The sequence below is a fragment of the Beta vulgaris genome, chromosome 8 (assembly GCF_026745355.1).
Source record: "Beta vulgaris subsp. vulgaris cultivar EL10 chromosome 8, EL10.2, whole genome shotgun sequence".
Taxonomy (NCBI): domain Eukaryota; kingdom Viridiplantae; phylum Streptophyta; class Magnoliopsida; order Caryophyllales; family Amaranthaceae; genus Beta; species Beta vulgaris.
Genome location: NC_079209.1, coordinates 40,616,559 through 40,679,392, shown reverse-complemented (window position 1 = coordinate 40,679,392; position 62,834 = coordinate 40,616,559). Strand labels below are relative to the sequence as shown.

The 62,834-nt window shown below is 38.2% G+C and overlaps 2 protein-coding genes across 2 annotated transcripts; both read right to left on the bottom strand.

Moving 5' to 3' along the window:
- Positions 1-43,232: 43,232 nt before the first annotated feature.
- LOC104901536 (transcription factor bHLH84) lies at positions 43,233-47,856 on the bottom strand. Its single transcript, XM_057391547.1, is given in 5 exon segments — positions 43,233-44,236; positions 44,678-44,743; positions 46,387-46,452; positions 46,507-46,542; positions 47,581-47,856. Coding segments are annotated over 5 exon segments (537 nt in total). The 3' UTR covers positions 43,233-44,143.
- A 997-nt stretch (positions 47,857-48,853) lies between these two features.
- On the bottom strand, positions 48,854-49,486 carry LOC130589914 (uncharacterized). Its single transcript, XM_057391546.1, has one exon. It carries the CDS (start codon positions 49,400-49,402, stop codon positions 48,854-48,856), a length of 549 nt encoding a protein of 182 aa, XP_057247529.1. The 5' UTR covers positions 49,403-49,486.
- Positions 49,487-62,834: the final 13,348 nt, after the last annotated feature.

The window sequence follows — 62,834 nt, the reverse complement described above, 5'->3', positions numbered from 1 at the left end:
TCTAGTTTGCGTGCTTGGTTTGCAGATTTTTCTTTTGGAAAACATATTTGTGGAAAGTTACTAGCAGTGTACTAGTGTGTTTGGTCGGCAGAAGAACTTTTCAAGGAAGTGACTCTAATTTGGTGGGTGCTAGCAACTTTCCGTATGTAATACGTCTGCTTCTTGGATGTCGAATAAGTGTTAACAAAGTATGTTTTTTGTGGTAATTGGTTTACTTAGTGCTTGGCTACTTGCATTAAGGGTGTAGCGAATAATATAGAAAAAAAATCGGCGTTTCTTGAAAACGACCTTATAAGTGAACTACCTCCGATCAGAAATCTTCATAAAAGCTGATCATACACTTATTTTCAACCTACCGTTTCGCTAAATTTAAAATTTGCTAATCTAAGAGCACTTGCGACTTTGCAAAAACATTGCACATTTTTTAGGTGCTTTCGGAAGAACATATAATTATATCTTCTCAAGAATTTTTTTTACCTATTTATCACACATGTTTCTCAAATGTGCAAAAAAAGTGAAGGACCAGCTAGTTCGAGGTGCTCTGGGAGCACTATGAAGGTTTTGAAAAAACAATGGCCTCACTAATTTTGGGTAATATTTCTTGATATTGTACGTATCGAGATTTAATTTGATATCAAATTTTAGTTGTTTCCTCTGTTAAAGGAAGATGTTTAGTGCCTCAAGTGTTCAATGAAATAGATAAATAATATCTCATCCGTTTTTTTAAAAGTGTTCGAGTGAGTGGATATCTTTTCCGAAAATTATTAGCCAATTTTCCTTTGTTTGGAAATGGTGCAAATCAGTTTGGAGAATGATATCTTGCTCTAATTTATAGGGGTAGAGAACACTTTCATTCTTAAAGGCAGGGGTTTCATATTTTTTTTTGACCTATTCTTCATCTTTATTATTTCTTTCCTTTCATCCATACTCCACTTTCATTTCTTTACTCTTTTATAACTTTGCATGTAAAGAACTAAACATTCGAAAATTAATTTATAATACGTGATAAAATTTTCCAAACACCATAAAAACATAAAGTCTTAGTTTCTAAATACATACAACATTCGAAAATTTTGCATTGTTTGAACGTATTTGAAACCAAGTTTGCTTGATGGAGGTAGTGGCGAATTCACCTTGTGACTTGGAGGTCACAAGTTCGAAACCCACTATCTACTTGTGTTTGGGAGTAAGATTCCCTTATATCCCCCTACTCTCAAGTGTTGACTTGTGTTTGAAAGCCAATTTATAAATACAAATAATATAATATAATATATATATTGGTTGATTAGTCTCAAAATGTATTATCAAAATATTTTTAATTAGTTTTACTAATCGATAATTAAATACACTAATTGTCATTTGTCAAATAAAGTAGGGCATACTGTATCAATTGGCATGTATAAAAGCCATTATGTTGCATGTATTTATAGATGGAGGAAGTATATATATGTGAATGTGATTATTAATTCTGGATAATGATGTGATGACTTCTTCTCTGCATAAACTTTTTTTTAACCTTGATCTGAAGTTGCAAAGACTTGACATGCAGTACAACTTCCTCAAGCATCAAGCATGGTGCTGATATCAACCTAAATAATTAAATATCACATTAAAAAGTAGTTGACTTTTAGAAGGCACCACATTGAATTAATCAATAAAATTACCAAAAACTGTCAATAAACTACCTTATGCACTGCACCTTCGGAGGATAATTGCCTCTTAAGAATATGTCTCTTTTTTAAACATATACTAGTTGATTTCTTAAGGATAAATATTTTGTTGAAGTAATACTACGTTTGAATTTTAACATTTGATTTCCAATTAATAATCGTATGGCTCTAGATTGCCCAAGAAAGGTAGCAATCCAATCATGACTCGCTTGTCTTTAATTGGCAAATGATGACAAAATAAAGGTCAAATTATAAATAGTCTTACTCTAAAGAACATGTCTTCATTTAGTATACAAATTAGTTTTTAGGCCCGAGTAATACCCCGAGTTATTAATATTTTCATGTCAAAAAAGAGCATCTAATGTTGCATAGTTCATTGGTTAAAACTTTACTATATTAGCTTGAGGTCATGAGCTTAAATCTTGTACGAAACATGTTTCTAATTTTTTTTAAATGTATCTTGATGACATGGGATGAAAAAATTAAAGGGAGAGTGCCACGTGACGTGTAGACTTGCTTCAAAACTCCTTTTAATATATTTGTATAGATTAGACAAACTCATGCCTACATTATGTAAACAAGCCCATTCTATTTTACGCTAATTCAACATTATTTCTGAGAATTTCGTATCAACCTAATCGTCCCTTCTCTATTCCTTCATTTGTTTACCTTGGAATCTCGAACTACAACAGAGAATTTTAAAAAAGGTTTTTTTCACCAGGTACCCGTGAGATTTTTTAATATTCACCTAGTACCCTCGTGTTTCCCAAAATTTACCAAGTTCCCCTGTGGTTTGGAAAAATACCTGACGTGACCCTTCCGTCAACTTTCTGTTAAATATATATATATTTTTTTTGATAAAGAGAAGAAAAACTTAGGGTAGGCCTCTAATCGGAAGGCCAGCCTAAAACATCCTTGCGGATGAGGAGAGAAAAATCCAAATCAAAAGGAGGGAAGCAATAACACAGGGAGGAAACAGAGTGACCCCGATGAGCCATGAAATCCGCCGCACGATTAGCCTCCCTAAAGCAATGATTCACCGACACCGAGTTGAACTTCAGGAGCTCCTTACCTACATCACAAATAATATTGTCAATTTCCCAAGGGATATGCCAAATCTTTTTAACCGCATTGATAACTGTTAGATTATCTCCCTCAATTAGAACATTCGTAAGGTTCAAAGAATGGGCACCCCGCACGACTTCAAGCATCCCCCTAGCTTCCGCTTGCATAATAGAAGTACTACACCCTAAAGCATTGGAACCAGCCATAATGACTTCCCCCAGATGGTCACGAATCACAAAACCCAGAGAGGCACTACCCGAACTAAGTTTAGAGCAATCAAAATTAATTTTAACCACATCACTAGGAGGCAGAGTCCAGCAACTACTCGGACCCCTACTGGAACCGCACTTTGGGCCCCCCCTCAGCAGCCTCCTTCTCTTTGGGACGAGACCAATTAGAAAAAAAACTCAGAAATGGCAAAACTAGCTCTCCTCGAGGAAACACTCTCCTCATTGAAGATAGTCTTATTACGGAAAAACCAAATAAACCACCAGGCCGTGGCAACCATCGCAACCTCTTTCAGAGAGAGAAAGCCTTTAAGCAAACAAAGAGTATCTTTAAACGAGCTTGACGCCGAAATATTAGCCAAAGAAGGTAAACACGGCCACCCCCTAGAGGCTTGAAGATGAAGGAAAACATCAATTGTGAAAGGACACAAGAAAAAAAGATGAGTAGAAGTTTCACAGTGGCTAGTACAAAGGACACACTGCTGAGGAAGGAAAACATGACTTTTTTCTAGCCTCTCCTCCGTAGGAAGGCCGTCATTACAAACTTGCCATAAGAAATTTTTAATCTTAGGGGCTACATCTACATCCGAAATCCACCGAAAATTCACAATCTCTGGTGGAGAGGGAAGCAACCCCTGAGCTAACAGGGCACCGTACTTAACAGAGTAGTCACCATCCGGCGACAGGACCCAAACCAATTTATCCAGCTGATCTGAAATCGGAATAAACAGGGAACATATAGCTTTAACAATATCGACAGGGACAAGCTCCTGAAGAAACAACACATTCCATTGCCGATTCGGCAACAAACAGTCACTCACTTTAAGATTGACCGGATAACTAGATTTATGCACAACCGTTTTCAGAGGAAATTGAAACACCCAATTATTGTGCCAAAAGCTAATATGAGAGCCATTCCCCAATTGCCATCTAAGGCCCTTGTTAAAAGTCTCCCGCAGAGCCATTAACTGTCTCCATTGCCAAGATGCAATAGCTGAGGGTTTATAATAAAAAACAAACTTATTTTTAAAATACTTATTTTTAACCAATTTAACCAACATACTGCTATCATTTTTAACAAGTTTCCACAGAAGTTTCATTTGTAAAGCAATATTATTCGACTCAGCTTTCCGAAAACCAATACCACCATACTCTTTGGGGCGACAGACTCTGTCCCAACCAATTAGGTTCGCCGATTTGTTAGTCACATCTTTATTCCAGAAGAAATTCCTGTAAATCTTATCTAAACTGGACAGCGTTGTCTTAGGAAGCAGAAAACTCTGCATCTGAAAGTTGGCTTTAGTGGCTAAATTAGCCTGAATCAAAACCGACCGACCTGCTTGTGAAAGCGAGTTAGCCTTCCATTTAGAAAGCTGAGAATTAGCCCTACTTACTACAGTAGAGAAAGTTTCTTTAGTAACCCTATCCTGAATAATAGGACAACCCAAATAGCTTCCAAGATCATCTGATTTCGACATTTGCAAAATACTCTCAAAATTTTTCTTATCATCCTCATTAACATTAGAGGAAACTTGAAAGGCAGATTTATCAAAGTTAACCAGTTGACCAGACATCGCACAATATTTGTCTAAAATTTCCTTAATTCTAATACAACTTCTATCACTTGTAGAGGCAAATAGCATTGTGTCATCAGCAAAGGTAAGAAAAGGAATGTGAATTCCCGATCTACCTACTGAGACTCCTATAAGCTTATCCGCTTGACTACTTGCATACGCCACTTGTCTAGCAAGAAGTTCAGCACATAAAATAAACAAGTACGGTGACAGCGGGTCCCCTTGTCTAATCTCCCTCGAAAGGAAGAATCTCTCGCCAGGGATACCATTAGCCAATATGGAGAAAGAAACTGACTCAATACAGCTTTTAATCCAAGAAACTCACTGAGAAGAGAAGCCTAGCTTCTCCAGCGTGACTAACACATAATTCCATTCTAAACGATCATAGGCCTTTTCCATGTCGAGTTTAATAGCTATCCAACCCCCTTTACCCACCTTTCTCTTGAAGGAGTGAAACACTTCATGCGCTATTAAGATGTTGTCTTGAATTAATCTTTCCGGCACAAAGGCCCCTTGAAGAGGGTGGATAATTCGGCCAAGGACAACTTTCAACCTATTAGTAATAACTTTTGATATAACTTTATAAATGGTCGAACAAAGGCTAATTGGCCTAAAATGGTTAGCTGTAGACGGGTTATCAATTTTAGGGATTAAGGCTACAAAAGTATGATTTATTTCCTTTAGAAGTTTGCCTGAATGAAAGAAAGCTTGAACAACACGTATAACGGAGTTACCAACTAGAGTCCAATATGTTTGAAAAAAGAACGGAGGGTAGCCATCCGGACCCGGGGATTTATCCGGGGCCAAATGAAAGACCGCCACTTTAATTTCTTCCCCAAGGACAGGGGCACACAAAAATCGATTGTCCTCATCCGAAATAACTGGTTCAAGAAGATCAAAATCCACATTAACGTCAAATGTAATAGAAGCATTTTTTGTAAAACGTTTTTTAAATTCAGATGTGAGTTCTTCAAGAATCAGGGTGGGATTAGTAATGGTATCTCCCCCACTTGAAGAAATTTCCTTAATTAGGTTCCTATTCCGACGAATAGAAGCATGGGCATGGAAAAACTTTGAGTTAATATCCCCTTTAAATTTATAATTAGTTTTGCTACGTTGTTTCCAATAGGCGGAATTGAAATTCAGCAATTTTTCCCGTTTTAACAAGAAACGATGTTGCTGTTGTAACAACAAACAATCATCCTCACGGGCCAGAAGTAGGGCTTGAACATTTTTAAGCTTGCCATCAACCATACGCAATTGACGAAAAATGTTACCAAAAGATTTTTGGTTACATTCCTTCGACTTTCTTTTTAATAATTTGCATTTTTGAACCAAACAAAACATACGGGAACCATGGAACCGCACACACCATGTTTTTTTAACTAATGTATTATAATCCTCTCTTAAGCACCACATCTTTTCAAATTTAAACGGAGAGGCCTTAACCGTAGCCAAAGGCAAAAAATCTAAAGATAACGGGCAATGATCCGATGAAGTAAATATATGGTGTTTCACTCTTGCTGTCGAAAAACTTGATAGCCAAGCAACACTAGCAACACCCTTATCCAGTCTTTCAAAAAACATTATTGGGACCCGACACTTTCTTCCTCCAGGTAAACGGAGGACCCAAAAAAGGAATTTCAGACGTAGCCGTTAAAGATAAAAAATTCTGCATAATATTACTCCTAGTAGAAACAAAGGATAAACCCCCCTGCTTGTCATTGACGTTACTTAACTCATTAAAATCGCCTAAAACAATAAATGGCATTGTTTGCAGATTTAGGTAAGAAGATATTTCCTCCCAAAACTGAGTTTTTTTTTACTATTCTGGGCTGGAGCATAAATAAAAACCACAATAAAAGGCATGTTAATCCTTAGATAGTTAATAGAGCAAACAATAAAGCGCGAAGATTTATATATTACAGCAAGATTAAAGGGATTAATATTACAATCTCGCCAAAAGACCCATAAGCCTCCTGAAAATCCAACCGGAGGGACATAATCAAAATGATCAAATCCACACTTTCTAGCACAAGCTTGGGAAGAGGGGGGGGGTGGGATTGGACTTTAACTTCACATAGCATCAAGATTTTGATCTTGTTACTTTTACAAAAATCATTGCATTCTGAAAGAGCATTACTTCTACCAACCCCCCTAATATTCCAAAACCCAATAGTCATTATTCAACCTAACAAAATGTAACCCTTCTAGACATTGACTGACAAGAGAGACTATGCGCAAAAAACATCCCAACTAAGATACCAATCATCTATACCCTTTTCCTCTTCAGGGCTGAGGAAGCATCATCTTCCTCCCCTTCATCAATACCACGCTTAGCAGAGCTAGTCTGAGAGGAGAGAACCATTGGCAAAGAAGGGTCCATCCCCAGGCTTCCTATTTGCTTAATAATTGAGTTGTCTGAGTGGAGAGAAGTAAAAGAATTATCCGCATCAGGAGATAAATCTTCATATCCCCCCCCCCCCAACTGATGCTCAAGCAGCGGAGTGCTACTATCAAAGGAATTACCAAAATACTCACACAAAGGCGAGACATCAGAAGAGGAGAGAGGGATGTACTTACTAGCATCAATTAAAGCAGATGAGACAAACACACGAGTTGGAGCAGGATGAGCCACAGGGGGCACCTTCTCGCCATCTTCTACAATCTTCTCAGACCCAAGCTCAATGCCAAGGGGAGAGATAGGGGGAATAAGGACCAATGCCTCATCATTAGAGGTGTCATCGGGAACCGGACCAGCAACAAATAAAGCTTTACCTTTGCCTTTACCAGAGAGGGAGGGACTTTTTGGAGCACTAATAGCATACACTTTATCAGGAATCTGCTCAATATCAGATATAGTGACCCCTTTATCAGGGATTTTAACCGACAAACCAGAAAACTTCGAGGGCCTTTTCTTAAGAGGGAGAGTTTGAGGTTTGTGTTTAGTAATATGCTTGGACTGAACATGTACCACATTAGCCTGCTCGGCTGTGGTAGCATAATTTTCTTGACCAAGTGCTTTCGCAAGGGCATTACAACGACTTTTGTTTGGGACTCTTAATAAGCTGGACAATTACTTCTTTCTTAGGGGAGATAAGAAGGGGACAAGCTTCTATAACATGTAAAGATTCACCACAAAAAGAACAACCAATAGAGAAATCCTCGTACCAGACAATGTAGCCATGAACTAAAGCACCTTCACGACTAACCTCAGCAAATTCCAAGAGAGGAGCTTGAATATTAACACGAATACAGGCCCTATCAAACCTGATCTTGTTCCTAAGTAAGGACCTTTGATCAAGCTTGATAAGAGCACCTATATCATTAGCACTCAACAAATTTGCTATAGAATCAAAATTCATAAGCTCAGCAGGAAGATGAGGTATCCTGACCCATAAATCCACCCACTTGACCTCTTCCAAATAGGGATCAAAGGCTGGCTTCCATGGGTACAGAACAAGCAAATCACCCTGAACATGCCATGGCCGTTCAGACCACACTAGAGATAAGTCTTGAGGGTTAGCAAAACGAAACAGGATCCAATGATTACCTATATCCAGATAATCTATATCCCCCTTGATAAACTTCCAGTCAGCCTTAGTTTTGGCTGTAATGGTGCGAATTAAGGGTGTTCAATGTCGGATACCGGATCGGATCTGATCCGAAATCCGGATATCCGAAAATTTCGGATCGGAAGAATTGCGATCCGAACCCGATCCGAAATATCCGGATATTCGAACTTTTCGGATCGGATCACCGGGTTTTCGGATAGGATACCGGGTTTTCGGATCGGATACCGGGTTTTCGGATCGGGTCACCGGATTTCCGGACCGGGTTCGTTGGCATTTTTGGAAAATCCCGATCCGTATCCGATCCAAAAACCCTAAAATTTTTCCGGATACCCGATCCGAAATATCCGAAATCATAAAATCGGATCGGATATCCGAAATTTCGGATCGGATCGGCGGATTTTCGGATCGGATATTTTTGCACACCCCTAGTGCGAATATCGAGAGGAACAGAGAGCATTTTACCAATCAGACACATCTTAGAAAGTTCAGAAATGTCTTGTTTCAACTGAGGAAGGCTATCAAGAATGATAGTCTCAGGAAAACAAGGAGGAGGGGGAGGGTCATCAGACCTTACAACAGCAACCTTCTCAAGGGGCTCATAATTAATAAAGGAGGAAGGGGGACACTCAGAAGTGACTGGGGCAGAAGAAATAACATAAGTAGACGAAGAACTATCAACATCCCCAGAACTAGGGTGAGGATTTGCTATTAATGCTTCTTTAAAGTTTGGAGGAGTATCCATCTTAATTGCTAACAAACTTACTGAAGGAATTAGATAAAACACATAACCAGAATAGGAAGAGGGAATAAGAGAGGTTGTGAACCAATTAATTACACGAGCCTCCCTTTTATAGAAAAAAAGGAAGGAATCTGACTTGGCCTTAGAGGCTTCATCACTGATAGTTTCCATCACAATTAATGCACCAAAGAAACGAACACGCCTACACTCAAGAGTAGGGTGGGCTAGAATTACACTAATTCTCTCTAATAATCTGCAAATAGGCCTCAAATCGCCACAAACCAACACGCCACACCAATTAGGAAACTCACGCAACCCTAAGAAACTCTCACTCGAATTAAATGCTCTGCAGACAAACCCAACGAACCGTCGCTCTCTTTTGTACTTGAACTGCAACAGCAGAAAACCCTTCCTCCAATTGAAAGTCTTCTGAGATACTTTAGACAAACTCGCCGACTTCCATCCACTATTAACTGAATAATTAGAAGATTTATGAAGGATTTGGGGCAAGCAACCAACTGAAGAGACTACTCGCATAGGATGGTAATGATTTAAGCAAACCCTAAAAATTAAGAAAAACAGCTGTGAAAGCAAAAGAAGATTTATGCTAATGATGAAGACATATAGCCATTGAATTATTGCAAAATTTTTGTGAGGAAGGATTTGCGATCTAATGGTTCTTGAAGATTTGGGGATTTTTTTTTCGGAGTTAAGAACTAGGTTTTGGGGTTGCGGGATGGTTTTCCTTTTCTGTAGAGCTTCTCTCTCTAACTTTTTCTCTCTCATGATTTTTTATGGATTACTTCTTCTGTTAAATATATATAACCCTAAAGAAACCTAATTAACCCTAACTTCTAACCCTATCCTAACCCTAACCTTAACCCTTAACCCTCCCACCACCCCTGTCCCTCCCCACTGTAGCCCCTCACACCACCCCTGCCTCTCCCCACCGCAACCCCTCCCCCCCACCCCCACCCTTAGTGTAACACATCATTTCATAAGGGTTCAAATTAGATGACCTCAGATACAAATAATTTAAAATTGTTTTTTTTTAAGATTTGGGTTGCACAATACTTATTCAGCAACACAGAGTGTTCCAATTCGAGTTAACCCATCGACTTATGTGATTTCAATATGCTCTTTTTACTTCTTTTATTTAGCTAACGTGATATACAACCCTCTCTCTAGTGTAGCATAGAATATTTTGGGTAGAGGTTGAAAACAACACGAGAAGTTCTGAGTGAGGGAGGACAAGGAGACCAGCGCCAGAGCTAGTATATTGAAGGTCATGTGCGTATTCTTGAAAAAAGTGCCTTAAATACCTTTTTTTCTTTTACAAAAAGATGATTTCATTAACTCAAAATATCAAAAATTGACAAAAAGTGTACTTATTCAAAAATTAAAAATCAACTTATTAATTAATGGAGGATAGAAAAATTTGCATGAAAATTGGAAGGTGAAGTATTTATGCTTGTCCTGGGAATTGCTGAGTGAAGAGGTTGAAGTGAGAAAAATTGGAAGACGTGAAGTGGAATGACATTCATATTTGAATATAACCTTTTTTTTAAAAAAATATACATTACTTTTTGCTAATAGATTCAAAACCTTGACCTTAGCCATGTCGGACTTTTTCATTTACTAGTTACTTACCACTGAACCAACCCATTTTTTCTAGTAGCATATGGTAACAAACTCATACATATGCAATAATTTTGGGGCCCTTGCTTATTTTCAGGGGGGCCCTGCGCGGTCGCGCGCGCCGCACAAGCTGAGCCCCGCCCCTGAAAAGGACAAAGGACAATGCATTTTTTTGCAACGAGAAAACTTGCATTAATTAAAAAAGTACATTATAATCTAATGCTAAACAACCAAACTTAATACAAAGCAAATAAAACTAAAGGAGCTTTATTAGTTCTTATAAACCATATAAAACAAAAAGAGGTAAAACTGATAAAGAGTCGCATGTTATGGAGGTCATCGCTGTTTAATAATTGTGATGATTGAGGCAATATGGATGGAAGTTGGAGGGAAAAGCGAATCTCGGTCACAATCCAGGCAACTATCAACCAACGACAAGCTTCACATCTTGCCGCATGAGCAATCCCAACAACCTTTGGTCGCTTGGAATTCTTGGCTCATCATCTTCTAAATAGTCATGTTCCTATGTGACTCATTACTCTCGTGAAAGAGTATTTCATGTTTCTACTTTAGGTAAGAAGAACGCACTTGAGTTGGCGCGTTGAAAACCACTAGATGCAACTGGGGTGCCACCTTCATATTTGAATTTTTCAAGGCAAGGATCATTAAAATCAATGCCAAGATAAAAAAGAGCTAAACATTTTGAGCTCTTGAACATGACTCCGATTGAGGCCTTCCCCCTCCCTTGTCCGTTGGTGTTTTGGTTGCTTGGTTGGTCGGGTCGATTGTGCCCCTTGCCCAAAGTGTTTGGTTTGTTATTTTGGTTCGTTGTGATGCTTTAGGTGTAGGCGTTTATCTTGAGCAGCGCCTGCGCAGGTTGTCCAATGAAGACTAGTCATCGAAGATTGTTTTGTTAGGCTCCCCTTTTCCACCCCCCTGGTTTTTCGGGCTCCCCCTCCTTCTCCCCTTTGGTTTTCGAGCTTCCCCTCCCCCTACCCTAGGAGAATGCATTTGAGACTTGATAGAATGGAGGTTGAGTATTGAGATTCAGATCTTTGGTTGTAAGTGTAGATATCAATAGATTCGTGGATCCTGAATTTGGGCTTACTTTTTACGTTTTTCACCAAGTACCCCCGACTTTTCAAAAAATTCACCTGGTACCCTCCATGTTTTCAAAATTTACCAGGTACCCCTAAGTTTCAAACTAATACACGGGGTACCCTTAAATGCCCTTAATGACTAACGGCGTTAACCGTCATTAGTAGGGGTGTTAACGAGCCGAACCGAGACCGAACAGGACCAGGCTCGGCTCGGCTCGACTCGAGAATGTGAGGGTTCGAGCTCGGCCCGAGCTCGAAGCTCGTCGATCTCGAAAATCTGGGCTTGGCTAGAGTTCGAAAAAAAAAATTCGGCTCGGCTCAAAGAGTTCGCGAACTATTCGGCTCGAAAAACCTCGAAAATATTTCTAGTACATTACCGCACACTTGCTTCCAATATCGAATTTCTAGTTTTTTCCAACGAACGAAATGCATACTTCAAAGTTCAAACTTTAAAGAAAAAAAAAAGTTGATAACAAGTTTAACAAAGTTCACATCAAAAACAAAGTTTACAAGTCACAACAACTTTGACAAAGTTTTACACAAACAAACAAACAACAAAGTTTTACACAATTTGGAAACCAGAGGCCAGGGAGCCATTCCTTTGACTCGTACTGATGAGAATTTGACTCCACGAGAAATTGAACAAAAAGCTGCTGAATTGGCCTATTTCTTGCGTGTACCAATTGAAGTATTTTGAAAAATAAAGTGACACTCTTTTTTTTTTTTTTATCATTTCTTTATTCAAATTCAAAGTGGACTTTTTGTCTATTTCTGTATTCTTTCAAGATTCAAGGACTAATTATTAAATCACAAAAAAACAAACAATAGATTCATGGATTCTATACATTGGAATAGAATTCATGTTTGATAGAAATATTAGATCGCATAAAGTTGACGAACGCGACGGGTTCATTAACAATTTATAGGTATAAGATTAGAGAAGAGTGAAAAAATAACTTCATACAAGAACGCAATTCATGGAATAGGAATAATGATTTCTTTTGGTTCATATTCATCAACAAACTACAAATATGAAATTATAATTAGCTATAAAAACAATATCCTTAAACATAAAACAACAAAAAATAATTTTAGTCTTACTTTGTTCTTTCTCTTGATTCCAAAAGTGGACCTACACCAATCTCCCGTGCAAATCAACATTTGCACAGTTTCTGGAAGCAATGAAGATCGATATGGATCAATAACTCGGCTCCCAGCACTAAATGTAGCCTCTGAAGCAACAGTGGTAATAGGAATATCTAACACATCAGCAACCAATCTAGACAAAACAACAAATTTGCTAGCTCTTTCCTTCCACCAATTTAAGGCATCAAACCTATGTCCTTCATCAGTTGTAGTACATTCCTCAATGATATCAAGTTTGATTTTCTAGGCTCCACTCTTATCCCACTTCTAACAACTTGTAAAACCCTTGACATCCCCAGAAGGCTCCCCCCTTGAACTATAAGTGGAGCTCCACTCCTACTTTCTCCACGATGTTCTTCCAAAGAAGGATACAAAGCCTTATACTCATCATATAACTCATACAAAGTATCCTTAACCTTATTAATGTTCTCCCTAACAAGATTGGAAGGAAACATATGAGGAAATGTAATTTCAACAACCTTCATTTTCAAACGAGGGTCTAACACCCCCAATAGCCATGAGTAAATTACATTCACCCCAATACTTATTAAATCTTTCTTTCATGTTTTTCACCATATCTTTAACAAAAGGGTCGGGAGAACAATAATTTTTGTCCAACATTTCTTTGATGTAAAAAACTTCACTAAGGAAAAAGTTGGAAGTGGGGTATTCAGATCCTGAGATAACATTTGTGGTATCATAGAACACTTTTAAGATATCAAGAAGTTTTTCAATCTTTTGCCAATCATCAGAACTAGGACAATAAACATAATCATTATCCTCCAAAGCAAGTCTAGAAAATACCTCCTTAAACTTGATGGCACATGATAACATATCATAATGGAATTCCACCTACTTGCATTCAAGAACCAACCTCCGCTCTCTAAGATTGAATTGTTGGACAATTTCCGCAATTTTCTCATTCTCGCTTCACTCCCATTGAGATAATCTACGGTATCATGAACATTCTTGACAATGGTTTTGACTTGCTTGAGACCATGTTGCACCATAATATTCAATATATGTGCACAACAACGTACATGAAACAATGCTCCACCACATAACAACCTCTTTGTAAGTGAGAAAGTATCCTCTAAAATTTGTATGCATGAATCATTTGCAGTGGCATTATCAACCGAAACTGTAAAAATCTATATTTGAAAAAAAACGTAATTGTTATCATAAGTAAAGATCAACTAGCATGTAAGAATAAACATATTATTCAAAAGAATTTGACAAACACTTACTTTATTCTCAATATCCCACTCCTTCAAACATTTGAAAATGCAATTTGCTATGTCTTTGCCTTTTCGAGGAGGAGGTATATGAACAAAACTCAAAACTCGCTTTTGGAGTTTCCAATCACGATCAACAAAATGACCCGTAAGAACCATGTACTCAATCCTTTGTGGTCTAGCACGCCAAAGATCAGTGGTCAAGGAAATTCTATCTACATCCTTCAAAAGAGCCTTTAATTTCTTTTTCTCTGCCTCATAGACTTTGAAAGCATCAGTTTTAATAGTGTGACGTGAAACAGATGTCCATTGAGGTATCCCCCTCTTTAACATCATGTTAAAACTTCTTCTTCTACAACACTAAAAGGCTTTTCATGCATGACAATCCAATTAGCAATCCCCTCCCTCATAGATAACATATCTAGTTTACCATTATGTAAAGCACTAACACCTCTAAAATTTGGTTTACCCGCACTTGAATCAGACGGGAAAAAGTTAATCATACTCTGTTGCTTTAATTTCAATTTTCTTTGAGCACAATTAGAGAAATGTATTTTTGTATGACTAGTAGTGCCACTCTTGGAAACAGTATAACGAGATTTACAATGCTTAAATTGAGTTTTCCATTCCCCATTTCTTATTATGGGATCCTCCATATTCTTCCACACCTCTGATTTTCTTCCTCTCTTGAAAGGATGATCATCCTCGTCCCCACCTAACTCTTGATTAGAGTCAATCTGAGGTTCTTGCTCCATTTCTTCATCTTCGATCTCATCATCAATAGGTACAAAAAATTCTTCCACATTAGGAGTAGACGAGCAATCAGGAGTCGATGATGGTGCATAAGTGGAATCATTATCTGTTAAACACACAACAATGCAATGCGCATGAATCAACCCAAGTTGCAAAACATCTTAGAGGTAAACAAAATAAATAAGTTATGAAAGTGGTTGATCCATTAAGAATTTTTCAATTCAATTACATAAACTACTATACTTGCTAAATAAAAGTATGATAGATATATTTCATGAGCGACACACTTAACATAAACTCTTCCTAGAATAATCAAGGAGAAACACTTAACAGAAACTGTAGAGATGGAACATGTAAGACTTAACAAAAACTGTAAAACCATCTATTTAAACATGTGATAGAAAGCTTAAGCCAAGTAATTAAAAAAAAGGACCGAACCAACTATATAATTTTGCCAACGTGTAAGACTCGATTGAATAGTGTTTCAACAGAGAGATTGTATAGACAAGTGCAGTAAATCGAAAAATGTATAGACAATACATAAATAAGCAAAATCAAACTCATTCCCACCCAAGTGCAGTAAAACCATTCAAACTAGAAAAAATATGTAAAAACAACACATAAAAACTTTGAATTCAGATTAAATCAAAAAAAGTCGAATTCAGATTAAATAGAAAAACTTCGAATTCATCATACAATGGCACATAGAAATTTCGAATCCAGATTAAATCGAAAAAAAAAACGAAAATGATGAGCATTACCTGTCATCCTGCTCGTCGCCGAAGACAATGTTGCTCGCCGCCGCAGTGCTGCTCGCCACCGAGACAATACGCACACAGGCACGCTGGTCGCCGCCGTCAACTGGACTGGATATTGGGGATTTAGGGTTTTTGAAAACCCTTGAAGAAGTGCAGCAGTAGGAGTGTAAAATGGCTGAATGAACGTTGAAGTGCTTAACTTTTTTTGTTTTTGGTGTTTCAATTGTTTGTTTGTTTTAAATTTTAATTCGGCCGAGGAAAAAGCCCTTAGTTTGTATCTTTTAATTGGGCTAAAATTTTTAATTTGGTATATATTTTTAAAGTGGACTTGAAATTGTAATTCAAGTTGGGTTAGAAATTAATGTATAAAAATTTGTACTTTAAAATTTTTCGAACATGTTTGCGAGCTTTCGAGCCGAACTCTACTAGGCTCGGCTCGTCTCGTTAAGGTCGCGAGCCGATCTCGAACTCGAGTCGAGCTTTCTTGAGCCGAGCTTTGACCGAGCCCAGCTCGAACAGTTTGCGAACCACCCTGGCTCATTAACACCCCTAGTCGTTAGTCATTAACCCTATCTAACATCTAATCCTAACCCTAACCCTAACCCCTAAACTTAACCCTAACCCTAACCCTGAACATCCCTCCCCCACCCTCCCACCACCCCTACCCCCATCCCCCACCCTCCCCCACCCTCCCCGCAGCCCCCCTCACCACCCTCGCGATGCCCCCCTCCCCTACGCCCACCCCCGCGACCCCCTCCCCCACCCCTGCGCCGCCCAACATCCCCTCACCCATTCAATTTATAGGGAAAAAACGGATACCAGGGAAGGGGGAGCACTGAGCTCCGACAATGGTGTCGGATCGTAGACCGACAGCGTCACGGCGCGAGCAGCAAACAGGGGAGGGAGAAGTAGAGCATAACGTTTCGAAGCCGAGAATAGAGCGAAGGAAAGAGGCGTGCGTTGGTGTAGGTTCCTAGTGTTCCAAGGGCGGCGGTGCACTGGAGGTAGTGCGCACAGTTGTGGTGGTGGTGTGGAGGCGCAGTGGTAGGGTGAGAAATCGAATGGGTGGGGGAGGGGGGCTGGCGAGGTTGCAGGGGTGGGGGAGGGAGGGCGGGGGCTACGGTAGGGGTGGTGGTTGCGGATGGGGTTGGGGCTGCAGGGCTAGGGTGGGGTGGGTGGAGGAGAGGGGGTGGTGGTTGGGTGGTAGTGGGGTTAGAGTTTTAAATTAGGGATTAGGGTTAAAGTTTGAAATTAAGGGTTAGGGTTACATTTAGTTAGGTTAATTAGGGCTAATTAGATGTAATTAGGGTTAATGACTAACGATAGTTAACGCCGTTAGTCATTAAGGGCATTTAAGGGTACCCCGTGTTATGTTCCCTATTTTGAGTTTTGAATGATGACAAACCACATTGAACTATTGTATTGCATGTATGTTTCTGTTTACATGTGTAGGTGCCAAAATACGAGTTCAATGGATAGAAAGACGAAGCTAGTGAAGCCAAGTCTTGAAGAATTGCATGAAGACCAAGATCAAGTTGTAGCTTTTAGGTCTTAGATGCAATGTAAGTGGTATAAAGGTTGTAATGCACTATAAAGGTTTGAAACTGGAAAGATGAGGTAGTTGTGGATGACAAGAAACATCGGATACTTGTCATACACAACTACAAGTAAAACTTGGTTGATTGGAACAATCTGGGAACAGATCTGAACCAGTCCTCTAAGACTTACTGCATTCGTATTTTAGGAAAGTTTCTTTCCGCGTAAAATTGATTTTCAAAATACACGGATGCATGGTTTGTTATGCGAGCAGGATTTCTTAAGTATGGTAAGTGTATTATATGATATTATACTGAGTATATTTTCCTTGGAATAATTTTCATACTTCCGAGGAAAGTATACTCTCATAATATCATGTAACACTAACTTACCAAAGGCTTATTTAAGAAGTTCTGCTAGCATTCAAACCTTAAGCTTTTGCACGATAATTTTTGAGTATTCTCTCAGCAAAAGTATTCTCTCTCAAGATTCAAACCTAGCATAAACCCTAATACCACATAGATCAAAACTACTCTCATTCTAAGCATATTAGGCTTGTTTTGTTCGTGAGAGAAAAACTTGTTTATTTGAGCATCCTGTGAGTTCAGGTTGCTGGGGAAGTTGATCAGGGATAACTTCATTTGAACCATCATAGTTGGTGGTTGAGTCGAACTTCCATAGGTGGAAGTTGGGGAATCATCTTGTGCATAGGTGCATAAGTGATTGAGTGTAATTCTTTTGTTTTCTGAGTTGATTAATAAAAGAGTGAGTGAGTGGAGGACGTAGACTTATTTGAAGTCAACCTCGTTAAATCCTTGTGTTGTTTATTCATTGCTTTTATTTCCGCTGCTAAGAACTGTTTCTTTACTGTTCTTACATTAATCGAAAAAGTTACAACATTCGGACAAACACTCAATTCACCCCCCTCTTGAGTGTCTCTTGCACTTACAATTGGTATCAGAGCCTAACTTCTTGAAAGGGTAACACCTAGAGAAGGAGGACATAATGACTACTCAAGAAATGACTAGTGGACCCGGAGGATCAAGGCTACCAAAGTTCAATGGAACTAACTATCCTTGGTGGAAGAATTGCATGAGAAATCTGATCATTGGCACAGACTATGAGTGCTGGATGATCATCAAGAATGGACCAAAGAAGGTGGGTAAAAATTCTGATGGAACAGAGAAGAAGGAGAGTGAGTACACTACTACAGATCTGAAGACCTTCGAGAAGAATGCAAAGGCCATGTCTCTTCTACAAGGTATTGCTGATAATGAGGTAAGTCGTATATTAGCATGCTCTATGCTAAGGAAATATGGGAAACCTTGAATTAGCCTATGAAGGCACTAGTGAAGTCAGGAGATCTAAAGTTGATATGCTTATGTCTAAATATGAAACTTTTGATATGAACCGAGATGAAAATATAAGAGATATGTTTACTCGTTTCATGACAATTATCAATGAACTTAAATCTCTTGGAAAAGACTTTACTAATGAAGATTTGGTGAGAAAGATCTTGAGAAGTTTGACAGGTAAATGGCTGCCCAAGGTGACTGCTATTCAGGAGGCTAAGGATCTAACGACCTTGTCCATAGAACAACTTATTGGGTCATTAATGACTCATGAGATGTTGGTGGATAAAGAGGAAAACAAACAAAAATCGTGGGTAGCTTTGAAGGGTGAGGAAAATGATGAAGATCTGATGATTGGTCTCATGGCTAAGAGGTTTGAGAGGAGTCTGAACACAGTTCAAGGGGAAGTCTTGGAAGAACAAGGGCAACTTGAAAAGACCAGTTCCAGCACTGGTTGCTTCAAATGTGGAGAAACTGGACACATGATCAAGGATTGTCCAGCATGGAAGAATGAAAAGGAGGACAGAGAGAAAGAAAATGACTAAGAGGGCTATGCTAGCCGCCTGGGGTGATTCTGATTCAGGTGGTGAAAGCGAGGAAGATGAAGCCCTAATGTGTGTGACTGCTTGATTGGAGACATAGACCAGAAGCAGACCAGTTGGAAAGAAAGGACACATGTGTCTCATGGCAGGAAGCAGCTCTCCGACGAAGAACAGGAACTATTTCTAATATGCAAGAACAAATGAGATATTGTGATAGAGATGAGTTACTGGATTTTATTGATTCTGCTATAGAACAAAATGTTAAAGGTAATGCTGCTTATAAAGCTAACAAAAAGAAGTTGAGAGAAGTAACTCGAAACTTAGACCTAAGTGAGACCGTTGCTGAACTTGAACTTATTTGTACAGAACTGAAAGAAAAAATTTCAGAGCTTGAAATAAGTTTGGATCAGAAGAATATTGAGCTTGAGATGCTAAGACCTCAATCAGATTTTTCAAAAACTGATTTTTATCAAAACATTGATAGAGGATTTAGTAAACTCAAGGAGGCTGAAGTTGAAGGTATAAATTTGAGTTACTCAAACAGAAAAGCTCACTTTAGAACATTCTGATTTAATTATGGCTCATAATTATCTGATTGATGATGTGGAAGAATTTTCAATGAGTATGTGGATTTGAAAGCTTCTTTTGCTAGCACAAGTGGTCCTATGTAATGTCGAAGACTTATGTTTGGAATATGAGGGTAAGATCTGTGATCTTCAATCCGAATTATACGAACTAAGAAAAGGCAAGAACATTGCGACCACTTTGAAACAGATCCTGAACTGGTTTCAAAACTTAAGGATGAGCTTCTAGGCAAAGTTGGATCTTGCCATTGCTGCAGAATTTAATGAAGCTCAACTTAAGAAACTTGAAACCAAGGAACAGGATTTGAGTGATTGCTTGAGACAATGAACAGGCTTGCTCGATGCTCAGAGTACTTAAACATTCTGACCTCACAACCTGGTAATCCTCAGAGGTTTGGATTAGGGTATCTGGAACCAGTCCCAACAGCCACCAAAGTTGGGAAGAGATGAGACTTGGATTTCTGAATTCAAGAGAGGTAAGTACGTGTTTGCAAAGGATATGCACGTGTGTACCTACTGCGGTAAGAATGGTCATGTTATTAATACTTGTTGGACTAAGCAAAAACATGAAAAAAAAACAGTCTCATGTTCACAAGTTCATATCAGAAGATCACACACACAAGTGGTCTAACAATGGAAAACATGATAAAACTAAGAAGACCAATGTAAAACAAATCTGGGTTAGAAAGGACAGAGTCAAACCAGTTGTCAAGGACAAGGAACCCAAGAAAGTCTGGGTTCCTAAAACTAAACCTTGATTTGTTTATGCAGGTTAGAGTGAGAGCAAAACCATACTGGTATTTGGACAGTGGTTGCTCAAGACACATGTCAGGAGATAAAAGTCAATTTCTCTCACTCGTAGCCTATGAAGGAGGAAGTGTCACCTTTGGAGACAATAGCAAAGGTTTGATTAAAGGTATAGGTAAAGTTGGTAAGACACTTTCTCAAGCGTATTAATGATGTTTACTATGTAGAAGGTTTGAAACATAACCTCTTGAGCATTTCTCAACTATGTGACAAAGGAAACCATGTTGAATTTGAAACCAATCTTTGTCATATAGTCAACACTGAAACAAGGGAACTGGTCTGCAAGGGATTTCGACATAACAATGTTTACATAACATTTTTAAGTCAGATTCCAAAGACCAGTGCCACTTGTCTTAGTGTTATAAAGGATGATCATTGGCTGTGGCATAAGAGACTTGGACATGTGAGTTTTTCTTTATTAAATAAACTGAGATCTCAAGACTTGGTGACAGGTTTACCCAACAAGTTTGCTGCAGATCATATTTGTCATGAATGTGCTAAATGTAAACATGTCAAGTCCTCTTTTCAGCCAAAGAAGTTTGTAAGCACAACTAGACCTTTCGAACTTGTACACATGGACTTGTGTGGCCCATGCGTGTGCAAAGTCGAAATGGTCATAGTTATGTGTTTGTGTTAGTTGATGATTATTCTCGTTTCACTTGGACAATCTTTTTGAAGTTTAAAAATGAAACTTTTGAAGAATTTGAAATTCTGGTAAAAAAAAGTCCAAAAGAAGATTAGTCATCAACTGGTCTCTATCCGGTCTGATCATGGTTCTGAATTTGACAATGTCAGCTTCGTAACCTACTGTAATGATCATGGTGTATCTCACAATTTTTCAGCTCCTAGAACTCCACAACAAAATGGAGTGGTTGAAAGGAAAAACGCACTCTAGAAGAAATGGCAAGAACAATGCTTCTAGAGAGTGGTCTTCCTCGAAACTTCTGGGCTGAGGCTGTGAGTACTGCGTGTTATATTTTGAATAGGGTAATGTTGAGACCTTTACTTAAGAAAACACCTTATGAGCTCCTTAGGGGAAGAAAACCAAACATTGCACATTTACGCATTTTTGGGTGCAAATGTTTTGTACACAACAATGGTAAATCAAGTTTGGACAAGTTTGACCCTAGGAGTGATGAGGCTGTTTTCGTTGGATACTCTTCACACAGCAAGGCATACAAAGTTTTCAATAAAAGAACCTTGTGTGTTGAAGAAAGTATCCATGTCTTGTTTGATGAGACTAACATGTTCAGCAAGCATGTGCAGGTTGAAGATGTTGATGAGTTCGAAATTGGTATGCTGAATTTACAGGGCTAAGGATGAAGATGGTGCTATACCAGGCTCACCACACAACTCTCATAGAGAGGAAGAGTCTGGTCCAGCACAGAATCAGGTAGCTCAAGAGGTAAGGGAAGGAGATAGTGACTCAGATGCTCATCCACATGAAGATGATGCAAATGAGACCACTATGGAAACTGGTTCACCTGCTCAAAACAACAATGAGACAGGGGGAACCAGTACAGGACAGGTTCAACATTAGAAGGCACAAATGAAAACATTGATATAAACAAATCTTTTAAGTACAAGTCCTCTCACCCCACTGATCTAATCATTAGTGACATTAACAAGGGGGTGCAGACAAGGAATTCTACTTTGCAAAACTTTTGTGCATTCTATTCCTTCTTATCAAGTGTTGAACCTACTGACTATAAGGTTGCTTTAACGATCCAGATTGGGTTTTAGCCATGCAAGATGAACTCAATCAGTTTGAGAGAAATCAAGTATGGCATCTTGAACCCAGGACGGAGAATATGTCTGTTATTGGAACTAAATGGGTGTTCAGGAACAAATTGGACGATTCAGGAATTATAGTCAGAAACAAAGCTAGGCTAGTGGTTCAAGGGTTTAATCAACAGGAAGGAATTGATTATGATGAAACCTTTGCTCCAGTAGCCAGGCTTGAAGCTATCAGGATATTAATTGCTTTTTCTGCTCAAATGAATTTTAAACTCTTTCAAATGGACGTTAAGACAGCCTTTCTTAATGGCTATTTGAAAGAAGATGTTTATGTAAAGCAGCCCCCTGGATATGAAGATAGTGATTTGCCAAATCATGTTTTTAAACTCGATAAAGCTCTCTATGGTCTCAAACAAGCTCCCAGAGCTTGGTATGAGAGACTTTCCAGTTTTCTTTTAGAAAATGGTTATAAGAGAGGATCAGTTGACAAGACACTATTCTTGAAAGAAAGGGGTCTGATCTGTTAGTGGTCCAAATATATGTTGATGATATTTTGTTTGGAGCTACTAATCCTGACTTGTGTAAAGAGTTTGCAGATTTGATGAAGAGCGAATTTGAGATGAGTATGATGGGAGAGCTTGGATTCTTCCTTGGTCTTCAAATCAAGCAAGCCAAAGATGGAATCATGATCCATCAACAGAAATACCTCAAGGAGCTGCTGAAGAGGTATGGTCTGCAAGATAGCAAGTCCTATGAAACACCTATTCCAACTTCTACAAAATTGAGCCTTGATGAGAAGGGAAAGGATGTTGAGGGCACGCTATACAGAGGTATGATTGGCTCATTGCTTTACTTAACAGCCAGTAGGCCAGATATAGTGTTTTCAGTAGGGTTGTGTGCGAGATTTCAAAGCAACCCTAAAGAATCTCACCTAAAGGCTGTTAAAAGGATTCTTAGATATCTCAATGGACTGATGATTTGTGTTTGTGGTATCCAAAGGGCAGCAGCATGAGCCTCATTGGATACACAGATGCTGACTTTGCTGGTTTTATTGTGGACAAGAAAAGTACTTCTGGAATGGCCCACTTCTTAGGTTCTTGTCTCATTTCATGGGGATCTAAGAAACAAAATTCTGTAGCATTATCCACAGCTGAGTCTGAGTACATTGCTGCTGCTTTGTGCTCTGCTCAACTCTTGTGGATAAAGTCACAACTAAAGGATTTTGGGGTCTGTTTCGGAAGTGTTCCGATTTTATGTGATAACACAAGTGCAATCAATATTTCGAAAAATCCTGTCCAGCATTCTAAAACCAAGCATATTGAGATAAGGCATCATTTTCTAAGGGACAATGTTGAAAAAGGTAATGTTGAGTTGGAGTTTTGCAGGTCAGAAGATCAATTGGCTGACATATTTACAAAACCTTTGAGCAGAGAAGTGTTCATCAAGCTTCGTACCTTGTTGGGTATGATTAAGATTAGACAATGAGCTCTTAGGTCTTGACTCATCCCTTTGGCTTGTCAAATGATGTCATTTGTGTATATATTTCTGCTGTACATTTTTTTTTGCCTTTTTAGGGCTTACAAAGTTCTTATGCGATGCTGAACTGATCATCTTAGTACTTGGGTACTTAAGCATAAGTCTTAAAAAGGTAAGTTGGCACAGACCAGTTGCAGACCACTTGGGAACCAGATTCTTGAGGCGGTTATCTCTGAATACTTGGTTTATTTTTCAAATTTCAAATTAGGAAAATAAATGAAGTGACGGTTGTAATTAAGGCAACTGCAGTTTGCGATGAACGGATATAATCGTTTGATTTTTTTAATTACCTTCTTATATATATTCTTGCATGTGATCATACTTTCCTTATTTCTCTTCATTATCTTTGATCACAAATTTTCTTGTTTTGTTTTCTTTAGTTGCGTTCTTTCTTGATCAAACCCTACTTTTTCTACTCTTTTCTTTCTCGAATTCTTGAAACACAAATTGTTCAAGTTTTCTTTTCTTGTTCTCAAGTGCTCACAACAAGTAAATTCAGTCTCATCATGTCAAAAAGAAGGAGTTCAAGGTTGGTCGAAAAGGAGGTTGAAGAATCTCCTGAAATTGAAACAAAGCAAGCAACGAAAGTGGTTGTACTGATTGTAGAAGAGATTGAAGAAGAAGAAGAAGTACCTCTGATACGTAGGTCTTCAAAGAAGCCAGCCCCTGCAAAACCCATCACTTCAAAATCAACCACACCAAAAACCACCACAAAAGCAGTTACTTGCACATCAACCGCCAAACCCACAAACCTGCTACACCAAAATTACAAAAACCACCACTCCCAAAAAGCCTGTCACACCAAAATCAAAGGCTCTCTCTCCAAAACCGATTGAGGAGTCGACGCCAGAGGAGTCGGAGAAGATAGAGGAGTCAGAATCTGAAAAGGAGTCGGAACCAGCAGGAGTTGGAGGAAGAAGAAGTTGAGAAGGAGGATGTTGTAGTTGAAAAGGCAAAGAAGGTTGCCGCCAAGAAACCGCCATCAAAAGCGATTAAGTCTGTTGAGAAGACGATTACCAAACCCATTCCCTCAAAACCACCATTCAAAACAACCAAGTCCAAAATCTCTACCCCTACAATTTCACCCAAACCAGTGGAGAAATTAAAAAAGAAGGCCGATGCTAATGTTGAGGGGGAAGTTTCTAAGAAGACAGGGGTTAAGGCTGGTGCTAGCAAGGGCCCTAAGATCAAGACGGTTGCCAAGAAGAGTGCTGAATCTTCTAAAGGCAAAGAGGTCATGGAGCAGGAACCAGAACCAGACCGGTTCCCTGCTGACAAAAAGAGGAAGGTGTCTGCTACCGCTGCTGCTGAGAGTTCTAAACCCAAGAAAAGTAAGTCTATTACCCCTGCACCTTTATAGATTTGAGGGATAGGTCTATACTGGTTGGTTTTTGTTGCAAAGAGTTGGGTTAATAAAAATTCTTGCATGAGGTTAAGGAAGCCCTAGATTTTCAGAAATGGTCTGTGTTATTTGCCAAAGAACTTGATGTGTTTATGCCTTTGGTTGAGGAATTTTATGAACACCTGCATACTAAGGACGATGGGTCCTACTTTGCTTTTGTTAAGGGCACTCCCATTAATTTGTCTGAGAAGAGTTTGGCTGACATTCTCAAAGTCCCCACAAGGGACTGGATGAGTACTCAAGGGAGAACTGGCCCACGTTAAAGGCCTCACAGCAGAACAGATCCAGACCAGGTTGTTCACTGGTCCTCCTGACCCTAAGCAGGGGTACTCATTGGCCATCTAAGGGAGCCATCATGAGGATCTTTCATACCATAGCGTCAAAGATTGTGTTTCCCAGAGCACAGGGGCGCATGAGTGTTAAGTTGATGGACAGTGTTCTTATTTACTGTCTCATGGAACATATTCCCGTCAATCTCCCTGCTATGATCTTGGGTCACATGATCATTTGTGTGGAAATGGCCAAGCATGCACTGCCATGGAGGATGGCTGACCTTAGTGTTCACTCATTGGAAAATTCGTATGGTGGGAGACTATGGCACCATGTCTCACCTTACGAATCAGATTATAGGTCAGAAGGGCATGTCATATGCAGGAGGTGTTCTGAAAATGAAAAGTGCAGCAAAGGATGATGCTATTGGTGCGGGACCAGTACGGAATCAGTTCAGGCTACTTATGCCTTGGTGAAGCAGTTGAGTGACCAGAATCAGATGATGCAGAATATGCTGAATAGTGTCACTCAGCTTTGCACTGCTCTTCAGGAATCCTACAGAGAGTTGAGGTCCGCCTTGACAGGGCTGGTATTCAGGGTCGAGAGGATTCTGAGGAAAAGGATGAGTCATCCCATGCTGCTGGTGATAAAGATGATGAAGAGGAGGAGGAGGCAGAGCAAGAAGAAGAGGAGGAAGAAGAACAAGAAGAAGATGCTTTAGAGAACCTTGAGGAGGAAGAAGATGATGGGACTGAAAATGACTCTGGAGCTGATTGATTTATTTTCTTTTCTTCTTATTATCTTTTGCTGCTAACCCTCTTTCCTTAAACTTTCTATCTGGTTACCCCCTTTCCCAAATTACAAAAACAATTGATCTTCTGTAATTTGGTCTACTACTGGTCTGTAATAACTCTTAATTAGGACAAGTAGCTTTTGGTACTCTGCAGGAACACTGGTAGCATCAGCATCCCCAGAATGTTGTCTAAGCTGCCTATTTGGCTTGACTTAGTAGTTATCTACTGCTTCTTTTATGTTCCTCTGATTGTACCCTTGATTTATTTTGATGATGCCAAAAGGGGGAAGCAGGTGTGAAGTTCTGTGATCTTTTTGATCTTTTCCACCTAATCTTAGGGGGAAGTTGATCTGGTGCTATAACTTGTGTGTGTTGCAGCAACTAGAACAAGGCTAAGTGCCTTGTTAGTGGTGATAGTCCAGAAGTGGTTTGGATTTGAGTGTATTCAAAGCACTTTACTTCTTTTCACCCTAATGACTTAGAAATAAGTCTGAACACTACTGATGTTCTTCTTGCGGATGCATGTTTAAGTCTAAGAGCTCTGAGTCTAATAAGTATTTGCCTATGGTACTTAAAAACTTTTTCTTAAACTGCTGTCAGTTAGTTGTGAACTGGTGTACTTGTAAATGATGCTTAATCTGCAGGAACAGTACGAGCATTTGAGTTCTTATCTTAAGAATTCAATTTGTTTGAAAAAGGTTCCCAAAACAAATGATATTATTCTCAGGGGGAACTTCAGGGTTTGTCATCATCAAAAAGGGGGAATTTGTTATGTTCCCTATTTTGAGTTTTGAATGATGACAAACCACATTGAACTATTATATTGCATGTATGTTTCTGTTTACATGTGTAGGTGCCAAAATACGAGATCAATGGATAAGAAAGACGAAGCTAGTGAAGCCAAGTCTTGAAGAATTGCATGAAGACAAGATCAAGTTGTAGCTTTTAGGTCTTAGATGCAATGTAAGTGGTATAAATGTTTTAATGCACATAAAGGTTTGAAACTGAGAGATGAGGTAGTTGTGGATGACAAGAAACACCGGATACTTGTCATACACAACTACAAGTAAAACTTGGTTGATTGGAACAATCTGGGAATAGATCTGAACCAGTCCTCTAAGACTTACTGCATTCGTATTTTAGGAAAGTTTCTTTCCGCGTAAAATTGATTTTCAAAATACACGGATGCATGGTTTGTTATGCGAGCAGGATTTCTTAAGTATGGTAAGTGTATTATATGATATTATACTGAGTATATTTTCCGTGGAATAATTTCCATACTTCCGAGGAAAGTATACTCTCATAATATCATGTAACACTAACTTACCAAAGGCTTATTTAAGAAGTTCTGCTAGCATTCAAACCTTAAGCTTTTGCACGATAATTTTTGAGTATTCTCTCAGCAAAAGTATTCTCTCTCAAGGATTCAAACCTAGCATAAACCCTAATACCACATAGATCAGAAACTACTCTTATGCTAAGCATATTAGGCTGTTTTGTTCGTGAGAGAAAAACTTGTTATATTTGAGCATCCTGTGAGTTCAGGTTGCTGGGGAAGTTGATCAGGGATTAACTTCATTTGAACCATCATTATTGGTGGTTGAGTCGAACTTCCATACGTGGAAGTTGGGGAATCATCTTGTGCATAGGTGCATAAGTGATTGAGTGTAATTCTTTTGTTTTTCTGAGTTGATTAATAAAAGAGTGAGTGAGTGGAGGATGTAGACTTATTTGAAGTCGAACCTCGTTAAATCCTTGTGTTGTTTATTCATTGCTTTTATTTCCGCTGCTAAAGAATTGTTTCTTTACTGTTCTTACATTAATCGAAAAAGTTGCAACATTCGGACAAACACTCAATTCACCCCCCCTCTTGAGTGTCTCTTGCACTTACACCCCGTGTATTAGTTTGAAACTTAGGGGTACCCCATGTATTTTGAAAACTTGGGGGGTACTAGGTGAATTTTTTGAAAACTCGGGGGTACTTGGTGAAAAAACCGTACTTTTTATTAATCTTCACCACGTATGCACGTAAGTTGTTGTAGATTTTGAGCTAGATCATGTATATTTTGTTAATAATATACCGTTATTTGTAAGTCACAAAGAAGAATGATGTGCGTGCACAACTAATGATGATTTGTTGCAGTTGCCGGATATCAATTTCATCCCCAAGCCAAATAAAAATTTTAGTTAATTTGATAAGTTTATCTTTAAGGTAACGTCTAAAGTTAATTCCTAAAATGTTTCTAAGGGTGGTACAAGGATAACTCGTGGGGGCAATAAGTAGAACGTTGTAATACACTACAGGATTATAAAAATGATAACTATGAAAGGGCTGGGATGGGTGTATTTTTTTTCACATAGGTGTTGCTTGGTCAAAAGTCTATGTAATGAAAATCATGGCAATACAAGCCATGTCTTTGTAATGTATCCGAACTATAAAGCAAACATGATGAAAGCACACATAATTAATGCGAGGTTGCTTGTGTAATAGTGAGAAGTTGTTTTGGATTGTATTCAAGTGTCTCAGGATCGAGCAAGGCCTTAGTGTTGCTTGTGAGTAGGACGTGTGTTGCAATAGATGGATGTATGATGATTAAGGATGATGTTTCATTGTAATGTTTACTTTCAAGAATTCCTCACGAACCAATAATCTCCTTTATGTTGGGAAATTGTTAGATTTTCTACGGATGGTGGCATTAGGCCACATGAGTTTAACGAAGCAAATTTTAATTTGGAGTGTATACCCTTGGGTAAGCATTGGCGTGTCCGTTGTCTAATAGGTGGATAAATTATAATGCTCCCATATATGATCGTCGTTAACCCAACTTTTGACAATATAAGCTTTAAATGACAAATTCTTTACAGATGGAGGGAGTAAAATTCTCCAAACAAAGTCGAATCCAAGTTGAAAACCATGGAAAATTTTACATTTTAACATATAATTAATTGGGAGCAATAATAATTGGACAGTTGGATGTATGCAACAAAAATAGAGAAGCTAAAGGCTCATTGAGGATCATGGGCAATTTCCAATTTAAGGTTTTATGAATGTAAAAATCTTATAATATATGAGAGATATAATAATGAATTTTAAATTACTTGTACTTATACTATACATGTCAATTTTGAAAACTAACAGCTGAAAATTAGAAGAAAAAAGAGAGATAAGCGAGAAAGTGGGAAATCCTAGAGAGAGAGACCAAAGGCTCGAATGGACGATTGTCTATCGAAGGAACCCAGACCTCATCCACCTCAAGCAACCCTCACTTGCTTCATCAACCACCTTCCACCCTCCGTGATCATCCCTGACCTATCCAAAATATTCAGAATTCATGGAGCCATAGCAAGCATATCCGTCCCGACAAACCAAAAACACCCACCTTAGAAATTTGCTTTTGTGCAATACTACTACCCTGGCCTCAATCTTGGACAACTGCCATCAAAGATGAACATGGCCGCTTGATCGAAAACTCAAGAATATCAGTCAACCCAGCAAAATATGACAAGCTACTCATGTCTTCTAGCTCCCCTATACACACACAACCAAGCCACCCAACCCAAACACATAATCGAAATAACACCAAACCAAACCATAAAATACCCAATATCCGCGATCACCGATCGTGCAAGGAGGTGACAAACCCAAACAAGATTGTCATAAACCCTAACCACAGAAAAATGCAATCCCTAATCCCCTAGACTTTGACCCATGTAAACTAACACACCATGAACAACCATATGGGGAATACATCCCAGACACCAACCTCTCACTCCCAGAACCATCCATGCAGCACAAGATAAGCTAAAAGGCCTTTGGTGAAGACACAGAACGAGCACACAACTTGATCAGAGTCACTGATATAGAAGGAGATTTTGCTGCTGCCTTGGCAGGGAAGAAATGTGATGAAAACCAAGAATGGATAGAAAAAAGCGCAATAGGCATTGCTCTATCTTCACAATCATCGGAGGTAATCCTTGACCATATTTTATTTGAAGGGTTGAACTGTCTTAAAATAAAAACTATGGGAGGCATGCAACATTTGATCACCTTTGACTCAATTGATGATAAGAAAGCCATGCTCGAAAGTAAATGGTTAGATAGGTGGTTTTCTATAATTGGTGAAATCATTGAACAAAGTTCCTTACTTTCGAGAGAAACCTGGATCAACGTTTATGGGATGCCGCTCATTGCATGGGGTTATGATAACTTCTTTAACATTGATTGCATCCTAGGGAGAGTAATCTCATAAAATAGCTCCAACTTTGATTGTGCAAGAGTGCTCATATTTACTAATTGCCTATTTGAGATTAATAGTAAGTTCCCAATGGAAATTGATGGTACAAACCATACTTTCTTATATCTGAGAAAAGTCAAAGATGGAACTAGAGCCAAATTCAAAATAAAAAAGAAAGTCACCCAAAGAAAATGGGGGAAGAATCTCAGCCCGATGAGCATGGGTCGGTAGAAGACAACCACAAAAACACCTCGCCTGGTGGTGACACGGATGTTTTTCTGACGGAGGATGAGGAATTTTACCCTCAAACTAACAAAACCTATTCAACTTCTCCACCATTGCCTCGATCAGCCAAAAAAAGGGGACAATTTAATTCCTCACAAGTTCCTAAACTGACCTTGGAACAAACAACTTCTCCTAGGGCTTCCCCACGCCCTCACACTACCTTGGCAGTGGAGCCCAATCATTACGATCAGTCAGATACAATGTCACACCAATATCGTTCTCCGAGGCAAACCAGATGTCGTCCCCTCAAATTTCTAAAGATGGTGAAATACCACCCTCCAACGAGGCCCACCAGTCTATGTCCCCTCTCATGACCAAGAGAAAAGCCCAAACTCACCTGTCCCCTATAAAACACCAAAAAAAGAACACATCTCAGGCCCACTTCCCCTCCTCTATCCTTAGCCCAACCAAACTCCTAAATAGATTTGACCCAATAATGCGCCAAAAAAAGAAACACAGCCCAGAATCCTCATCTTGCTCAGGGCCATTATTCCCTCCAGGCTTTGAGCAATTTCTTCCCTCACCAATAAAAGTGACTCAGCGGAAAAAAGAGAGAAAAAACTAAAAAATAAAAAATAAAAAATTCTCTCGGTAGTTTTGGGTAGTTTGCTTATCAACGCAGATCATGCCATTGACATGGCCAATCTCTTGGGCCTCTCTTTTAACGAGACGCAAGAAGAACTAAAGGAAAGGATTGAGAGAATTCTCTCGGCTCAACTGCAGAACTGGAATGCTCACTCCAGGTAATTACCTCATAAATCACTCATCCTTAGATTGCTTCTAATGATTTGTTTATCATGGAATATCAGATGTCTCGGTGCTAGACTAAAAAGAAGTGCACTCAGAAAAATCATTCATTCTCATGATCCCATGCTCATTGCCATACAAGAAACTAAGCTCAAAGAAATCTCCCCCAAACTGATTAGAATGGTTTGGAACTGTAATCGAATCAAAAGGTCATATGCACCTTATGTGGGTAACTCAGGTGGGTTCCTCACCATTTGGTCTCAAGATTTCCCCCCTCTAGCAGTACCATAAACAAGAACTGGATTGCACAACGTCATATCTGTATGGCAAATAACTCTAAATGCAATATCCTCAATCTATAAAATTCATGTTCAGTTGAGGAAAGGGCCCAAGTCTGGAGTGACATCTCCAACTACTGGCAAGAAAATAAAGAACCATATATCATTATGGGCGACTTCATTGAAGTTTTATCCTCTGATGATCGGGGCAGTCACATATCATCTCTCTCAAGTATGGAGGATTTCAAATCATTCATTCAAACTCTTCAACTCATTGAAATTTCTCCAGATGGTCGTTTTACTTGGTTCCGAGGGAACTCAAAAAGTAAACTGGACCGGATTTTCGTAAGTCCGAAATTGATACCTATTTACCCTAACCTAAGGGTATCCCTTCTCAAAAGGGGCCTCTCTAATCACTGTCCATTACTTCTTCATAGTCATGATCGTAATAGAGGGCCTAAGCCTTTCAAGTTTATGAATTGTTGGCTAACTAATCCACAATATATGAGAATCATTAAAGCCTCATGGGAAAACTCTCCTTCTCTCTCTTTGAATGGCAAACTGAAAAATATACAGAAAAACATGAGGACTTGGAACAAGAATGTCTTTGGCAACATAGATTCTAATATCTCCAACTTGGAAGCTTTGTACAAAGATTTAATGAGATCTCAAACATCCGAAACCTGAAAACATCTGAGTTAGAGGGAAAAAAAACAAGCCAAATCTGATCTTTGGCTCTGGATGAAACAAAAGGAATCTTTTTGGGCTCAATTATCTAGAGTACAATGGCTTAAGGAGGGAGATTGAAACTCAAAATTCTTTCATGTGGTGGCATCTAATCGCAAAAGAAGGAACTGCATTCCTTTTATTGAAAAGGAAGGAATAAGAATCGAAGATCCTCAGGGTATAAAACGAGAAGCAACTGCTTTTTTAAAAAGAATTTTTACTGAAGAATACACCAATAGGCCCACTCTCCAAGGACAGGACTTCAGACATCTATCTTCAGAGCAACCATCTTCTCTCACTGCACCTTTCAGAACTGAAGAAATTGACTCAGCCATGGCCTCATGCAACCCAGATAAATCCCCGGATCCCCAATGGTTTCAATTTTAAATTTATCAAGGACGCTTAGGAAGTAATTAAGGATGATGTCTATTCCATTATCCATGAATTCTGGGCCTCTTCGACGCTTCCTTAAGGCTGCAATATGGCCTTCATCACTCTTATTCTAAAAATGGAAAACCCATCCCAATTCTCAGATTATCGACCCATTAGCATGGTGAGTTGCGTTTATAAGATTATTGTCAAAATTCTCTAAAAAAGGCTTCAAGATGCTATGAACTCTCTCATTGGCCCATTACAATCATCATTCATTGAAGGCCGTTAAATCTTAGACGACGCTCTTGTAGCAGGTGAACTCATAGACTCGTGCAAAAGGAAGAAGATTCCATCATCTCTTCCGAAAATTGATTTTCATAAAGCCTTTGATAGTGTCTCTTCGGATTTTCTCGATTGGGTTATTGAACAAATGAAATTCCCCAAGCAATGACGCAATTGGATTCAATCATGCATTATGACGGTCTCATCATCCATCCTCATTAACGGATCACCTTCAACCCCATTTAAACTCCATCGTGGTCTCCGCCAGGTTGACCCATTATCGCCGTTTTTATTTGTGCTAGTTCTCGAACCCTTGAAACTTGTCATTTAAAAAGCAACAACAAACAGACTTTGGGAGGGCCTGGAAATCTGCCCAAGTGGTTCGAAGCTTACTGTAACAACCCTGAATTTCCGATACTTCTAAAATCAACTTAATATAAATAAACTCGGAAATCCAAAGGTGCTACGCCGCGATAATTATTAATAATAACCGCAAGGCTAATGGTTCTAACTAAAACAATAATAACCAAAAGTCTTAACTAATTATTACAGACCAACTAAATAGACTGTAAAATAATTATTACAAACCAGAACATAAATCTTATAGTCAAATAAATAACAGCAGAAGTCTTTTTTAAAGTCCTATTAAATCAAAAGGGATCCATCGCACTTCGGAGCTAACTATCTTCAAGTCCATGCACATTAAACACTGTAATATCAGCCAAAGGCTGAGCAAGATTTAATACTGTAATAAAACAAAACCATTCAACGTGCAGGTAAGATATATAGGAATATCTTACAAATTCATTTAAAAGCTGTACAGATTATATATATATATATAATATTAACATTCTAACAACCTCAAATCCAATCTTTCTTTCTTTCTGAACTATTATGTAAAACTTTCAAATATAACCTTTCGTAATCTGTGAGTAGGAAGTAACAAAAATCCAATGAGCTAGCTAGGCTCACTAGACAAGGTAAACACCAAAGTCCTTAGTATGCATACCCCTAACTTGATAACGTGCCAATAAGGAAGACAAATGGCAAGAGTATTGATCAACATACCCCCAACTACTAAAATATATTGTTGAGACGCTGTTAACTCAACATACTTCCAAACTCGGAGAATACTGCTTACCGGCCCGACAACCCCATAATAAAACTCTAAAAACCCTCGCAAGGGTGAGGAGCTTCCTGCTTTCAAAATCTCAACTTGGTAACATAGATAAACTTCCTCCTTTTTATATAAGTCTCATAAATAATCTCATGAACTCTTTCAATATAAATATTGAGAACAATATAAATCTCAACGTATAAACTTCATAAAATAATCTCGTTGTAAAAATAAATTTCTAAGCAATGTAAAATAATTTCTGAACTCATCTGTACAGCACAGTAAGAAATCTTACCTTATCAGCAATCACAGTTAACAAATCTCAATCTCAAGTCAAAAAGGTTCCTCTACGAACCCACAATCTACAATATAATAACATATGTAGTATAAGTTACTTGTGGTATACCTAGAGTTGATACATACGGGTCTATAGGAGCAACACATATGTTTAGCACCTACTAGGCTACTAATGACAACAATACAAATATTATGAGGTAGAAGTATATTTTATTGTTTTGAGAATACAGACACACTTCATGAGCAGGGCCTTCATAACATTAGCATATTTGAATGGGATTTGTTCACAGTATGCAACGTTGACCAATAAATGTATGGAAATTTGTTAATTGAAAAATATATAAACCAAATGCACGAACAACCTACATAAATGGAGGATCATTGCTCCAAATGCTATAATTTGAACAAAACATTACCACAATTTAGAGATATTAGCATGATAACAAATAGCACTCAAATTCACGACTGAAATCCACTTATATACGTATATGTAAACTATATTATATCAAAATCACACATGGGTCAATTGTACCAATTGGGCAAAAATCGAAATATATTCAACTCAATTTATTCAAGGACCCTAATTTTACAATGTCCCAACGTGAAATACTAAACAAAGAAAAACTGAGATTAAACTTAAAGTTAGAACTTACTTGAATTGGGAAGATAGAATTACACAAGAAAAGACCCAAAATCGCCCTTTTAAGTCGAATTTCGTCCCACAAAACAACTAAAATAAAACACAATCTTTTTTTTTTGCTATTTGAAACACCCACAATATCATGTATTGTCAAAGGTAGATCAAGGAAGTTTATTTTGTGAGAAAATTTGTGAATTTAGGGTATTGAATAAAAAAAAAATTAGAAAGAAGTTTTTGGAGAAGATGATGAATAGTGCTTTGGGAAGAAGTTTTTGTTGGTTTTGCTGGGAAATACCCCCGTAAAACCTTTAACCCCTTTTTGTTTTCTTTTCTTACTCTATCTTTATAATAAGGTTAGCTAGGTTTTAACCTAGGAAATTTAGGAATCAGTTTTTTTTTTTAACCACTTCAAAGGTAAAGTCAAAGCTAGTAAAAAAAAAATATTTTTAATAAAAGACATCTGAAATTCTTTTCCTAAAATAAAGTAATCCAACTAATTACTAAACGGGTATAAAAATACGGGGTGTTACAATCTACCCCCCTTAAAATAAGTTTTGTCCCGAAACTTAAAGTATTACTCAAATGATCAAACTTATACTCTTGATTCTGAAAACATCTCACGAACTTTATCATAGGAATCACATCGTAATATAACAAGTAGGGAGTGAAACACATCAAAGCAAAGCTTTTTCATAAAATTTTCAATCACATGTTACCATAACAACTTTCAACACTAACACACGTAATTATTATGAATTCTACCCCCCTTAAAAAGGAGTTACGTCCATGTAGCTAAAATTTACCTGCGTGAAGAGATGGGGATGCTTAAGACGCATCGCATCCTTAGCTTCCCAAGTAGACTCCTCCGAGTTGTGGTTTGACCACAGCACCTTCACGATCTTTTTCTCACCTTTGCGAGTCTTTCGAACTTTGTGATCTAGAATCTGAACTGGAAACTCCTCATAAGTCATGTTATCATCTAACTAGAGAGACTCTGGCTGTAGCACATGCGAAGGGTCACTAATGTATCGCCGCAACTGAGAAACATGGAACACGTTATGCGCACGATCAACGCCTGGCGGCAACGCCAATCTATAAGCCACCTCTCCTATTCTCTCCAGAATCTCGTACGGGCCAATGAACTTAGGGCTCAACTTGCCCTTCTTCCCAAATCTCATCACTCCTTTCATAGGAAAAACTCTAAGCAACACCTTCTCTCCCACCTGAAACTCCTCATGGCGACGATGCTTATCACCATAGCTCTTCTGTCTATCTTGCGCCGCCTTCATTTTCTGCTGGATGAGCTTACCTGCTCAACAGTCTCCTGAATCATCTCTGGACCAATCACAACCGACTCACCAATATCACTCCAACACAAAGGAGTACGACAACGCCTACCATACAAAGCTTCAAATGGTGCCATCTGAATGGTAGAATGATAACTGTTATTATATGAGAACTCAATCAAATCAAGCTTATCCTCCCAAGATCCCTGAAACTCTAAGGCACAATCCCTCAACATATCTTCCAATATTTGAATAGTGCGCTCGTCTGACCATCTGTAGCAGGATGAAAAGCTGTACTCATCTTCAACTTAGTCCCCAAAGCTTCTGAAGCTTCTGCCAAAAGTTAGACAAGAATTGCGATCCCTATCCGAAATAATATCACTCGGAACACCATGAAGTCTCACGTGCTCTCTATAAGCATTAGCCAGCCGTTCATGCTTCCAAGTATCCTTCATGGGAACGAAATGAGCAGACTTGGTAAGACGATCCACAATAACCCAAATCATATTATTCCCCTTTGGTGTCCTCGGAAGTCCACAAACGAAATCCATTGAGATCGAGTCCCATTTCCATGTAGGAACCTCTAAAGGCTGAATCATCCCCTGAGGCCTCTTGTGCTCACTCTTGACCTTTGACAAGTCAAGCATCTCGAGACATACTTAGCAACATCCGTCTTCATATGGCACCAAAAATCTGCTTGATCCTTGTACATCTTATCCCCTCCAGGATGAACTGAATATTTGCTGAATGAGCTTCTTTAAGATCTTTTCCTTCAACTCAGGAACATTAGGAACACACCATCTCCCCTTGAATCTCAAGCTACCATCCTCAGCCATTATGAAATTGACAGGCTCATTAGTTTGCTTGGCCTTTAAGAATTGATCCTGTGCTTGTGCTTTCTTGATCTCATCAAACAAAGTGGACTGAATCACAAGAGAGTTAAGCTGAGCTCCTAATTGCACTATCTCCAAATCAAGATTATGAAACTCCTCTCGAACGCATGGTCTGTAAACAGTGAGAGGATTTCCTACTAAGTGCATCTGCAATAACATTAGCCTTACCCTCATGGTATTGAATCTCCATATCATAATCCTTGATCAGCTCTAACCATCTCCTTGCCTCATGTTAGCTCTCTCTGAGTGAAGATGTATTTCAGACTCTTATGGTCGAAAATATCTTGAATGATGTGCCAAGCAGATAATGACGCCAGATCTTAAGTGCAAAAACAACAGCTGCCAATTCTAGATCATGCGTCGGATAATTCAACTCATGGTTCTTCAGTTGCCTAGAAGCGTAAGCAACAACCTTTTTATCCTGCATAAGCACACAACCAAGCCATTCTTCGAAGCATCTGTGAACACTTCGTACTCAAGGTTACCATCAGGTAAGTCAACACAGGAGCTGTGGTGAGACGCTCCTTCAAAATCTGGAATGCCTTCTCACAATCATCATCCCAACGATACCTAGTATCCTTCCTCATCAATGCAGTCAACGGCCGAGCTATTTTCTAGAAGTCCTTCACAAACCTCCTATAATAACTTCCCAAGCCAAGGAAACTGCGAATCTCAGTCACACTATTTGGAGTAGGCCATTCTGAAACAGCTTGGATCTTTGATGGATCAACTGAGACACCCTCCCTAGAAATGATATGACCAAGAAAAGCAACTTTCTCCAGCCAGAATTCGCACTTGGAGAACTTAGCATACAACTTATTCTCCCTCAAGACCTGCAGAACAGTGCGAAGATGCTCTTCATGCTCACTAGCATCCTTTGAATAAATCAGTATATCATCTATGAACACACCACAAACTTATCCAGGTACGGCCTGAAGACTCGATTCATCAAGTCCATGAACACTGCTGGAGCATTAGTCAACCCAAAGGGCATAACAGTAAACTCATAGTGCCCATAGCGAGTTCTGAAAGCGTCTTAGGAATATCATTCTCTGCAATACGAAGTTGATGGTATCCAGATCTCAGATCAATCTTCGAGAAAACTCCAGCTCCCACCAACTGATCAAACAAATCATCTATTCTTGGCAAGGGGTACTTGTTTTTCACTGTAACATTATTGAGCTCTCTATAATCAATACACAAACGAAGACTCTCATCTTTCTTCTTCACAAACAAAACTGGTGCACCCCATGGAGATACACTAGGCCGAATGTAGCCCTTATCAAGCAACTCTTCTAATTGAGCCTTAAGTTCTTTCATTTCAGCAGAGCCATTCTATAAGGAGGCTTAGAAATAGGTCCAGTTCCAGGCATCAAGTCAACACTGAACTCAACATCACGTCTCGGAGGCATGCCAGGAATATCATCAGGAAAAAATCTACAAACTCATTAGCAATACGAACATCTTCAACACGTGGCTCTTCCTTACTAGTGTCGTGAACATGGCACAAGTACATAGGACAACCCTTCCTCAAATAGGATTTTAGAGTCAAAGCAGAAATGATTTTCAAAGAAGACCCTCTATAAAACTCATGGACTCCACTAGGACCAACTACAGACACCTTTTGTTTCTCACAATCTATCTTGGCTTTATGCCTACTAAGCCAATCCATCCCTAGAATTACATCAAAATCATGCAAAGGAAAAGCTATCAAATCAGCTACTAGGTGGTACTACCACACATAATAGGGACATCTGGATACAAGTTATTACAAGTTATGATCACACCAGAAGGAATAGAGATATCTACATCACAAGTCCTAGAGTTCTCTAACCCTAACTTTTTCACAAGAAGTTCAGACACAAAAGAATGAGAAGCACCAGAATCAAATAGCACATAAACGGACATCGAATGAATAGAAAAAGTACCAGTGACCACGTTCCCTTGGTGTTTGCCTCAGTCTGGTTCATCACATGAACCTGCCAGTGTTCCTCCTCACATCACCTCTATGCCCCTGAGTAGCATTTGCAGTCCCTCCATTGCGATTAGGTGCAGCATTCCCTGGTGTAGAAAGAGCAGGACGACTGTTGTTACCATTCTGGGGTCTCTTATCTGCTTGCGCCCCATTCCTCGAACTCATCTCAGGCCTGAAGTTCCTCGATCTAGGATTACTAAAACATTCATAAGCACGATGCCCTTCTCCCACAGTGATTACACTCCACAAATTACCATCACAATCCTTGCCAGGGTGGTTCTCACTACAACGTTTGCAATAGAAAATCCGATCAGTCCTCTGAATCTGACCTTGGGGCTGGCTACGGGAAGGAGTGGAGTTCTGGTTGTCCTTTGAATACTGCTGACTGGAACCTCCCTTGTTATAGTTAGTACCAGAATCACAGTTCCCAAAGTTTTGATTTTTATTGAAACCCCCTCTACCTTTGTTGTAACCAGTGGAACCAGATGTATGACCCTTTTTTGTCGCCTGAGTAGACCCTGCTGGAGTGGATTTCAACTTCTTTGCAGCTAGTCTCTTTTCCTCAATCCTCTCAGCATTACAAGCACGAGTGTACACCTCCTTCACTGTGGCATACTCACCAGCTCCCATCCTAGAATGAAGATCGGGGTCTAACTTCTCCTCGAATTTCACCGCTCTCTCCTGCTCATCAGGAACTAACCCCTTAGCAAAACGAGCCAACTCCTGAAATTTCACATAGAACTCATGAACGGTCATATCTCCCTGCACGAGATCATTAAACTCCGTCCTCTTCCTCATATGGGCTGGAAAGAACTCATCACGAATCGCCTTCTTGAACTCAGTCCAACCAAACTCTCTCTCTTCCATGAGCTCTTCTCCTTCCTCATCCACAGTCACCTTAGTAGTCAGATCAAACTTGTTGAGTCCACCAAATATCAGCATCCTCAACCAGATAATAGGCAGCAGCATCAACCCTCATCTCATTAGGGACTTGGAGAGTGGTAAAAATTTTGTCAAATTCTCTAATCCAGTTCTCCATCTTGGTAGGGTCACCCTTACCATCAAAAGAAGAAGGTTTCTTCTGGTCAATTGCTTTAGAAATCACAGCAATTTTTGAGCTACCATTGCCAGTAGCAGGAGTAACAGGAGTGTTAAGAGAAGCAGCTTGAGCCTCAGCAAGTTTCTCCATAGCATCAGTTTCGAACTATCCCACGCATCATACTATTCGAACTTGAGTTTTTGCCACGCGCGTGCCTGCACATCATCTTAAAAGCATAATAGAAACTAAGATAAACCAAAAATGATTCATCCTTACTAAATAATTCTTAACAAAAGAAAGAAAAGAAAATAAAATAAATGAATCAAGCAAGAACATGAAAAGAGAAGTATATATCATCAGCTCATAATACTATAATGCCTTGTCTTCCCATATCACTTCCTCACAACGGCTTTTCATTTTTAATAAGTTTATTTACCTATTCTTATTTAAAGTCGTCTTAAAAGAATCTTATTATTAATAATTATCGCGGCGTAGCACCTTTGGATTTTCGAGTTTATTTATATTAAGTTAATTTTAGAAGTATTGGAAATTCAGGGTTGTTACACTTACGCACCTACAATACGTTGATGATACAATTATTTTTTATCCCCCAAATCTTGAATACATGCAAAACATCACGAAAACACTTATTATCTTTCATCTTGCCTCTAGATTACAGGTGAATTTCCATAAAAGTTCTTTGATTGGGATCCATGTTGCGGACGATTGGATAAAAATGGCTTCGAAGGCCCTTCTCTGTAAAGGGGGCCATCTACCATTCACATACCTAGGGCTGCCTATAGGTGGTGATGCCTTAAGACTTAAAAGTTGGGATCCCATCATCACATGTATGCAATGAAAGCTTGAGTCTTAAAAGGGAAAGCTTCTCTCAATTGGGGGACGTGTTACACTCATCAAGTCTTTACTATCCAGTCTCCCGCTTTATTATATGTCGTTGTTTTTGGTTCCAAAGGGAATGATTGAAAAAATCTCTAAAATCCAAAAGGCAATTCTTATGGAATGGAGACATGGAAAAGAAGTCCCTCCCCATTCGTAGCTTGGAAGCTTGTGCAACTTTCGAAAGAGCTTGGAGGACTCAGCATTGGGTGCATTGCGCATCGGAATATTGCGTTTCTCTTCAAATGGGTATGGAAATATTTTCAACACCATTCTCCTCTATGACGGCAGCTAATCTAGGAGAAATATGGCTACATCAACTCTCTCACAATCAAAGACATAAAAATTCCCAAATTTGGGGGCTCTTGGAAAGGAATATGTGCCTCATTCATCCATAATCCTGCTGCCAAAAAAAAAGCCTCCCACGGAATTCGGAAATGCGTGGGGGACGACTCTCACACCTTCTTTTGGCATGATCAATGGCTAGATGAAACTCCTAGATCTCAAAAAATTATTCCATTGTTTATTTCGAGTGGTAGCAAACCCTGAAGCTTAAGTGGCTTCTTATGGTGCTTGGGATGGCCTTCAATGGTCTTGGACCTTCTCTTGGTAGAGACCGCTCATGCCTCGGGATTTCGAAGAAACGGCCCACCTTCTCTCTATCCTTCAACAAGTGTATGTCTTTGGATGAGAATGGCAAGGATACTTATTCATGGATTTTCCACAAATCCGGGGTATACTCAACAAAATCTTTCTCTCTTGAACTCGCGAAGTCATCCGAGATTCATTGTGATGTAATTAAAGGCTTATGGAGAAGTCTTGTGCCTCATCGCATTGAATGCTTTATATGGACAGTTTTATTGGGGCGAATAAATACCAAAAGCAAGCTTGCCAAAATTGGAAGATATTGACCACCCATTTTTACACTGTTCATTCTCCTCTCTCCTTTGGAATACATGGCTGAATATTTGGAACACCAACTGGGTGCTTCCTCTGTGCATCCGGGAATGTTTTGGTCAATGGGCCTCTCCTCTCAAGAACAAATTCCTAAAAAAGGTTTGGGTTGCTATTTTCTTTATTATGGTATGGTCCATGTGGAAGGAACGAAACTTGCGCATATTCAACAACATATAATGCTAGGTTTCACAGACTCGGGATTTGGTACTGCTTCGCCTGGGTTGGTGGATAAGTGGATGGAATTACCCTTTCCCCTATTCGCCTCTTGACATTCAAAGAAACCCAACATGTCTTCTTTGGGATAATCCCCCTGCTGCAGTATGCCCGGAACCCCCTCACCCATCTCTCGCTTCTTGGCCTCCCCCTCTCATGGAATGCTTAAAATGGAATGTGGATGCTTCATTCATTCCATCACTATCTCGCTTAGCCGTAGGAGGTGTTTTACGAAACCAGGAAGGCAACTTCCAATGCCTTTTTTCATCACCTATTCCACCGACGGAAATCAATGGAGCGGAAGTCCTTGCTATATGCAGAGCCATTTCAATCTCATTGGCAAGCCCACAGATAAAGCAATGTTAAATCATCATTGAGTCGAATTTTGTAAATGCGGTTTCATGGAGTAATAGTGATAATGGAGGCCTATGGAATCTGAAATTTTCTCATTTTCATCCGTCAAGCAAGAAAAAACGAATTGGCAATTGCAATCGTGCATAAAGGCAGGGCATCAAACTTCGTAGCTGACTCTCTAGCAAAGCAATGGTCGTTTAGGTCTTCTAAGTTCATGGCCTGGTTATAATCTGATGGCTTGCGAATTAGTTTCTCAATTTTTTGGAGAGTTTTGATGTTTTCTTTTTTAGTCCATGTTATTGGAACCTGCGATGTGATTATAATTTGCTTAAACTCTTAAATGTTATATCTGGCTTGGTATCTCTGTAACTTTTTATGGCGGGAGTTTCGGCTGCCTCCTCATACATGGGTCTTATGTGATTGTAGTTTTGTTTATATAAAATTATATCTTCATAATATTATTCTAATGTATGTGTTAAACATATTTTGTAGGTCTTATGGGAAAAAAAACATGAAGATTGGCTTGGACTTGGATATGAATGTCAAAGGAAGAGGAGCTGTTGTTTGTTTGTTTGTGTAAAACTTTGTTGTTTGTGTGTTTGTGTAAAACTTTGTCAAAGTTGTTGTGACTTGTAAACTTTGTTTTTGATGTGAACTTTGTTAAACTTGTTATCAACTTTTTTTTTCTTGAAAGTTTGAACTTTGAAGTATGCATTTCGTTCGTTGGAAAAAACTAGAAATTCGATATTGGAAGCAAGTGTGCGGTAATGTACTAGAAATATTTTCGAGCTTTTTCGAGCCGAATAGTTCGCGAACTCTTTCGAGCCGAGCCGAATTTTTTTTTCAAACTGGAGCAGAGCCCAGATTTTCGAGCTCGAGCTGAGCTCGAACCCTCACATTCTCGAGCCGATTCGAGCCTGGTCCTGTTCGGTCTCGGTTCGGCTCGTTAATACCCCTACCTGGGAGTGTCCTCGACACTATGAAAGTGCCCTTCGCAAGCGAAGGTTTACCTGGGTATAGGTCGTGAGGTTTTGATACTCTTTGCTTCCCACAATTAATGAAATGAAATGAGGTGATTAATTACAAAAAAAAAAAAACAGCTGAAAATTAGAAAATGTATGTTCTGGTTTCTTTATTTTTGTTCGTAGTGCTTAAGAAAACTAAAAACTTGAAACAAAATACGATAACGAAGAGACCCTAAACTTATTTGGCCATGATTGTCCTAATTCCATCATGTATGAGTATGACAAAATAGAATAATCTGTCATTGATCGGGGGGAGTGGCCGAGTGGGGGACCTTTGTCCAGATAATTACCATTTGCTTTAGTAACAAAAAAATCAATTAAACAAAGAGGTACAAAATAATACGGAACCCAGCTATATGTTATGTCGGTATGTCCTAACAATTTATTGGGAGAAAAATTGTATAGGGGTATGTTGTTAATTACATTAGAATTTGTTTGTCAGCGAAAGAAGTGCAAGTCGACATCCTGGCGTTGATCTTTACTCGATCATCTAGGAATGTTAATATGGAAGTCAAGCCCAATGTTCATTCCATTATAGGCAATTGGAGCATACATCCATAAGTCATCAGAGCTCAGTAGCTGCAAGAAATTGTATTATAATTAATCTTTAACCAATATCAAACAAATAATACCAAACTAAACTTGACCTAGTGCGTGGTTGAGATTGAGCCTTTCAATCTTGAGGCCGGGAGTTTAACTCACATTAGAAAACTTAATGGTAGGAATTTCCTAACCCTCCCCCTTACTTGAGATTTCGGTCCAGTAAAACAATTCATATTACCAATAACAAAAAAATTAAAAACAAATAATAGCCTAGATTTTTTAAAATTACATTGTCTGAATCACTTGTAAGATAGTAGTTGTCTTTTCTTATCACCCGCTATTATTTTATTTAGAGTGTTGAATGGTGAAAGAATTAAGGTATAAGTTGCTACTATTATCATATTAAACACGATAAGTTTTGCCGAACATCATAAAAAATTGGTATATCTGGCGATAACGATGTGATGAACATTTTACCTTGATTTGAAGCTGCAAAAACTTGACATACAGTACAGCTTCCTCAAGCATGGTGCTGATATCGACCTGAATATCATGTTAAAAAGTAGTTGACTTAAGAATACACCACATTGAATTGAATATATTAATAAAACTACATATTCCTCTTGCAAACAGATACCTTCTGACTTAAACCTATATTGTTAGAGTAGTAATACCTTCGAATTTTAAATTGATTTAATTTGACTTCCTATTAATTATCTTATGGCTCTAAAATGCCCGAGGAAGGTAGTAACAATCACCCAATTGGCTTTCGTTGACAAATGAAGATGAAATAATGGTCAAATAATAAAAATAAGATTAAAAGTAGTTAAAGAACATGTCTTTACATGTATTATTAAAAGAGGTGGTAAGTAGTAAGTATACATATTTTCCATAAAACCGTTTCATGGGATGTACTTTGACTTTTTTTTTTTTTTTTTTTTGAGGGGAAGGGTGTACTTTGACTTAGTTAACATCATCAGTTGGTTTGGGTATAAATAGATTTCTTCAGGTAATTTTGAATTTGGGTTGTATGATATACTTGTTCAACAACGCGTTTAGATTTGAAGTCAAATTATAAGTTTATGGAATTTTAATACTTCTTTCGTTTTTTTAGATGTTACACTTTTTATTTTAGAAAGTTTTAAATTATATGTTATACTTTTATTTTGGGTAAGGATGAGGAGCTAGCTCATGTGGTAGAGCACTCCCCTCTGATCCTTTTAGCCCTTGGGCTGACTTAATTTCCCAATAAAAAAAAAATACTTTTTTTTGGGTAATAAATTCTCTCTACCTCTCTCCTATCACATGTTCATATGGGACCCTTTATCTATCTCCTCTCCAAAAATTACCTAGGAGTCCGTAATTTGAAAAGTGTAACATCTAAAAAAAAGGGAGAAAGTATGTTCTTTTTACACTTATTATTTAACTAGCATCGTATATAGAACTGCCTCACAACAAAATTCTACGTATCAAAGTAACTAGTGATAATTAACATTATCATCCATAGCCAATTCTTACAATACAAAAGATTTTTTTTTATTTCAATATCAATCATTTATCCTACAATATTGATGATACACATTTTTTACTCTAAATGCAATTGTTGTCATATTAAAAGGGTCAAATAAAGTTGAGCTGAATTTAATCTAAACTTTTTAGATAAATCAAGTTTTTCAAAATTTTGGTCGAAACCCAAAATTTGGAATCCAGTTATGTGTTTAAAATCTTTTGACAAGTTTATACATTCTACATTTCTTCATATATAATCATTATTTTCTCATGTCAATAGTGATCTATAAAAATATATATCTCTTATATTTTTAGCATTTCAATCATATTGATTTTTCCATTTGCCTATACATAAATTTGATCATAAATCTTACAAAAACTTAATTTCATGATACTATATATTGAGACAATTTAGACAATATATGGTATAATAAGATTTGTTTATATAGTATTAACCAAAAATTAAGGTATCTTATGTGAATACTAACAATGTCAAAGTGGAACCACAAATAAAGAGAATAATATTATTGTTTTATATTATCCAGATCATATTCACTTTTTATTTTTGATAACAATGACCCTTTTGAACAGATTAACGATAAAGAATTTGAATTGGAAGAAAAATTGACAGAATTCTTGCGAAAAGATAAATATACTCATTCATCGTTAATGTTTACCTTTGTTCCATTAGGCACAAGGCTCTGCAAGATCTTTAGTCTTTCATTAATCCTTTCTCTCCTTTTCTGCTTGATGTTAAGACAAAGAGAGAACATGATCAACAACAAGTCAACATACACGAATAAAACCATGCAATTTTACTTGATGCTAGGCAACTAACGAAGCAAACATAGTAAAAGTGTATAAATACTAGCTAGGCAATAAGTTCGCTACCATGCTCAGTTTTCCTAAAAGTTTAGGGTTTTTGCTTGTATTTTACGAAATTCTACATTGTATCCCATTTTTATGAACTTTCCGTATTGTACCCTGAAACTTTATGAATGTTACACACAATACCATTACACAAAATACAAAGCAATAGATTTGGAACTTTCTTACTATGTGTGTATAAGATAGAAATGTTGAGCCTTGTTAGTTGACCGGGGTTTCGGGTATGATCTTTAAATTAAATATTGAAGGCCAAGTAGGGTTTGAGATAGGTTTCATTAGTATGGTTATATTGTGTGACATTTAAAAGTTTACGGGTACAATGTGGAAAGTTAAAAAAGTCGGATACAACCTAGAATTTCGTAAAACAGAAAGTTACAACGTATAAGAACCCAAACTTTTAAAATTTTTTTTGAGCACAACTTAAATTAAACTCTAATATTTTAATGGAATTATTGTAATAATGATATGAAAAACCTGAACGTATTTTTCAATGCAAATAATTAAACATGTACTATATCTAGTTTTTAGAACTAGTTATTAGGTCCGAGCTATATCTCGGATAAGAAAAAATTTAATTTATTAATAATACTTTATGATAATAAAACTAAATACAACTTAGTCTAGTGGTTAAGACTTTAGTATATGTACTTGAGGTCTTGGGATCAATCCCTATACTACGCATTTCTAATTTTTTTTATATATTTATATAAATAGATATAGATTACAAAATACTAGTAATGCATAAGTATTGATATATTCATGCATCATGAGGAGAAAAGCCTTCATGAGTAGCTTTTGCAATTCCTTTGTTTCCTAAATATTTCAATATTTGACATGTATGCTCGTCAATGTACAACCTCGACGATTATAATCTTAATTGTATAAAGATTCGTAAAAATATATAGAGATAAATCCACTAACTTTTAAATTATAAATCATATCTTCATATATGAATAGAGAAATAATGAAATATGGTAATGTACCCTTGCATAGAGACTCTGAGGATCCGTAGCAGACCCTCGGCTGGCTCTTGTTTTACCACTAGAATTGAGAGCATTTGCCGTTGTTGTTGTTGTCGTTGTAGTAGTAGTAGTAGTACTAGTCCCCTTAGAGCTGCAATCATCCTCTAAACTTCCGGTGCTTGAGCTCTGTCTATTCGCTGCTGCTGTTCCATCGTTTTCCTCCTCTTCATCGCCTCCTAATGCTAAACAACTCTTGCTTCTTTTCACCCTCACTTTCTTTCCCCTTTGAACCTGCATCTTTCAATAACACATTAATTTAATTTCAACAAGTGAACAAACATACCATTTCTTTACTATATATCTAGATTTTAAGTTTTAACCTCCAAATGTATTCTTTCTTCTCAAATCATATAGAACTAGTATTTAGGCCCGGGCAATGCCCCGGGTTTTCTTTTTGCTACAATTTGATAGTAGTATAAATAAGTATTCTCATACTTATTTAAAAAAGTCATCTTATTAATTATAAGTATTTCAAACGTTTTCCATTCATATGTCATCATTAATTTTGATTGAAAAATCAATAATGGTATGGTGGAGAAATGGTTGGATTTCATACTTTCATACTTGAGGTTGTGGGTTCGAATCTTCACGTAAACAATTATTATTATTTTTACTATATGAGAAAGATGTGGATATGATGCTATTGAATGAGGGATGGTGACACGTGGCACATATACGTTCTTAGGAACGCCTTTTAATATATTAGTATAGATATATATGGAAAAGTCAATATGATAAATTGACATGTAAATTCTTATATCTTCCATAACGATCCAAACTTTGAAATTTATTGAGACATTGTTATGTTTAAAGGGGTCTTTTCATATTCGTCTCTGAAAACTTTTCACCTTTTTCACATGTTACTTAAAAGTTTTAGCAACGTAACTTATCATTTCAGGCACCTGAAATGCCTCCCCAAACAGAGCTTTTATATATATTTTTTTTGGAGGAGGGGGTGCTTTCTAAACTCTTATAATTCTATAACCTCTTTCACATTTGCATGTACAAGTCTGCCATTTTTAGTTAGAGTTTTAAACATGACATTATTTTACTGGCCTTCTAGATTAATAATCAACTTTAAATTGGGACCAATATTAAAAGGGTATCTCAAACTTGATCGTGATAACTTTTGAATAAACCGAACTTGGTATAATGGTATATATGATGTCAAGCTTTCCAAATGAAACTTTAAACTTATCAAATACCGAGTGAATTATTAATAAGAGATAATGAACTACGTAGAATAGAGACGTTTAATTTGATCTAGTAGGTAAAAATTGGAGCTTACCTCAAAATCTCTGGCTCTTTTCTTAGAATTGTAAGAAATGCTGGTTTTATCCTCTCCAGCAGGATCAATTTCAGAGTGATCTTGATTGACAGCATTTCCATTTTCCAATTGACAATGGAGGAAATCAATGGGTAAGGAAGATGCATTACTCGTCGCGGCTGCTAAATGTTGATGATTATCACTAAAATAATTGTGATAATGAACTTCATGATCATGACTGCTTCTATTATAGCTACTCTCTTGGGAATAACGGTACAAATTTTGAGAATTAGAGGTTGAATCAGACGAAAAATAAGATGATCCACCTTCACCATTATTATTATTGTTACCATTATTACCCATAATGTGATAATTATGACTAGAACTATGATGATGATGATGATGAGCATAATTAAGATTGACATCGTTAGGATTAGGAAACATTTGTGCCATGAAATCTGCTTCCTCGTTAACACACACAGCAGCATTAAAGTTGCTCCATTCTCCTCCCTCCATAATCTCTACTTTTAATTAACTAAAACTGATTAAGGTGAAAGGAGAATGTTTTGGCTGTGTTGTTGCTATAAAGTTAGAATTTTTAACGCGTTCTATGAGTTTATAATTAGATTTTCTCAATGATATATAAGTGTTACTTATTTATATTATGTGTAGAACATAAGTAGAAGATGAAATTGACCTTGCCATAATGAGAATTATGTTCTACTAAATGATTAGCTGTTGAGGTAGATTAACAAATGATATATGTCACTATCCATTAACAAGCAGCTTGCACGAGTCTACTGGGTGGGGCCATGACAACTCATTGGAGGATTTTAAGTAATATGAACATCAAATTATTGATGAAAGAATTGTAGTACGAGTTATAGATTGGTACTACCAGACAAACAAGCTCTTTTATTTATTTTTAACAAGAGAGGGAATAAAGGTGAGGATGGGGGAGAGAATGAGAATCTCAACTGTTAGCAACTTGCAAGGACGTGCGGTATGTTCTCTATGTTTTGTGTAATTTAAAAGATCTTTCATGCTAAGAATTAGACTTTTTATTTCTATGTTTTAATTTTAAAGAATATACTTTGATACAGACAAATATCTGCTTACGACATTTGTTATTACTCCTGTCTTTTTCAATGCTCTGTATTTGCATCAAAAATTATTTGGATAATTGGAATAGAACTTGTTTATGATTTATTTCCACAAAATCCCTCGATCAACAACTGCTGTATTTGTTATCTGAAGTGGATCTCATGAAATCACCTCGGACGGTTAATAGGGACTTTTGGAGAGGAACAAGATCATATGTGAAGTGGGAACCAGATTATGTTATAGTCTATGCACCATAAAAAATGTACTAAAAGCTTATTTGCATTGGTGTGATCAATTGATTCTATGTATAACAAATAAAAAAGTTACTTAAAACTTATTTACATACTTTGAATGTCATAATAGTTAAAACAAGAGTCGGCTATGTGTCTGTGCAACCAGACCTATAGCACAGGACCTCGTAATAACAGGGGCTCCAATCACAATCCTTTTTTTCATAATAGTACAGGGCCTCGTAATTCACTTCTATTACTGGCTTCTTTCTCTCTTTCTCATTCTCATGTAAGGTTGAAAGAGTCCAACGGTGCAATGAATTTCCTCTAATCCCTCATTAATTTCTGAAGTCCCATAAAATTTTTGAAATTTTTCATATTCTATTATTGTCGATTGTCTAATTTCTCGCTACTTTTCCCTCTTTAATCAAAGTTTCCATTAAACTATCTCACTTCCTTCTCGCAATAACTTTTTTTCATCCCAAAATTATTGTTAATGGAAGACTAATTCCAATTTTTCACAAATGAAATTTATATTTATTCAAAAAATAAAAATCAGCTATATTTAATTTCAAAATGATAAAAATCAGCTATTTTTTGTTCTCGAATTTTCGAGACCAATCTTGCTTTTGGTTGTTGCCTTGTTGAGAAAGGAGATCTGCAAGTTTTTGTGGGAAGAGGTCCTAAGGAAGACGAAGGCGAAGTCTTTCTTGAAAAAATTTAATCTGATTTGATTTTAGGTTGATATTATTTTAGTCTAATTTAGCGGGGTCACAAAACAATTAAGCCACATGTTTATATATACTAAATCAGTGAACTCATCAATTACTACAAAGTTATGCACCAAAAAAATCAATTACTCCCTCCGTCCCAGAATAGTCTCAACACTTTCTTTTAATATTTGTCCCAAATTAGTTTTGACACTTCCATTTTTGGCATGGTCCCGCTATTAATATATATATTTTGTTACACTGCATGCTTTGGGCCACACTATACCATTTATCAATAGAAAGTTACTCAACTTATGGCTATGGATGAAGCGGAATTGTGGCTATGGATGAAGCACAAGGAGTTATACTAGGTCAGAATTCGAGAATATCATGGCTTAAAGATGGCGATAGAAATACAAATTTTTTTCACACAGTGGCACCCATCAAGAAGCGAAAGAATACAATCTCATCTTTAGAGGTGAACGGTGTTACAATTGATGTCCCTTCTACATTAAAAACGAAGCATCAGCGTTTTTTAAAAAAATCTTCAAGGAAGAATCCTCAAAAAGGCCGACCTTTGAAGGCCTAGATTTCAGCTGCGTCTCACCAGAACAAGTTGAGGCATTAATCCTGTCTTTCTCTAATGAAGAAATAGACAGCGCTGTATCTTCATGAGAGTCGAATAAGGCCCCGGGTCCCGATGGATTTAACTTCAAATTTGTTAAACAATCTTGGGAAATCATCAAGCACGACATCTACAAGATTGTACGTGAATTTCATGCAACTTCTACTCTACCCCGACGTTGCAACACTGCATTCATTGCGCTAACCCAAAAATTGAAAAATCGAAAGGATTCAAAGACTATCGTCAATTAGTATGGTTGGGTGCATCTACAAGATCATTGCCAAATTGATGGCAAGAGGACTCCAAAAAGTGATGCATTCTCTCATTGGACCTCTCCAGTCCTCCTACATTGAAGGTCGTCAAATCCTTGATGGCGCCTTGATAGCAAGTGAACTAATTGACTCATGCAAGAAAAAGAATATTGAGGCGACACTCCTCAAACTTGATTTCCATAAGGCATATGATTGTGTATCTTGGCACTTTCTTGAATGGATACTAGAGCAAATGAAATTCCCCTTATTATGGCGTAAATGGATCATGACATGTGTATCAAACGCATCCGCATCAATCTTGGTTAATGGCTCGCCTAGCACACCATTCAAGCTCCAACGAGGATTGAGACAAGGTGATCCTCTATCACCTTTCTTGTTTGTTCTTATAGTTGAAGCACTCAACCAACTAATAAAAAAAGTAACATCTTTGCATTTGTGGAATGGAGTTGGGATCCCCCAAAGTGACGTGAAGGTCACTCATTTGCAATTTGCCGATGATACACTCATTTTTTGTGAAGCAAACCTTGACTCTCTCATGAACATCAAAAAAATGCTAATTTTATTTCAATTAGCATCCGGGCTCCAAGTCAACTTTCACAAAAGTTCCTTAATTAGAATAAATACATCAAACTCATGGTAGCAATCGGCCGCAAATTCCCTTCTTTGCAAGATAGGGAATATTCCATTTACATACCTAGGCTTACCTATTGGAGGAATTGCTTCCTCTATTCAATTATGGAATCCCATAATATTGAAGATCACAAAAAGGCTTGCTTTATGGAAAGAAAAGATGCTATCAATTGGAGGGAGAATAACTCTGATAAAGTCATCTCTTTCAAGCCTACCGCTCTATTACATGTGAATCTACCCTATACCCAAGGGTGTCATTCAAACAATCATTAAACTAGTTTCATGGAAGGTTATCCAACTTCCAAAAGGGCTAGGTGGTCTCAACGTCGGAAACATAATGCACAAAAACTTAGTATTATTATTCAAGTGGATTGGCGCTATATATCTTGATGATCCTTCACACCTATGGTGTAAAGTAATCAAGGCCAACTACAAATATCCATCTACTCTCACAATGTTGGACCTGACCATTCCTCCCAATGGAGGCCCATGGAAACAAATCTGCTCGGTGGTTTTAAAGCATCCTACAGCAAAAAATTTAGCAGTTATAGGAGTGAGAAAGTGCGTAAATAATGGGGCAAGTTGCCTATTTTGGCACGATCCTTGGGTTGATTCCTCTCCCTTAAAAACTACCTTCCCAAGGCTCTTTTCAATTACAATTATGCCTAATGCCTCCGTTGACTCGTTCAGCTTTTGGGAGCGGTTCAAGTGGGTCTGGACTTTCTCATGGAAGAGGTTTCTTCGTCCACAAGATTTAGCTGAGAAATCAAGACTTCAACAAATGCTATAGAATGTGTGTCTTGCACTTAACAGTGATGATAAATTAATTTGGACCTTCAACTGCCCAGGTCATTTCTCCACCAAATTCTTCTCTCTTGAACTTGACAAACAAAGCTTAGTGCCCCACCAAGACGCGATAAAAGGAATATGAAAAGGCTTAGTGCCTCATAGGATTGAAGTTTTTGTGTGGACTGCTCTTCTAGAAAAAATAAAAACAAAGCAAAAGCTTGCCAGGCTTGGCATAATCTCCCCGGAAAGTGATGTATGTGTACTATGCTCCTATGCATCTGAATCATGCAATCATCTCATTCTTCAGTGTGATTTTTCCCAACAATTGTGGCATTGGTGGATGGACCTATGGGAAGTCAAATGGGTATTTCCTCATAATTTGAGATGTACTTTTGAGCAATGGAAATCTCCAAAAAAAATTCCCTTTTTTGAGAAGGTATTGCACGCATGCTTCTTCGTCATCGCATGGTCAATCTGGAAGGAATGTAACATTCGTATATTTGAACACACCTCAAATTCACCAAAGCAAATTGAAGACCTGCAACTGTTAAGGATTAGGTGGTGGATTAAGGGCTGGTCTGATGATTTTCCGTATTCGCCAATGGACATCCAGAGAAATCCTACGTGCTTAATATGGCGTGGCTTCTCCTCTGTGTCAAGCTTTCCTATGGCTATTCCATCTCCTTGTGAATGGACCCCTCCCGAGGTAAACAATCTCAAATGGAATGTCGACGCCTCCGTGAATCTTCACTCATCATCATCGGCTATAGGAGGCATCCTTCGAAATCATGTGGGGAATTTTGTATGTATGTTTTCCTCCCCTATTCCTTTCATGGAGATTGATTGCGCTGAAATATTGGCAATTCATCATGCGATCAAGATCTCTTTATCAAGTGATGTAACAAAGCATTGCATGATTACACTTGAATCGGATTCCTTGAATGCGGTGCAATAGAGTAACAATGAAATGGTGGGCCTTGGAATATGAATCATCACCTCAATTTCATCAGAAATGCAAGGAAAAAACACTTGTGCATATCCATCATTCACAAAGGAAGGAGTGCCAACTCTGTGGCTGATTCCTTAGCCAAGCAAGGTCTTCATAGGCTAGAAGAACTCATAGCTTGGATCTAAGAAGTTTGAATCCAGCTTCAAGTATGGTTAGTAGTGCAGCTCCAGCTTCAATGTATGTTAATTTGAAGGTCATGATTCAGATGTGGGCAGTAATGAGTGTGTTAAAATTTGAGGGGACTTATAGGGTGCATGTTCTTATAGTGGTATAATTCATGTGACAGTAAGCTCATTGTGGAGCTAGATTCATATTTGTAATAGACTTTATGTGTAATACTCGAAATTCGGAAACCTCCTCTTCATTGGGTGTGGTATCACTATGAAAGTTTCCTTCTTATGAGAAGGAATACCTGGTGATCAGTTGAGGTTTTCTTTCTCTCCTATATTAATAAAATGCAAATATGAATTATAAAAAAAAAAGTTACTCAACTTTCTCTCTCTCTCCTCTAATAAAAAATACCCCACCAACTCCTATCACATCTACTTTAATTTGCAAATAAAATAACATTTGATAAGTACATTACAACTTATCACCTTAAAATACGTGTATCAACAAGTGTTCAGATCTTTCAGGGATGGAGGGAGTAATATAAATCTACTGTTGTCTCATAGCAAGAGTTTAGTTCGGGCTTTGTTATGCATCTTTTACGTTAAAATTATAAATTGAGATTAGAAACTGAAATAAATTAAATAAGCATTATTTTGATCGTTGAGGTTATAAACTAAAAATTTGATTATCTTTTTCTGAGAGCGATTTGGTGCTTATTTTTTTTAAAAGAACTTGGTTGTTTTTTTAGTAAAAGTATATTGTAATTATGATAATATTTTGAAATAATCTTGTTCTGGTATGGAATAAATGCTTTGGGACTGAACCGATATCTCCTTGTCACGCGAGCCTCTTTGATGACCTGCAACACATAACACGTAAACTAACCTTGGGGGTTGATATGGGGTATGCCTCTTCGACGCCTAAGTTAGTAAAGATAAAGTCATTAGCTCTCAAGTGCTGTGTAATTATGATTGTAAATGTACCTTTGTGACCCGGATCATGGGTATTTGTCGGAGCCAGTAGTGTCCCAAGCTAGGTAGGACACTGCCCTATTGGGTGGAAACAATTCAATCATCTCCTTGTATTTATCCTTAGGCCCATAGTCCTTAGCTGGATGAAAATAATTAGGTCCAGGCCCATTATGGATAGCCCAAGCGTTATACACAAAGTGCTAGATATAGGCCGGAATGTGTATAATACCGGTATCATGAAAATTCTCTTCCTAATCACTCGGAGATACCTTGAATGTTTGACCAAGATGGTCTTTACTAGTCCAATAGGACGGTATGGCACTTGAATAGCCCCCATAGAACTAGCTCCCAAGCCGGTATTACTGGTACATTTATGTTTTGCTTAGTCGATTATCTAGCCATCATGAGTATTGTGACTTTTGTTCAGCTCTAGGGATCTCATTAAGCCGGTAGGGTACGCGAGACACATCTTTGGCCTGGTGAATATGAAACGTCGCCTCGATCTCCGCACAACATATGACAAGCACCTAGGTAAGATTATATCAATTGGTCGTGTTATGATGACAGTTCCCCCGATTCCTTAATTTTCATAATTTTTCTCAAACTCAGACCAATACACGGGTAATTTTCTCTCCGACTGCGAATCTTCTGTTGCTCATAACTCTTTCAAGTCTTGCTTAAATCAAACAGAACCATGCACAAATTATTCATCCACACTTTATGTTTCATAATTTAGCGATTTCACAAATTTCTTTGCAGGTTGAGCTAAGTTCAGAATTCTGCTCCACATTCGAGCATTTTGAAGTTGTTCGTGCGTTTCTCACTTGAATTCATCTTTCTAGGTAACATTATTCCCACAAATCTTCCAAATATACTTCAATTATTGCTTTTAAGCATGTCTTCTGCCTCTGATTCCCCAAATATATCCAAGAGTCTTCCCTCCATTATCAATAGTGATTTTACTTCTAGTAGCTCTTCTAAATCTTGTCTTGTAATTTCGGCCAATTCACCCTTGCCAGCGTAGCAGAACGTAGAACAAAATCTGGTAAGGTTCCTGGTACATCTGGTAGAACTGGTTCGACCTCCGAGGCTCCGGCAGACTCCAACCAACTAGTTATTTCACCCTTGCTGCTGTTAGATATATTCAAGACATGGTGGTTATGACGGTTCCCCACAGCTGCTATGGCGGGATGCTCGGCCTGGCCAAGAGGTATCCTGAACTATTTCTTGATGGGATCGATACTTTTCCCGACGTCGCTGGTCTCCTCATATCGTGCCCCTATTGAGGCCTCATCCCCTGAAACGATAGAGACTTGTAAGGGTGAGAACACAAAAATGATGAATATAAGGAGTCGGCAGAGGGTTGTGACGGCGAGAACAAAATTAAGGATGACGACGTTCTTCGGGACGTGGTGGCAATTATGGAGGATAATAATGAGGTTGATATTGTGGCCAACGATAATCCTGACTCTCTCGAAATAATTGAGGACGATGACGATGAGGGGCTCAACGACCCTACTAGCCGGTGTATGAGGAAGGTAGTCCTTCTTTTGTGTCGATCGACAAGAAGTGGCGAAATGTCGCGTTGTAGAACAACTTCCTAAAGAAAGGTATTGAAGTATTTGCCTTTCCTGACGGTTGTGAGTTAGTTATGGCGTCCTCAGGAAGGTGGTAACTGATTTCCCTTATGGGCACATAGTGTTCTATCCCACAAGTTACGTTTTGGCCTTCGGTTTCCCTTAGACCCCTTTCTCATAAAACTTTTTACTGCCTGGAACATATGATTAGCTCATGCAGGGGACGTTGTTGGGGTGGCGTATCGGATAGTGTATGCCTGGATGATACACTATAAAAAAAATTCTCGAAACTCTGAACCTTTTTTGGAAACTTCACTAGATTAGGAAGACGATTCCGCCAAAGGGAAAGGCAAAAAGAGACAGTCAAAAGCCGATAATGAACTGGGCCAAGGTGGCTCGATGTCTTTCTACACCCACCCAGAGAAGTTGATAGGATGACGGGCTCGATTTTTCTGGATAACGGTACCAGAGGATTTTCCTTTTTGCTGATATTTCACTAGGCCACTCCCGAGAATTGATCCTTGTCAGCCTTGGCCTTTTTCAAGAAGGACTCTCATGGTAAAGTTTAGGAGTAAAATAGGTTTATACTGAGCTTTATAATCTTGATTATTTATTTTTTTTATCTGACATTCGTCTAGCTTTTTCAAGCTCGGAACACGTTATACCGGAAACGCTTCATCTAAACCGTAACTTCATTCCGATCCCCAACATGCCGCCAAAGTCATCCAGAAGATTCACCTCAATTCAACCTAGCATTGGAGAAAGGGGAGGAAAACAAAGCGGTGGGGTAGGCCGCGACAATGGCGATGAACGGACACCATACGGGTGGCTCCCTCACTGGTTTTTCTAAGAAGCCGTCTACAGTTTCTCAAACAAGGAAGGTGGCTTCTAAAGAGAAGACTTCCAGGGAGAAGGAGCCCAAATGATCCTCTATCCTTGCCAAAGAAAAATAGGTTCAGGCTGCCGCTACTCCTTAAGTGACAACCTCACCCCCCACACGAGTCATGGATGTGCGGAGCTCGTCGCTGCCCCCCCCCCCAAACCTATAAGCAGCAAACCCTACCTTAAATGATTTTGGAGCTTAATTTTGTTGCTAAGCCCACGGCAAAGGGGTGGATCGAAGAATCAATTACCGTCATAGCTGAGATCATATGAAAATAGTACTCTCGCTCACCAGTGTAGGATGGCGAGAAGTTACAATTAAGGCTCAACGTCTTCGACGATGAGTCTTTGCGTCTTGACCGTCCCTTGGAAGGTAGCAACCTAGGCTACCGACTACTTAAAGGCATACAATTAAGGTATGACATGCCGGTAGAGACCATCAGGGCGGCAGCTGCGGTGCATGCCCATAACATGGCTATGGTAAGTATTCTTTGGTCGATATGTTATGTATCTATATATTTGTGATTACTTTCTAACACTTGGGTGCTCATCATCATCCTTTTCAATTGGCTCATTCAGGAAAGGAGCTTCGCGATGTTTACCGGTTTTCCAAAGTACTTACTTCAATTTAATGAAGTGGAGGAGCATGCCGAGTGCCGGAAAGAGCTCATGACCAAAGTTGATGAGTGACAAAAGGCTGAACGGGACAAGCTGAAGTCGACCATGGCGGAGCTGGAAACCATCAAGGTAGACATGCAGTTGGCCAATGTTATAGTTGCATCCTTTAAGGCGACTCTCAAGGACCAAGCCGCCAAAATGGAGACAGTAAAGGAAGAGATGCAGACCGTATTGGGGCGCGAGGCTGAGGTTATGGCGGACTACCGATAGTCCATGGAATTTGTCACCCGTATCGCCAATAAAAATAATGTGGGTTGGTCTGCTACCATGCTTTTTGCTAAGCATGCCATCCTAGATATTGATTAGGGTGCGATTGAGGATGCATATGGCCGCCTGGAGTTTGAGATGCCAGTCGAAGGCGAGACTCTTGGTGATAGGGTTACATCGGCAGATATAGCCAATGATGACCTTTGAATCGAGTTTGAGGAGCCTGAAGACCTGAGTGTCACCCCATAAGAAGTCATAAACGTTGAGGTCGTTGACCTAGATGCTAGCAAGGGTCCTGACGGCGCTGATCCATAAGAGGTTATTGTCCCTCATTTTGAGGTCGCTAAGGCTCTTGAATCTGAGGTTGAGGTCATTGACTGAGGACTTTTATTAAGCTGGTCAACTTCTTATGGCCTATATAGCTTCTAAAGGCAGCCAACTAGAGGAGTTTCTTGAAAATATTCTATAAAAACATCCTATACTTTTTAAGGAATGTTTGATTTCCAAATAGTCTTTCATTTTAACCCTGACTTATTTATAATAATATCATGCAATGATTGATAGGCAGATTTAATAGTAAAATCGCCATGAATAGAGCGAGTCCAAGTCCAATAATCCTCTCTATCATGTAAAAGTGGGAAGAGGAAGGGCTTGGACATCCCTGATAATGTAATATGGAACCAGATTATCAATCATTATTTATGGCTATTTATAAGATTGTTCCAGATTATTAAGCAACGATGTAAGACGTAATAAGGCTGTTTGCATAGCATAAAGGGGATAAGTGTTGAGAACTAAGTTAACTGGAGTGCATCTCCAGACTATATTTAAAAGCTTAGCTTTCCAACCTTTGATTTTCTCTCTAGTTTTATCAATAATATGCATAAAATTGCTTTTGTAAGGTCTAAGAGGGGAGATATGTATACCCAAATATTTACCAAAAAAGCTAGATTGGTTTGTTTACCAGAAAAATGCTAAGTTTCTTCTAATATTATTATTCATTCTTCTTATAAAGATAAGAGAAGATTTATGGCTATTTATCTAAAGGCCTGAAAGCTTATAAAGCCAGTGAAGAACAACCTTGATATGAGTAATATTCTCTTTCGAAGATTGACTAAACAGGAAAAATTCATCAGCTTAAAAAAGATGAGATATGTCAAAATTTTCGGAAAAACTTTATGGGGTTCTAGCTTTTATTTGTGATGGGTTTTAAAATATATACCGCAAGTGTACGGTGTCTATTGTTAGCAGAAACTGGCAGATGCACATGGAGAGTATTTTATAGATTTGTGCTTTATTATTTGACTACTTGAAGAGAAAAATTTGATTGAATAATTAATAATTAAACTAGAATAGACTAGAACACAAATGGATGTAAGTTTATCAAATAATTAAAAACCTAGGGCAATCGATCGGTCCACCATGCTTATACCAATTTAATCACTACAATATAATTCAACAATACTTGGATTAAAGTTCGAATAATTACAGTATTTTGTTAATTCTACGGTCGGGTCTTAACACTCTTAAATCAACATATGCTAGTACGGTTGTTCAACATAATCAGACCTACCAATTGTAACAATCCTCTAATGAGTATGATCTTTCGATTCTAACTCCTATTAGCTAAACATAACCCATGATATTGTACAATTACATGAATTAAACCAGCATAACAAATAAATAGGAATTACTCTAATTCAATCCAAATATCGAGGAACTTTAAACCACAGTCAAATATGTGTAAAAATGGCTTCCCTCACTAAGCCCTAGAAAAAGATTACTCACTCATGATAATAATAAACACAATAAACATAATGGAAATAGAAGAATTCTTCAAAGTAAACAAAGTAAAGAAGAATACCGAATTATTGAGGGGGAATAGAAACGAAATCAACGATCTATATAATCTTCAAAGCAATTAGTTAATACAAGGGTAGAGAGAAAACTAAGTGATTAAACTGAAAACGAATAATAAAATATATACTAATAGAAAATACTAAAAATCTATTTATATTTTTTACAAAATCGGCTAAAAAAGGCAAAATTTGATGCAAATACAACCCCGTCGACTCGGCCAAACTGCCCGATCGGGCGACGGTGTCTTGATTTTACGAGTAAAGGAGGATTTTCTGGCCTCTTTCTCGCCTCGTTGGCCGGGCAAACATGTCTTGTACGCTGAAGGAGTTTTCATCTCGACTTGTCGAGCGAAACCACTCGGTCGACCGGGCGGGCACTGCTCCTTGGCTTCTTTCGCAAATTCTTCATCCAAGCCTCTTGTGCAACCTCTTGGATCTTCTACGGGGATCATGTGACCATTGGAATTTCGTTCGATAACTCAAATTCAGGCTTTAGATGCCTATCCTACACAAAAACAGCTAACAAACGAAAACAAGTCCAAACATATCAAATCACACAAAAAAAACAAGCCCAAAAGAGCTCAAACCGACTCTCAAAGCTAAGGGAATTGGGCCAGATAATCTATATAAAATAGACACATCAAAATCCCCCTAGATAAACCTTTGTTTGTCCTCAAGCAAAGCATGACATGAACATGAATATAATTGCTTCATCCCTTTAGACATGAAAACAGAGATTAAAAACTCTTCAAAGCTTAAAATCATTCAAGGCAAAATTCAAGGTCAACTGTTTAGATCACTCTAACCACCAATCGCCCAAGCAAGCAATCAAATGCGACTACCTTACATGATATGCAAATCTCGAAAAGGTGCTCACTAGGGTGTCACTCCTTTCAATTTTTGTGGCAGGCATAAAATGAGCCCGAACACACACCAACCCAAGCATAATAACCCTTCTCAGTCACACTCTCATGTGTGTTAGAAATGTATAATGTCACTCATCCTATTCAGGTCGACTCAAGTAGTGAACGTACTCCTTATCAATTCAACAAACAAAGAACACATGGTCAAGAGGTATTTTCAGGGTTCTAATGGGGCTTGAGTTAAGGTAGGAAAAACATTTAGGGAATGTGTCGGTAAAGCTAAGAAAGGGGAGCAATTAACACTAATAATCAAGAGGAAGTGAGCTCTAAAACAACTTCTAAGACATTAACACACATCTAAAACATCATCCCACTATGGAAAATCACCACACACACACACACAATAAAGTTTTGTTTTCAGTTTAGTTTCTCATGATATATATTTTTCTCTTGAGATTAATGTGAATGAAAGAAAAAGGAATAAATGCACTTTTTCAACTTTTCACACTTATATACTTTCCCTTGAACTAACAAACATAATTATTTTCTTTCTTTTTCTTTTTTTCAAACCTTTGAACTTGCAATTAATATTTTCTCAACGAACCACTAATATCAACTTATCATAACAATGCCATCCTAAGTTAATGCTTCCCCAAGCTAGGCTTGGGATAGTAATCAAACATAGGACTCAGGGCTTGTAATGTGGTTTAGCAATCAGAAATATGTCATTAGGCTCAGCGGGGCTAGAATGGAAAAAAATCATGAAAATCAAGTTCAAGGCCTAAGAATCATTTCAAAAGAACGCGTCTATCACAACATATGAAAAATGATGTCAAATGTCAACAAATACCTTGCCAAAATAAAGATCGAAATGCAAGAGAGGAACTAATACACAAGAATAGACTGGATATAGAAAGAAATCCATGGGAAAGAATGAATCCTCACAGTTCAACTAGTTAAAGCATGTAGTAATAGTAAACGTGTTATCATCAAAACTCACTTAAGGTCAATGCAGTTAAAGGTCACATTCCAGCATCACAATCTCAAGTGCCCAGCTATCTAAATAAAGAGCTAAATTATACCTTCAAATAACAGTACGGGGGTACATGGAAGCAATCAATCCAATCCAGTCAAATTGTATTTTTGGTATTTTTTTCCAGCAATTTTTTTTAGGAAAGCAATGAAACTAAACTAACCACTAAAAAGCAGTAAAATGAGAGGGGTGTACTTATAGAAATCCCCCCCCCAAGCTGAACTCAACAATTGGATCATTACAGAAAGAGGGAAAGATAGCACGCACTCGTCATCATCAGACATATCTGTAGTAAAACTACCACTGGTAGTACCTACAACAGCAAAAGTAGCATGGCTATAAGTACGCCCCCAGACTGGGGCGCACGACTATGGTTAGTTGGGTCATGTACTTGTGGT

Bases quoted from the DNA above. Each gene is read 5' to 3' on its own strand.
- LOC130589914 (XM_057391546.1), bottom strand. From the start codon at position 49,402: ATGGAGGGAGGAGAATGGAGCAACTTTAATGCTGCTGTGTGTGTTAAC.